Raw genomic sequence first — 72089 nt, forward strand, 5'->3', positions numbered from 1 at the left:
GAGACATCACAGGTGGGCTGGGGCTCTGGTAAACCTTCCCTGATCGCTAATGTTCTCCCGCCCAGGTGGTTGCACAGTGGCGGGTATCTTTCCTTCATTGCCCCTCAGCTCTCCCAGCGACATTGCAACTTGAGACAGTTGCTTCGTGAGCATATCCAACGCTACCCTTTGCTCCTTCTGAGCCTCCTGAATTTCCAGTATCGCATCATTGGGATGGTGCGGGACTATCATATCTCCTTGACCTTCGATGGGGTGCCGATTATATCTTTGATTCGGCGGCCCCCCGCCGTGGTTGGCCTGCGGGTAGTCAGTCGGCCCGTAGTGCTCTTGCTGATACTATGGCTGACTGTGTTGCTGGTTCCCTCTTTGATGTGGTGGAACGTAGCTAACCACCTGGTTGTTGGGTTGTCTTTCTTGGTTGCTTGACTAGGGGCTTTGATGCCTGTACCCCCAGTTTCCTTCATTTTGTCTACTTGCAGTTGGGTTGTCCTCCACTAGACCAGTTCCCTTGAGGTCCACTTGACCAACTCGTCTGACCTCCCTGCATTCGGTTCCCTCTGTTGTTTGATCTTTCTTGGTTTCGAGCGGGCCAGTTGGGCTGCCCTTCAGAGGCTTGTATCTGCTTTGTCGATGGTTGAGGCGGATGGCTTTGATTCGGATCAGTCCACCTAATACTGGGGTGGTCTCTCCACGGGGCGTCCCTTTGCTTCCCCTGGATCCAGTTGTCACTCGCGTTCCAGTGGCCTACGGCATTCACCTGGGGCTGTGGCTCTGCCTCAGGGGGAAACTCGCAATAATAGTAGTGGTGCTCCTCTGGCGGTGACGGTGGCAGCACATATTGCTTTTCCTTCAGTGCAGGCGGTGGAGGTGCTCTGGACTTCTCTACTGCCTCCAACAGCTTCTTCTCAATTTGCTCGAATCGAGCCTCCAACTTATCATCACTGCGCGCCTTTGCTGTGTGCACTGCACCTCTTCTGTAATGGCCACGGGATGTCTCATACGATCGCTTGGCTTCGATTAGCCTCTCTAGTATACTCTTTGCTTGGTTGAATGGGGTTTTTGAGACATCCCCTTGAGCTGCTAGGTTGAGATCATTCTTGCTATCCACTGTGAGTCTGCCGTAGAAGGTTGAGTAGATCTCCCTCTCTCCCATCTTGTGGTTGGGGCATGCTTGAAGCAGCCCTTGTAATCTATCCCAGTACTGGCCCAGGGGCTCATCATACTCCTGTCTAGCCTCTGTAATCTCCCACTTCAGAGCACTCGTCTTCGATGCTGGGAAGAAACGATCTAAGAATATCATACGGAACTCGGCCCAGGTTCTAAATGATCCTTCCAGCAACCTTGACAGCCAGACTCCCGCATCGCCCTTTAAGACGAAGGGGATAGTTTTTAGCCTATAATCTTCGGACGTGGACCCAGCCGGCACAGGCTGAATATCACAGTATCTGCAAAATTCCTCCAGAAAGGCGTAAGGACACTCTTTCGAAAGGCCATAGAAATTGGACAAAACGGCCAGTACTCCTAATTTGATTGCGATGGTCTGCATCCCAGGAGTAACAGCAATGGCGTGGGTGGGCTCCTTCTCGTCATGAGCGTGCAGAGAGCCAATTCATGAGTCGTTGTCGACGAGGTTCATCTCTGCTTTTGCTTGTTCAAGTGGTGGTGGTTGGGGTGGCGCGTACTGTTCTCCTTCCTCTTCGCTGGTCTGTTGATCAGCGGCTGCTGCTGCTGCTAGTGTGGCTCTGTATCGAGTGGTAACAACACCGGCTTCCTGGACTCTCCAATGAGCGTTAGTGTCTCTGTATATATGACGATGATTCCAATGTCCACCGCGTTGGTACCTTCTTATGAACAGAATGAACAACAATTAGAAAAGAAAGAAACAAAAACTATTTACACCTATGCACTAAACACATCCATGAAATAACACCATGCTTCCCCGGCACCGGCGCTATTTTGGTTGGAACGAGCGACGCGAAGTGATTGATCAAGATATATGGAAGATAACCGATCGGGTGGATCAGTTAGCAAATGTCATTGCCACTTGATCAAGGCGTTCTCGCTCTCGCTCACCACCAATATAATTTATAAACTCCCAAACTCGCACTACATTAACAGTAAAGCGGGAAGTACGGGGTCGATCCCACAGAGAAACCGGTGTATCGAGTGTGTGAGTAGTGAACAGGGTTCAGCTGCTGCCACGCTTTAATTTGGGAGTTTTTAACTACTGGATTTACCTTAGGCAGAATGTAAACTAACTACTTGATCAAGCTACTCATCATGCTGACACAATTTAATGGATCAAGTAAGCGATAGGCTAAAATAAGGACTTAACTACCTAGGCATGGCACGAAAAATACAAACACTTTGCCATTCAACATAATAAAGATTCAGACACTTAATCGAAGACTTAAAAGCGAAACTGAACTGGAAAAGTAAACAAGAAGATGAAAACAAAGCAACTCCGATCTTTATATTCAAACTCAGTACAGTACTGTGAACATGCGGAATACAGAAAGATCATTTCTTTAACTACGGAATTAAACTAAGCTAACAACTTCGGAAAATAAGAAAGCGAGTAAAGCCGAGAAGCTCTCGGCTGAAAACTTGGGACGGCGCCGAACAGATATTTAGTATTCTGTCACGCTCCCTTCGGTCGCTCTCTCTCTTACTATTTCTTTAACTAAGCTACCTTTGGAACTGGAAACTAAACTCAACACTAAACTAGAACGGAAAATAAAAGAGGAAACTGAAAAGGAAGATGCTAAAAAGAAGATCCTTAATTATGGTGGCACATCCTCTATTTATAAGCTCGCTGCAATGACCTCCAGCTGGATAACGATCTCGGAAGAGGATATTCGCTCACGCTGTGATTGAGCGTCTCATCAATTGATACGTGTCTTCCTTCTAGAATGATGTCGCTCCTCAATAACAGAATGATGACTCAGCTCTGTCCTTGCGTCTTGCGTTTCAGCACGTGTCCCCTTCTAGAACGTCGTCCTTGATAACAGAATAATGAGCATCATCCAACTCATTAGCCTCACGTGTCCTTCTACTAGAACACAGTGGTCCCCGCCTTACTGCTTGATCACTCCTTTGATCAACTCCCCCGATTTTTGGCCTTTTTCGCCCTTTGTACCAACTTGATCAGGTTAGCCTTGTTGCATTGGTCAAGAGGCATTCCTGCACAAATTAACACTTGCTTCGCGCGATAAACTGATCAAGTAGCATACATTTTACCCCTAAACCGATGCATGAAATAGGCCTTATCAATTGCACACGATTTGGAGGTTATAAGTACCCCTTCAAGCTTCATCAAATGAACTTTTTCCTGTATAGTTTTCAGAGCATAATATTTGAGAGTTCCTTCCACTGTTTATCAAAATCCAAGGTGTTTGAAGTGTGGATTCAAGAGAAAATCAAGACTACAAGATTCAACCTTTGGGTTCTATTGCTTTAGTTCTTATTTTTTCTATGTTTTCCCTACAAACTATGTTTTTAGATTATTCATAGAATTCTTGGGATGTGTTAGTAATGACTTTGGTTTATACAGTTCCTATTTATTTAATATCCGTTTTGTTCATTACTTTATTTGTATCCTAAGTGTTGGATATTGTTTCATGTTTGAGTGACACATTCTATGATGATATATTGACGTGCAACATAATCGTGAGATGAGGTTTGCATACGTTACAATAAACTTCTCTTAAAACGGTACTGTTAATTGAGAGCGCGAACATTAGAAGTCTTAGGAGCTTTTAGAAGTTACAAATCTAGGATTGACGCCCCTAGTGTCTGTAATCTTCTGTGTGTCGCATGGACAATATTTATGTGACTCGTTCTATTAAAGTTTGAACTGTGCTAGGGTGTTGCAGTTGGAATTTGTATAAACCATAACTGTGAAAGCACATCCATGTAATTCCCTTATCTCATCTGTTTTATCTCTGTGATTTTTCTGTAATTGTTTACTTGCTTTCGTTATTTTAGTTTTCAAAAACCAAAATCTTTGTTTTTCTGAATAGTAGAAGAAGCTTAGTAGAAGATAGACAGTCTGTGATAGTTTTTCCCATGATCGATATCTGGTACTGATCTTTAGCTATACTATATATACACTCTGTATACTTGAAGGTTTATTTAGTGCTAGTAAAAAGTGCATCAGTATCGTAAGAATTCAAGAGTTGAATTCGATCACCTTTGTGTGGGCAAAGCTTGTCAACTCCTCAAAAGTTGGAGAAGAATTGAAGACAGAAATCTCTAGGTTGAAAAACCCCAAGTTACCTATTTTTCACTCTATCTGTGATTGCAAAGAACGGAAATAATGAGTGAATAATTTATGTCTTCTCATTGTATCCCTTTCGTATTAAGTTAATAATTTGGGTCAGACCAGGGATCTGTGGAGGATTGGGTTGGGCCACAGTTTAGGCTTTTACTAAATAAATTAAAACTAATTTAATTCAAGTCCTAACTTAAATATTATTATCATCCACTATAGACATAATATTGGCTGCCCGTCCAAATCAAAATTACGAGTATTCGGGGAGTTCCTCTTTAATTAAATCATTTCTCATGTTAAAGATCTAAATATCCATTAATTAATATTGAGTCAGCTATCTGACTTTCATTAATTAATTTCTTTTTCCAAGAGTGGTCTAGTTAAGAAACCTTATTTATTATTCTTGGAATATTATTAGATTGGTCTCTCCCAGCACACGATTCAGTGTTCTGAATAATAAAACATTTTTCTAAATACCTCTTGACGATATTATTAGATTGGTCTCTCCCAGCACACGATTCAGTGTTCTGAATAATAAAACATTTTTCTAAACACCTCTTGACGATATTATTAGATTGGTCTCTCCCAGCACACGATTCATTGCAATAACAATAATAGCACCACTTAGACATTAATGATCACTGCCCAATCTATCATGATTCTTGGGCAACGAAATACCCTCACCATTTGATAGGTCAAAGTAGTTTTCAATTAATATCGTATGCTCAATGTTATGTCAACAATGATTAAGAAATGACAATCACCGAGACCTCGTCCCTCGTCTTTCAGTAAATAGCCAAAAAAGACTTATCTCACTATTTGATCCTTTTAGTACTATACCTCACAGACATTGTTCATTCCCTTTGGTAATAAAATTTTCGAACTGACGTCACAACCTTTCACGACAGGGGCGGATCCAGCTTTGGAGCAGCTGGTGCAAATGCGCCCCCCCCCCCCCCCTCCAACCAAAAACCATTTCTTCCCCATTGCATATGTGTATTTTCTGTTATATACTTCAACAACACTAAATGTCCCTCCTCATATACATAAAGTTTTCTATATGTTATTTTTTGCTCCTCTTCAAATGAAATCCTGGATACGCCCCTGTTTCACGATAGATAGTCAAAGCCTATTTAGGTTGTGAAACAGTTTTCCTTCTGCAAGAACCGACAAGTTACCTACTGTGAACCCTGCTCACAACTCGACTACTATGCAGAAGACTTAGACTCATTTTGTTTAAACTATGTATTTAAATGGAAAACACATTTCAACATCTCATAAATACGTAAGCAAAACGCATTATAACAAAATATTCTTTCTCATAAAATGGTAAAAATGGATAAAAAAGTTATTACATATAGAAGCATTCGTCGTTTCCTTTACTTTTGTGACTGTGTCGTGTCTTGGACTGTTCAGAAATTAATTTTTGATACCCTTGCTTATTTTGTTTGATTACTCATCTCTTGTGTCATCTCCTTGGTCTGTGTAAATGCATCTACTGCCTTTTGTTGTTAGTTTTCAGAATCTCTTTGGTCTGTGTAAATGCATCTACTGCCTTTTGTTGTTAGTTTTCAGTACTTGTTTGTTTGAAAACCAGGAAACTCACCAGATTTTTCGGGATGGGGAAACACAATAAAACTTCTTAGTAGCGAGTGAGGATAGTTTAGTCAATAAATTAAATTAACGAGGATATATTTGACAACCTAATTTTTATCTTTATTTATAATTTATTGTACTAAACATCTAAATAGAATAACTTACAATTATCTTGACCTACCAAACACCCAATCAAGATAAATTAACTGATCGAAACTATGATAACTATCATAATTTGTATCATGTCTAGTCGAAACATGACATAGCTACCAAATGAGCCCTAAGGGTTAAATAAACAACTTGTTGGGCCTAGCTCTACATAAGTGTAAATTGTAGTAGTAATACATATTTAGGCATAGTAAATTAATAAAAGAAAATGTAAACCAAACTTTCAAGCCCAGTGAATGTGAGCCCAATTCAATTTTTTCTTTTTTCAATATGCAGCCCGAATAACTCAAAGAAACTGCCGTGCTTCACCGTTACCAGTAACGCTCCCCCACCGCCAACAATCCTCCCTTCAAGCTCTTCCTTTGTCACACATTCTTCTGAACACCATATCACCAAAAAAGAATGATAGTAGCAAGCAAGAGAAACCCCAATCCAACATCCACCAAAACTAATCAGGTAATCTCGTATCCATTATACCCTCTCAAATTTTGATCATAAGAGCATCCCCATCGCCACTCTCCGGGCCGAACGGCGTCCGTGTCAGTGTCCGCAGTCCGCCGCTGTGCTCGCGCCAACGGCACGGCCCTGCTCGATAATAAGAGCACGTCTGTGCCGCTGAGCATGGCGACGTGGCAGCGTGCGATTGGCCGTTGTAATTTCTTTTTTTTTTAATTGAAAATAATACCAAAAATTAAAAATATATATATTTTCCGATTCCCAAAAAATATAGCCGTTTATTACGTTTTTTTGAATTTTTTTTGAATTTTTTAAAATTTTTTTAATTATGTATTTTTAAATTTTTAATTTTTAGGATTTGAATTATGTAATTTTTAATTTTTTAGTAATTTGTAATAGTATTCCGGATATTTTTAATGCATTCTAATATTGTGGAAATGTTTTATTTAAATTGAATAATAGAATGGTGGGACCCTTGAGCATGTCCTTGCGCAAGAGCATGGATGTGAGTGTTGTGCTCTTGGGGAAAAACAGAGAGTAAAAAATAAATAAAAGTGGGTCCGGACCCACTTCCATATTCTTGCCTAAGAGCATGGATGAGGATGCTCTAATGCGAAGAACCAAAATTTAGTTTTTTTTGTTTTAATGTCTTGATTTTGGAAGAAGAATATACAACAACACACTCTTGTTTAATCACTTCTTGTTGAAGCTGAAGGATGTAGAAGAATAAGTCTTTGCCTAAGAGCATGGATGAGGATGCTCTAATGCGAAGAACCAAAATTTAGTTTTTTTTGTTTTAATGTCTTGATTTTGGAAGAAGAATATACAACAACACACTCTTGTTTAATCACTTCTTGTTGAAGCTGAAGGATGTAGAAGAATAAGTCTTCTAATTCAATATTCTATTCGCCCACCTAATTTTGACCCTTAAGGGTGTAGAAGAATAAGTCTTCTAATTCAATATTCTATTCGTCCACTTAATTTTGTCCATATTTGACTTGACACGATTTTTAAGAAACGTGAAGAAAAAGAAGTTGAAAAAGTTAGTGAAATCGTGAGTCTCACTTTAATACAATAGTTTCATAATAGAACTTTGAGTGTAATAAATTAGTGATAAGTGGGATCCACTTACCAAAAATGAAAAGAAAATAAAAAAACAAAGTGGACAATATTTTGTAGACAAACCAAAATGGTAAAAGTGGACAACATTTTTTGGATGGAGGGAGAATCACATTTGTATGCATATTCATTGTGTCTGTCTTTTGCTCTTTGTATAGAGGGCTGCATTCTCTTTCTATTGGCTTTCCATAAATATTGATCGATTGTGTATAGATAAAATAAAAGACTAGAGCTTGAGTCATCTCATTCATGTATTCGATAGTAGAAGGAATTTAAATACTACTAGTACTAGTATTTCATTTTCATAATAAATACCATTAGTGGTAGTTTCTATTCTTTTCACAATTAACCTTTAATACAAGGCGTGAATAGTTTATAACCACCCAATTTCAGTTTTTGATTTTCACGAAACCTACATTTGTTGCAACCTCTCATCTCTCTCTCTCTCTCTCTCATTGCATGTATAGAATGGGGAGAAGGAAGATATTAGTATCATTAGTGGTGGTGTCATTACTACTATGTTGTTCAGAATGTTTGCAACACAGAGTTGGGGATTCAATATGGTCTATTCCTCCAACCAATAATTTCTACAAAAACTGGTCTTCTTCCTACAACTTTCACACTGGAGACACTCTTTGTAAGTTATTATGTCTTGTTTCTCATTTTAGGTTTACTTTAACCTAAATCATTCAATCCATTGCAGATTTCGACTTCGATTCAGGGCTTTACAACGTGCTTCAAGTGTCGAGAGGCGAGTTCGATATGTGCACCGGATATGAGCCATACAAGACCTTCATCGACGGACCGGCAAGCATCCCTTTGCCTATGAAAGGCGTCTTTTATTATGTATGCAATGTCTCCAACTATTGTGCCTTAGGCCTCAAGCTTTGGGTCATCGTCGAACAGGCTTGATTCATATGATTTATTTTTCTTCTATTCTTACTTTAAGTTATTTTTATTTGTAGCATATATTGAGATTTGATCTCTTTTGTCAACTCGAATTCCAATTATTACAAGAATCGACTTGCCTATTTTTGTGTAATATAAAACATATTACAAATTATTGATGATACAAGTTGTGGATTCTTTACTTGAAAAATCTTAATATGCATTCATTCACAGAGAATATTTTATAGGTGATACGGTTTTTTCTTAGTTCTGTGTCATTACCTTTTGAAGAAAGAGGCATGAAATATGCTTGTTAACATGTCCAATCATACACCAAAAATGAGTTACCAAAACTCATTTTTGGTGTAGACAATTTCTCCAATCGTACATCAAATCCAAACCCATTTTTAAGTTTTTCAATGGAATAACATCATATTTGGTGTTACTGCAGAATTTTTGTGAGGCAAATACCCAAAAATTGTGTAAATTTTTAATATGGTGTAAATAGTTGGAATAAAACTATTTTTTGGTGTAACATATACTCAAAAATGTGTTTAAATTTTGCGTAAATGGTTGGAGATGGTCATAGAACTGATTTATCCAGCATTATGACGTTTATTGTTTTTGTATAATAATTTTAAAAAATATCTTCAAATTTTAAATTCTATATACCTTTGTCCACGTAAATCATTTTTTATACATAATATATCTACTTTAATTTTGTAAGAATTCTAATGAATTTATATCAAGAAACTTGCAATAAAAGAAACTTTGCAAACTGATTAACATTAAATTTTGTTGGACATTATATACATTGACCTAGGTCATTATACAATGCATTGATGAGCATTATATTACAGGTCATTATAGATATTTAGGGTGTGTTTGAATTGAACTTTATATTTCATTTAGATAATAACACAATCATTTTGCAGCAATGTTTTTCTTGGTTTTCCATTTCTATTTATAGTGTTTGAATTGATTATATATTATTTATAGTCTTTAATAACACAGGTTTGATTTGTTATTTAAAGTCACATTATAGTAGCAATTTCAAAACTATCCTCTAACTTTTTCTATATTTCCAAGACTGTGGGCTATATTAGTTATTTTAGGTACTAAGATTGAAATAGTGTTGAACATTTTATTATCACTCAATTTTTCATGATAATAAAACAACTGTTTTCAGCCTTAATTCAACAGGGCCTTGCCTATTGAACAAGCCACACAAAATTTAACCAACAAATCAAACACTAGATTGGACCATTAAATGCACTCGAAATGTGACTATCTACCAATTCAAACACACCCTTACAAGTTACATATTTTTCATGCAAATTTCTTCATCCAAACATGTACAATTGAGATTTTGTTAAAATACTCATAAAATAACATTTAATTTGATATATGGTTTATGAAAAGGTATTAAATCGAGAGAGTTACAGAAACGTTAAATTTTCTAAGATATTTAAGGATTACCAATTGTCAAGGAAAGTCACATATGATACTAAAGATTCGAAAAGTCGACATCATTATAACAACACATCGAGTTCATTATCTACATTGCACCACGGTATTATTCAAATACATCTAAAACAACATCGATTATTCAATAACTTCAAAAAGATTATTCTCTAATTTACCCTCATTGCACAAAATAAAATTTATAAACCTATCATGTGGTATAAGAATTGATCACCCTAGTTAACGGGCTCCAATTAACTTTTGATATAAGAATTAATTTTATTTTTTACCCTATATAAATATGTATGTATATCTGTGTGCGTGTGATACACTTTTTATTAGCTAATACTTCCTCGAAGTTAATTCTTCTACACTCTTATTGTGGTTGCCCTTAGGGCACTCCACTTTGTGATTGCCTGCAAGTGGGCTCTACGCCAAGATGGGCGGGCAAGTGGAGGCAACCACCCTCTATCCCTTAGCCAAGCAACATGCGGGGAGTGAGACGCTTACAACGCATCCAGCCCCTGTCTCGTCCCACCGGGACAGTACAAGAAATCCGCACGGAGGCCCCAAGTCACAAACCCATAAAATAAATAAGTACTCCATTCGTTCCATAGTAGTGGATGTGTTTCTTTTCGGCACGCAATTTAAGAAAAATTATATTAAGTGAGTTAAATAAAGGAAGAGTAAAGTAGGAAATGAAAAAGATAGAGAGAAGAAGAGAGAAAAAAGTAAGAGAAAGTAGAGTAAGTGAGAAGAAATGTGTTGACTTTTATTAAAAAGGAAAATGACTCCACTACTAGTCAAATAACTCGATTTATCGGTCACAATATAACAAAATCGCCAACGCACGTCTGAATTACTACTAGTATGTAAGAACCAGATTTATGTGGTTAATAGCAAAAACGGTAAGGTGCATTAAATACTTGAAGAAAAACTTTTCACCAACCAAATGAACTGAAACAGAGAGACCAACACAGCGACAAAGAACTGAATGATTTTCTTAACTACAGATACATTACAGCATTTTAGTACATAATACTTTGGATTATTTATATTTACAAACCTGTACAGATAAAGGAAATGCCTAAAATGTGCAGAAGATTAAGTAAACATGTTATCAACCAAAGAGTGGTTGAAACAAACAGCATTTTCTTCAGACAACGGTCTTGCACACGCCTTGAAACCCCGATCTCGACCAATTACAATGTCACAAGGAAAAGATTCCTAAAGGGTTGCCTTGAGCTCCTCTCTTCTCGACACAAATCTGCATACCATCATAATTGCACATAACGAGTAAGCTACCTAGTTCAATAACACATAACCAAGTATGTAATCTTGAAACAGAAACCCCTCTCCTGGTTAGCTCTGTTTTACTTAATACTCCCTCCGTCGCCTAAGAACTATTTCCATTTTAGTCATTCCCTTAAAATTATGCACTTTCTATTTTAGGAAATTTTTTCTCTCTAATGAGGTGGGACCCATTCTCCACTAATAATACTTCAATCACTTTTTCCATTCTATCTCTATCTTACTTTACCAATTGTGCATTAAAGTCCGTGCCCCTTCAAAAAGTTCATATTTTTAAGGGATGGAGGGAGTGGAAAACCATGGCCGCATGATTAGTTCTGTTGAAAGGTAGCGAGGAGACTAACAACTTTGTAAGCAACCTTCAGCTACAGTTCTAAAAGGCAGCCTGGAAAAATGCTAACTGTGAATACACCTTCCATTAGAGGGTGATCCCTATTGAAGAATGATAAGATGCAAAATAGAGTATATTTATCTTTAACATAAGGATTTCTAGAAAACAAGTTATCTTAATTTGTATAAATAACCAAAGGCTTTTTAGGATACCCTTAGTCTCTAGTCTATCTAAGTAAACAATAGATTAGTAGCCTATACTATTTTTATCTAACTAGGAAATCCTTATTAGTAAATGCCCCATTAGTGGAGGGAAGAACTGCCGTCAAACCAGAAGCAATACAAATATTCTTAAATGTACACTTACTTTTTGTGTATAAATCAAATAACTAGAAATTAAGAAAATAGTAAACGAAATAAAATGAAGTGAATAGTGTTGCAACTGTTTTTTCTATTTTTTTTTAACTTCCAACCTCTACCTTCCTTCTCAAGGCATATGATCTAAGTATCAAAGGTCTTAGCTAGGAACCTGCCTAGCAAACGTAATGAGTTATATGAGGAGGTCCTATCTTACACCTATGGATTAGCATAGATTTGGATATCACTATGATAATACTAGTCACTCAAATTTAACTCGAGCAACATAAGCAGTATTTAGCTTGTTCAGTGCATAAATAATGTTTGGAAGCATAGGAGATGCCAAAAGTATGACCATATAAATTCGTATATAAATTTACCAGCAGAAAATCCTCATCAGTACCAAAGGATTTGTGAGCCTGTTCAAGGCACCATGAAGGAACCCTTTCATGCTTCCTGCCACAAAAAAGAAGTTAGTGTCAGCATCAGAATATCAATTATCTATTTCTATTAGAAATGAATTTTCAAGTAGATATTCAGTTTAGTTCACAAGCTTTACTACATAAAAAAAATGCAAATAATGAATTTCAAAGAAGAGTAGGAACAGTCGAAACCTTGAGCTGGCAGGATCTCGAATCTCAAACTCATCTGTAGCAGCATCATAGCCACAAATAACAACATAGTGACCTGCAGGGGCCATAGTCTAAGTCAGACATTGAGAAAATATAATAGTCAAAACCCTGGAGGGACTATTACCATATTGTATCAAGGAGATTATGATTTACAATATTGAGTATATAACTGAAACCATTATGTTTACTAAACCTAGAGTGAGTATTTTAATGTGAAATGAACCACCACTGTAGGATGGGGCATGATCTATACTTCTGTGCAGTCAACATGTTCAACAATATAAGCAAAGGCAAGGTAACTAGGTAAGTATCACTATATTTGAGATTGCATCTTTCATACCGGTGTAACTAGGGCCTCCACTATAGTATTCTGAGACACAAATATCCTCAAGCTGAGACTGACTGCTGCAATGAAAGATGAAAGTTAAAACCTAAAAGATTTAGAATCAATGAAAATTTTGGATGCGCACACAAATGATAAAACATCAGCAGAAAGTAGTATTACTGACTTCTGATGGATCTCCTAAGTGAACTTGAAGATATGAAACACCTGATGAAGGCAATGATTAACCAAATTTTTGGAAACTGAAGAATGAAAATGGCTACAGTTATGTTTGGAAATATTTTTAGTGGTTTAAGCTTTGAGTTTTGAGAAAATATAAGAAATAAGATGAACTATTATGAAAAATACTGGCACGAATGAGAGAGAGAAAGTTGGTTTGTTTAGCTGGATAATGAAATAAATAATAGACGAATCTGGTTGATCCTTCATTCAATCATTTGAACAGATAAAGGTACAACATACCTTAATTTGTGCTGATCGACTAAAGCAATAGCGACATACTTTCCAGACAACATAAAGTCAGAAATTTCTTTCGCACTAACTGATCTGCACTGTAAGAGATGGGCGTTTGTGTCACTTATAGAACGGAGAGTGCGTAAAAAAGCAAAAATTAAAGCTAAACCTTCCTGACTCATTTAGCATGTAAAGAAATAGAGAGTACATGATATGAAAATATAACCAGATCAGGTTCAGAAACAAAGATATGCAATAAGAGGAGAAACTGTAAAAAGGATGGCCCATAATTTTTTTAGAGGGAAAAAGAGAGAAAAGTCTCTTGGGATAAATTCTAAACAATGTGATGGACTATTGGGAATGAAGAGCTATACCAAAAATGATGTTGGGTGGGAACTAAGCTTTAAAAGGAAAAACTAGAAAAAAGAATCTCCTAGAAAATAGATTAATATGAGAGAAAAAAATATTTTGCTTAACATGGAAGTGAAGCTCAACAGGCCTGGTGCATGCTTACTTAACAAACAAATATTATTTTCCATAAGATGAATACATGATCCAAGTCCCACAGACAGTTCTGAATAGATCTTCATGAATATTAGCAGAAATTATTAACTCGGATGAGCAGATTGTACCTCTATACTGATTCCAGATTCACGAGCTTCCTGGAAGAGCATATTTACTCGTCTAAGGTCATTTGGCAGTTGGTCCTGCAAAATGATGTCTTTAACATTGAAACGGATTCAAGAAGCAAGCTAAAAGGTTTAGAGCTGCAAGTTATGGATCCAGCTAAACTTCACACGTACAGTTCTTTAATGAGGACAAAAGTTACCTTGTAATATGACTCGACAGAAAAGTCTGGATTAGCTCCTAATGTAACTGTGCAATATGTAAAGCTTAAAGAAAACTTCTGCAGCAAATATGCCAAATCTACAGTCCAAATACTGAAACACAAGTATAGCAGGCTATCAGAACATATTTATCGCATGATGACAGTGAAAGAAAAAGATGACAAAGCTCATACTGGTTGGTAATGATGACTACTATAGGAGGAAAAAAATCTGGAAAGTTGCAGGTACAAGACATTAGTATGGCACGAAAGTGAAAATAAAACAGACCCCTGATTATTGTGATTGAGAACGTTCCCTGGTTCATTTCTTCCTGGTAGAAACCCTCCCTTGTTCTATTCCCAGCATTATCGTTTAGTTGTTGGAGATAGGTTTTATCTTTTAGAGTCAAGTTAGGAGTTATATTTCAGTTGGAAGCCTGTCAGTATCATATTATAAATAGGGCTTATGCTCTTAGTTTTAATGGTCAAGAAATATAGTTTGAGTTTAGTGTGCTGATGTGGCCTTATTCGGGGGAGTGGCCTCTTCGGAGGAGAATTTATACTTTATTCATTTCTTTATTCAATTGTTAGTTTCCTGTTTTTTCTCTTTTCTTCATTGTCTACCAGTGTTGTCAAAATGTCGTTTGGGTCGCTCAAGTCGCTCGGGTCGCCAGGGTCGCAGCCAGCACCGCCCCAACTTGGGTGGGTTGATCGAGATACGGGGTCGCGACTGGGGCGACGGGGGCGATTGGGTCGAGCCGGAGTCGATACTGTGGGTCGCAGTCAAGTGGAGAAGAAAGAAAATAGAAGATGAACAGTCCCTATAATATTTAAATACTCCTATACTAAATGGAATACAACTTTTACTCTCCTAGATTACATAAATGATTTAGTGGTGCAGGGCTGCTGGCACGTTTTCCTATAGTAATTAATATGCAGTCTCTCTTTCTCTCTCATTACTCATAGACAGTAATATTTAACACATTCTCCATCTCTGTCTTACTCGGCTCTCCATTTCTAACAAATGTTTAATTAATATTTCATAGGCAATTATGCATCTCTCTTTCTTTATAAGCTGCTGTTATATAAATACATTACCTATATTATAATAAGAGCACAAACCTATCTACAACTTAGTTATATTAATAGGGTGAAATGGTAGGTCAATAAAAATAAAAGTTCAGCGTGTTATGCAATTTTTGCACTATTACCACGTTTGATTGGTGGGGCGCACGACCCGGTCGACTCATCGCCCCGCGACCCAAAATTTCACTCAATCGCCCCGGTGCAACCCGCGACCCTAACAACACTGTTGTCTACCCATTTTCCAGTTCGGCAGCCGCATCTTCTCTATCATATTGCTTGCCATAGTGATCTAGATTATGAATATATAAATTTCCAGCTCCAGCAAGGCATACATGATATCCGTCTGATCTAATTACATCTCCTAGAAAGTGGTTCTTGTTCCATATATCAGATCTCCTAGTGATGTGATGTGATGATCATATTTCTGTTACCACATTCTTGAGCTAACTAGTGCACTTATAATCATGCTGGAAGTGAATAAACTAACAGACCAGTTTTGTGTTTCTGCAAGAGCATTAAGAGTTAAAGGCGGTATGAAACCAATTAAAATTCTCACTGACAATCCATCCACATCAATTGATTTGCAGTGTTGCTACTTGCTAGCACAGAAAAACTCTTCAAATACTAAACCATTTGACTTGAGAGTATCATAAAGCCTTATAAGCCATTTCTCTTCTTTACACCAGAATAAACGAATATATTAGAATATTGAATTTGAAACTTACCAGAGAATAATAGTACTAGTTTATTTTCAGCATAATCTTTATTTTCTGCTTGCATGAGTTTTTAGTAAAAGTGGAAAACAGGATTACTCTGATTATCGAACAATGCAACAATGACTTAAACCATGCCGACATGGAAGTCCACACAATGAAGGACTAATAATCAAATTACTCGATTAACTCTATCCACAAAGCTCTCATGTATCCAACATAACAAAGTACATAACAAATCTGCTTGTGTATAGTACTTTCAGACATACTGACTACTGTGTGCAAAATAATTCAAGTCTACTGGTAGGAGATGCATGCACTCCATATAACTGGTGAACTTCTTTAAGTCTTAGACATAAAGACGAATATGAGAAAGTACCTTGTGGTACAACATAGCTCCACTAGGTCTTGAATAGTACAGTTATATACACCAACAGCTTGCAAAACCATAAGAACGCAAGCAAGACCACAATCCCATGTGCTTTCCTGATTTATGTGAGGTACCTAAAACAACGGACAAAATTCAAATTATAGAGAAATAAATTAATATACCACTAAATAAAAATATAGAAATACATATAGAAAAATGTGACCTGATGGAAGCAACACATTAAGAAATAGAGTGTGTCATAGATAACAGGCAAGAAGCAAGACTTACATCAACAAAGTAGGACGAGACTGAAGTTATGCTCTGGTTGTTTGGTGGCTGCTGGATGGCATAAGAATCGACAAAGTTAAAGTGATTTTCAGCATACTCATCAATATTTTCTTCAACCGCCTTCAATAGTTTGTTCATGAAATGATGAATTGACCACATCCTTCTGTATCTTATTTAGTTGTCAATCAAAGCAGACAATATTGATCTCAGCAATATCTGCGAATGCCGAAGAAAATCAGATTTTCCTAGAATCTTGATTGACCTATACTTCCATGCTAACACGAATGCACAAATTATTGAACTCCACATTATCAAGCAAAGACCTCAGGAAAATGAACAATGCTTTTTGTGTTTACAGAACCTACGACGGGAATTAGACCAATGTTCAGTCAATCATAGTGTGACTACTATGCATGAATTTAAACATCTCTTAACAATACATAAGTCACAAGTCAACCATACATCAGTATTGATTAAAAGTTCAAAAAATCCGACCCATCACAAGAATACGCGAACACGCCTCTAATTCTGCAATTCCATTGCATCAATACAAACATCTTTTCACATATTTTGTCAAAAAGTTTTACATCAAGCTAATCATCTGAAAAATACTGACAAACTTGAGACGATCAAATCTAGAACTATCACTAGGTGATCAGAGAGTCTTCATTATAAACACACGACAAAAGTCAATGCTGCGATAACGATTACCAACAAACATAACATTTCTACACAATAAACCTAGGCCAGATAACAACACTACAAGGGGAAAGAATCGAATTCAATACGTCCCGAGTAACGATCACAATACAACCAACAAACAATCATCGCAAATACAATCAACATGAAGCGAATCGCACCATACCAAATGGAATGAATTTACCTGCATATGTACCGAAGGTTCAGAAATATCTGTGTTTCCTCTGCGAAGGAAAAGGGAACTACACGACAGTGGAAAAGGGGTGGAAAAGGGGGGCTATCGGGACAGGCGTTTGATTGGCAGCAGCACTGTCCCTAAAAACGGTGTGTTTATTGGTGTGAATAAAACAGAGACAAAGGAGGAATGGGCCCGCCTATGAGAAGAGAAGAGGAGACTGATAATTGATTGAGATTCTGTTGCTCCTTTTGCTGTAAACACAAGTTTCATTTTTGCGTTGGCAGGGTGGGTGAACAGCGTTGAAGGTGTGGCGAAATTTTAATTTGCCAAATAATTTCATGAACTTTAGCTGAGTTTGTTATTTTCCACCAACGAATAAATTTTGGCATTATTTATAAATAGAAAAATAATTTTGGATGGTGTAATTCAAGAAAAACTATCCTCAAATATTGAAGAACTTAAGCTCTCGAAGTTGTTGTTGAGAAATTACAAAAAAAAAAATTTTTGTCGTAATTTTTTCGCCGGTGAAAAATAATAAACTCGGATAAAATTCGTGATATTATTTGCCAAGTTTAAAGTTCATGGAAAAAATTCAACTTTCTTAAAGTTCTGGGATATTAGGGGTCAATATCCCTTTATTTACTAGGAACATGATTAAACAAAGTGGAATTCGCTTGGTTAAATTAAAAGAGAATAAATTATAAGAATAACTAAAAGAATACTTCATCCGTCTCATTAGAAATGATACATTTGCTTTTCTGGTACTAGATTTTATATAGTGTTGTTTTGTGACTTAATGATAAGAGAATAAAGTAATAGAATGAAAAAACTAAAGATGTTATTTTCAGTTTTAAAACTGATTCATTTTTAATGGCACTGAGAGAATATAAAGAAATACTCTCCTTGTCCCGACTAAGATGACACGTTTCTTAGTCCGAACGTGATTTTATGAATTGTTGGTTAATGTGATTAATTTGAGTGATAAAGAGTGCGTATTAAATGAAGAGAGAAATAGAGTTGAATATTTAATGGGAAAAAGAATAAAAGTATTGTATTAATTGGAGGGAAAAAATTATCAAAAATAGAAATGTCATCTTCTCCTTGCTTAGGATTAAGTAAAAAGGAAAGTATGTCATCTTAGTTGAGACGAAGGGAATACTTCGTATCATCCTCTGGATTTCTGTCGCTTCTTAAGGCCATCCACAACGCTGTTCCTATACCATTCCTAAACTGTTCCTTAAACCACTATTTGAGGGCCCCACTGTACTTATTTACTCCATTCCTTAACTAAGGAACGGAACCTGCAACCCTCCGTTTCTTATCCGTTCCTTAACCGTTCCTTAAATTACTATTCATTCAATTTCATTTTGTATTTTTATTTCCAACTCAATTCAATTTAAATAAACACACTTTAATAAAAAAACAAACACACTTTATTAAAAAACACACAACATTAAAAAAATTACAACTTAAACTTAAAAAAAATAAAAAACACACAATAATAAACACACAATTAAACGTGGGAAAATAAAAAACTACTCCGCCGGCTAATCATCCTCCGGAGGCGGTCGAGGTTGAGGGGGAGTCGGAAGGCCAAGTTGTGCTGCCATATGCACAATTCCGTTCCACCAGGCCGCGAATTGGGCGTACGAGAAGCGGGAAGTGTCCGCCATTGTGGCGGTCATGTACGCCACCATAAGTGTGTCCGAGCCTCCCCGCGAGCCCGATCCCGAGGCCGACTGGCTTGATTCGCCTCGGCCCTTCCTCGCTCTAGCCGCCTTCGTCCCTTGCGGCCGACGGCGCCCATGGCTGGATCCCCCGTATTCGTCGGGCGTTGGATCCCCCGTACCTAGGCTTGCACAAGGGTCGGAACCCGCCGGTTCCGGGCCCGAACCGGCGGGTCAAGGGTCGGAAAATCCGCGAACCTGAACCGGCCCGCCTAGCTCCCGGCGGTTCCGGTTCAGGTTCAAAAAACCGGCGGGTTACGCGCCGGTTCAAAACCGCCGGTTTTCGGCTCGAACCGCCGGTTCCGGGCCCGAACCGGCGGGTTGACGATTTTTTTTTTTTTTTTTTGCATTTTTCAACTTTTCAATTTTAATCAAATTACATTACACTTTTCAAGTTTGCTTTTGTATGCAATGTGAGTAAATAAAATTGAAAAAAATACGTCTAAAGTTGCAATTTTATTGAAATTGCATGTTTACAAATTACACGTTACAAGTTACAACAATTACAAATTGAAAACATATGGCGGTCTTGAATTCTTAAACAAAATTTAAATACAAATGAGACTACTAGTGAAGAACTAATTACAAATGACAAGAAACGACGTTGAAGTTCTTAAACGTATAAGTGTATTATATATATACTCTTAACCGGCGAAGAAGATCTTTCTACATAACTAAATTAAGGACACCTTTAGCAATTCAACTTTAAATGTTGAGTTTCGTCTAACAATCAACAATTATAGTAGAATTGTCAAAAGTTTCCCTCATTTAGCCGTATAGAGAAATATACTTCATCGACTAGAGTATATACAAATACAATTATGTAATTGTATTTGCATATTTTTAAAGTAGGAATTAATGGGAAAAAAAAAGAAATAAAAGAAAAAGGACTTGAGCTCAACTTAAATTAAAAATTTAAGTTGAGGTGCCTACGTATCCCAATTGCTCATTTGCATTAGGGAATCAAAGTCCACGTAGTTCTCTTACCTTACTTACCTATTTGGTTTGGCCGGCGGCGGTTGACGGTTGGCCTAATCTTCATCCCCGGTGAATTCATCTTGTGATCCCTCTTGACGATCATTCCAATCATTTTCTTGTTCTCGGACGTCAGCTTTGGCCCAATCATCAAGTAACATCACGGCTTCCATATTTTTCGCCGAGAGCTTACTTCTTGATTCATCCAAAACGCGCGAGCCAACACTAAAAGCGGACTCGACGGCGACGGTGGAAGCCGGAACAGAAAAAATCTCCTTGGCCATTGAAGCAAGGATGGGAAAATCTTTCTCGTGGGTTCCCCACCAATCGAGGACGTCGATTTGGGCGGGAGGAGTAGGACCTTCATCACCAAAGGAAAAGAGTGATTCAAAATATAAATCTAATTCACTGACCATACCTGAGGACCTTCCGCCGGTGCTGTAGTTGTATAGGTCGGCTAGTTGGGATTGCGCGTCGGGGTCATCATAATCGGCTTGAAATGCAAAGCCATAGTTATGTTGTGGAGGAGGGGGTCTTCTGACTTGGTGAGTGGTGTTATACTTGGTTTCATATTCGGTGTAGAGAGAGCGCAAGTTATACTCGAGGTTTTGTTGCACAACTGACCGGTCCGGGAGGTTTATTTGAAAGGTTTCTGAGAGGTCGACTCCAAATTCGTCACTGGTATCGGATTGGATTGCTTGAAGGGGACCAAGATCAATTGAACTCAAATTGTTATAATAAAAATCTAAAATTCTAGAGGTACCTGCTAATTTCCATTTTGGATCCAATACCTTTGCAATCAAAAACACGTTAGGAATCTCACTGAAATACTTGAGCCATTTTTCAATCATATAATACAAAACGCACATTAACTCGGGAGAAGAGGAAGCATTTTTCATTGAAGTTTTAAAACCAAGGGATATGTACATGCAATGCTCCAAAACACGAACAGCAGTGCAATAATAAACACCCGACAATTCAACAGTAGCATTTTTGAAATATTTGAACAATTTAAATAAAGCCAAACTGTTATCCCAACAACTATGCGAAAGATATAAATCACAGTAGGGGTTAGTTCTATAAAAATCACATAAAGCATCTTTATGTGTCAAGGTAGAATTCAGACAATCATATGTCGAATTCCATCTATGAGACACATCCATAGTAAAATTCGTGTACCTGACATTCTTTTGATGGCAATATTTCTTCCATGCTTTGCCAATAGCTGGCTTTTGATGGATTAATCTAACTGCATTTCTAATAGGAGAGACATGCTTTTGCCATAATTCAAGGGCATCCTGTACACATAAATTTAAAATATGGCAAATGCATCTTTGATGAAAATACTTACCTCCAATTACCGGTGTACAAGCCGCAATCAAATCGGCAATACTTGCGGTGTTGGCAGTTGCATTATCAAAACCAATAGAAAATATCTTGTTGCATAGCTGAAACTCATTCAACACTTGTATAATCAAAGAAGCAATTTCTGGTGCAGTGTGTGGACTTTCAAATTCTCTAAAACCAATTAAACGCTTGTTCAAAGTCCAACTGTTGTCCACAAAGTGAACCGTAATACCCATGTATGAATGACGGTTAAAACAATCCGTCCAAACATCTGAGAAAATGTTCACCCTGTGGCCCATGTTAACTAAATAACGTGATAATTCTACCTTTTTCTCCAAGCACTGCCGAACGGTAGATCGTTGCACGGTCATTCGACCTATTCTTTTGATTGCTACATTCAACCCACTTTGCATAGTAACCTCAAAACTTTTGTCATCAAAAACATTAAAGGGCATATGCTTCATAGCCGCCCATCTAGTCATTGTATCATCAAAATTCTTTTTATCATATTTAAATAGAGGCGCACCTGACGAACCTGAGCCGGCGCCGGTGGGTTGGAAGTTTAGTTGGCTTTGGGTAGAGGCAGTGCCGCATTCTACCGGATGCTTTGCCACTAAATGGCGACGGAGGGTGACCATTTGTACACTTTATCGCAATAGTTGCAATAAACATGAAAGTCCGAAGTCTCTTCTTGAGAGTTCGGATCGTGAGGACTTGGAATCACCACCGCCACCTTCTTGTAGTGTTTGATAAAAATGTCCGATTTCAAAGGTTTTGCCGTGTTAGTGGGTGCAGGGGGAGGCATCTCCTCATTTCCGCCGGTGCTAGAAGGAATACGAGAATGCGATCTATCCTCGTTGTTGTCCGAGTCCGACGATATAGTAACGTCGAACTCCTCATCTCCCCTACCCCCGCCTTGTTGCATTTCAGCAAGTAGCATGGCGGTCCTATGATCTTCTTCCATCTACAAATATTATGTACGTAGAAGTTAAAAGTATGAACGCAAAAAAAAAATTAATGAAATTTTGTGCATGTGAATTGGAAAACAAATTTTTCATTACTTACTTGCATGCGTTCGGCTGCCAATCGGGAAACCTCGTCCATAACATCTCGACGACTAGGTCGTCGAGATTTTGAGGGACGCGTAGTGCTTTGATCTTGGGCTATTCCCTTGCCCCGATCACCACGTCCCGATCCACCACGAGAAGAAGACATATTGAATATATTGATAAATGAAAAGTAATATGGACTTGGAATAAAATATGTATGAAGTATAAAAGAAGTGGTAAATTATGAGCACAACAAATATAGTAGTGAGTAGAAAGTGTAGAATTAAACTTGCGCAATTAGAGAGAATGATGAGAGAATAGAGAAATGGAGATTGAGAATGAAATCCTTGTTAACACAAGAATGGGGTAAGGAAATATGAAGGAGAAGTGAGGTATTTATAGGAGTAAAATTGGAAGAAATAAAAAAAAAAAAATTCAAATTTCAAACTTTCAAATTTTCGGCCGAACCGCCGGTTTACCGCCTGAACCGGCGGTTCAACCTCAAAACCGGCGGTTTTTCCACGAAACCGGCGGGTTGGTCCACGGTTTTCCGACACAAACCGCCGGTTTCTGACCTCACCTAGCCCCCTACGCCTGAAAAGCTTCCGGAACCGGCGGAAACCGGTCGGAACCGCCGGTTCAAACCGGCGGTTTTCCTCCAAAACCGGCGGTTTTCGCCCAAAACCGGCGAACCGCCGGTTCATACCTATCCCTACTTTGAACCCCTACGAACCCCTACGAACCCTAGCCGTTCGACCCTTTGAACCGGCGGTTCGAACCGCCGAACCGCCGGTTTTGAAACTCCTGTTCACGGTTCAAGTTATGCCCGAACCTGAACCGGCCCTTATGACCCTCCGACCCTTCAGCCGGTTCAACCCGCCGGTTCCGGGCCCGGTTCCGGTTCATGAACCGGCGGGCCCGAACCGGCGGTTAACCGGCGGGCCGGGCCGGATTGTGCATGCCTACCCCGTACCCCCAAACACCTGCGGTTCACCCTCGCTGGCCTCACCGGTGTCACCAAACGAGTAGTTGTCGGTCGCCGTGTGCTTCGTGCGCTTTGAGGTTGAGCCCGAGCTCGAGCGGACACCGCCGGCCCACCTTTCCTTGACGAGCTGCCAAATATCAACATATTTGAACTGTAGCCCGGTGTCCTGGTAGAAGACGCGCAAAGCCGCCCTCAGAATGTCGGCGCCCGAAGCTCCGCTTTGGTAGTTCGCCTCTTCGGCCGAGTAGATGCCGCAAAATTTTTTGACTTGTACGTCGACTCGGCCAAAGTGAGCACGGAGCATTGTATATTTGCGCTTCCGGGCCCCTTTCGGCTTAATCTGGTGGTAGACATCGCGGACCTTTTCCCAGAAGCACTTGGCGGTTTGTTGATTCCCGACGATGGGATCGTACGAGACGGTGAGCCAGGCGGTGTACACCGCCTTTGTTTCTTCGTTGTTGTACGGATGCCGGCCCAGATCCTCCGGTTCCTCCTCCTCCGCCTCCTCGGCCGCCTCAGACGCAGCCCTGGCGCTTTCACCACCTCGGCCTCCTCCCTGGGTGGGTTCAACGGGGATATTCTCCCGAATCTGGGACAAACCCTGAGAAAGGCGCGAGCCGGGTGGTCGTGCGTAGGCATCCACATCGAAAGTGGGTGGTTGGTACCCACCCGGCGTCGCCGACCCCTGGGTGCCCGGCGTCGACGACCCGGAACCACCAAGTGTGTTGTACATGGTCTGCCAATCGCCCAACGCGTTGAGATCCCACCCATCGGAGCCGTCACCGCCGTAGTTGCCGTCACCGGACATTTTGTGTAGAGATTGAATATGAAAATTGGAGAGGAAATGATGTTGGTTGTATGTGAAATGAGAATGAAGTAGGAGTATTTATAGAATAAGAAAATAAAAATAAAAATAAAAAAAGTTAAAAAAACGGTAATATTAACGTTTTAAAAAAATAAAAAAAAAATTATTTTTAAATAATTATTGCGTCAGCAGGTGACGTGTCCCACTCGCGGGCCGGCGAGTGGGACTCACGCACGCCGCGGGGAGCGCCACGTCGCCGAAGCACGTGGCGGCACAGACCGTGCCGCGTTTCGTTCCGTCGGCACCCGGCACGGAATGGGAACGGAACCGGGACGAAACCATGCGCCGCAACGCGTTCCGCGGCGAAACCGTTCCGGCGGAACGGCACGCGGAACGCCGGCGGCCCACGTTGCGGGTGCTCTAATTGGGTTAATAGTAAAAAATACATTAATTTTTAATTGATTTAGATTTTTACGATGAACTTTAAATGTTAGTGAGAAAATACATATACTTTTTAAATACATATACTTTTTAATTTATAGTAGTAGTAAATTTCCTACAATAAAATATTTGTTGAATTGAAGTTTGTGTATTTTTATAGCATTATAAGTCTATCCTATAAACTGCATTGTTTAAAGTAGCGGGATATCAGATGACATATAGGACTAAATTTGATCAAAATAGAATTGATTAAAGGTAGGTACTGCCTCCATCTGCTAGCATAAAGCTAGAAGGGGCGGATGCCCCTACTCGTATTTCATTATACATATATGTAGCACTATAATCTAGTCTAGAATTTTTTTTATTAATATTCCACTAATGGTCTCTTTTACAAAGAATTCATGGCTCCGTCCATGGCATCCGTTATTTATAGTTTTATTTTGATTCGGCACGAGTTTAAAGAAATTGTTTGACTTTTATAAAGAAAAATGGGAAAATGAGTTGATAGATTGAGGACTCCACTTTTATATAGTGTTATAAATAGAAGGCGAGTGTAACGATTTAATTGAATGGTGGGTCCACCAAATTGAAACTTTAAATCGTTGGCATCTCGAAATGACAAAATGAGACATTTTATCATGTACAAATATTTTTCATCATATTTAAGATATATGATAGCGGGTCATGTTAAAATACATATAGTATCTAATCCACAACTAATATCAATCCTACACCATTAGATCTTAAAATGAGTGGATGAGATTAAATCTCACGGATTTCAATAAATAATATATAAAATATCAACACAAGGGTAAAATAGTCAATCTGTTATAACATAATAGTTTTCACATTTTTTATATCAACATAGTGCATTACGAATATCAACACAGTGACATGAGAATCTCAACACAAGTACCAGAAAATATCTAACCCACTTTTATTGATATTATACATGTATTATATTGAGATTCTTTGATGCATTTATTGATATAAAATCTGATTATCAACATATACGAAAATTGAAATAAAAATTATAAAATTTCATCATCCGATCATCGTCGGGACATATGTAATTGAGATCTCGTTAGAATCCTTATGAATTTACATTTATTTTGATATATTTTTTATGAAAAAATATTTTAAATCGAAAGAGTTACGTAAATTTAAAATTTTAAGATGATTTTGAAGAGAGAGAAAGTGGTTAATTTTAAGTGCCATATATAAGAAATTGACATTAATACATTTTAAGTTTATTTAATAATTTTTTTATTTAAAATATAATACACTATCCTTTTTTCAACCATTGGAGCACCCGCAACGCTGTGCCGTTGCGGTGCCTATGCCGTTCCGGAGGAACGGTTCCGCGGCGGCACGCGTTGCAGCCGCCGTTTCGTCGCCATTCCGTGCCGATGCCGTTCCGGGTGTCGTTGCCGCGGCACGACACGTTCCGCCACGCGCCGAGGCGACGTGGCAGGCTCTCATTCGACGCGTGACGCCCACTCGCTGCCCCGCGAGTGGGTTTCGCCATGGTGACGCAATAATTTATTTTTTTAAAAAAATTGAATTTAATAAAAAAAATTTTGCAACGGTATTGTTACCGTTTTTTTATCCATTTTTTATTTATTATTTATTTATTTTTAATTTATTTACTCTATAAATACTCCTATTTCATACTCATTTCACTCACAAACACACATCTATTCCTCTCAAATCCTCTCTATTTCCACCCCAATTTTCATCTCAAATCAACTCTGTTTTTCTTCTCCCAAATTTAATCAAACTAATGGATCCTTTTGAACAAATGCGTCAAATATTGGAACAATCACTTGAAGAAGATCGACGACGGGAGGCGGAAGAAGCCGCGCCGCCCCAACGACGCTCCCTTACGTAATCTTGCACAACATGATTGTCCAAGACGAAGGACCGAGGCTGGAAATTGGTTCGACCCTAAATTCCCCGGAAGCTCAACCGCAAGTAGTCCACCTCGAAGTGGAGCGCATCCGTCTATACAAGAACGGTTATCTATTCGTGCAAGGACACGCGACTCTAGCGCCCACACCCAACTCCAACAGGATCTAATTGAGCACATTTGGGCAAACTTTGGCGGATGAAATTATTAAAATTGTGTACTTTTATTTTTTAGGAAATTATTAAATTATGTTTTTTTTACGAATTTTATGTTGTAAGTTTATTTTATTTAATAAAGTGTGTTTGTTTTAATTGAATTGGGTTGGAAATAAAAATAAGAGATGAAATTGAATGAATAGTAATTTAAGGAACGGTTAAGGAACGGATAAGAAATGGAGGGTTGCAGGTTCCGTTCCTTAGTTAAGGAATGGAGTAAAAAAGTACAGTGGGACCCGCAAATAGTAGTTTAAGGAACGGTTTAGGAACGATATAGGAACAGCGTTGTGGATGGCCTTATATCTTCTTATCTATGACTAATATTTGCCTGAGACCGTGCGGAAGCTACTGAGTCACAAGCTTGAATCCGTAAATCAGATTCTTAAAGCTTCTACAGCCATCAACAGCAGCACTTTGGCTGATATGGAAGTTCCAGAATCATACTTGGAAACTCTTCCAAAGGTTTGACATTATTATCCTATGTTGTTAGCCTTTCAAACAGCAAAAAAATAAACATCGTGATCAAATTCGAAATCAATTCTCTCGGATGTTGCAATTCAGACAGGGCGAGTTTGTCTTGGGGAGGTCATCTACCGTTGCATTACCTTAGAGCATTTCTCCTCGGAATGCTTGCTTGACTGCCTCGATCTTGAATCCGAACATGCTGCTCTGGATATGGCAAACTGCGTGGAGGCAGCATTCTACGTGTGGCGTAGAAAACAGCCCACGAAATCCACACCTCATCCGAGCCATTGTGCTGCCAGGTCATCTTGGGAGAGTGTAAAAGATCTGGTGGCGCATGGCGACAAGAGTGAGTTGCTCGGTGAAAGAGCGGAAGCCCTCCTGCAATCCTTGAAGCAGCGATTCCCCGGACTCACACAAACTACGCTAGACGCCACCAAAATACAATACAACAAGGTCCACATCATATATAACAGCTTGATTTTGTAACAAACCTCGCATCTCTGAACTCGTCTCTGATAGTATTGTTTCGCGCATTAGGATGTTGGGAAGTCCATCTTGGAGAGCTACTCGATGGCCATGGAGAGTTTTGCGTTCAACATTGCAGCACGCATTGAGGATCTACTCTACGTGGACGACATCAACAAGCAGTCGGACACCTCACAGGACACCTAACAAATCTCCTGATTCTCCTCTGGCCACAGGAGAGAGGATGCCCTTACTAATTGGGAGTTGCAACAAGCCAGTGCGATGCGGTATGGGAGTAAAGAGAGTCCTCACAAACTGTCTTGTTGGTGATGGGAAGGCGAATGGCTGTGGCCAAAATCGCCTTGATGCTGTTTCTAACAGAGTGAGTGAAGGGATAGCATCTCACCGGGGCATGGATTCGAATTTTCAGCTGACAGATAGGTAGTGTTCTTGTGTTACATAGCTTTAGTTTGTTGTACTTGTTTGGAGATTTAGGCAAATATGACTGTTTTTGAGTGAAACTGGGAGATGTACTAAACTATATAGTATATGTTACTAAACTCATCCAACTGATCGTCGATTCACATATCATCGTATAAGTTGAGTCTTTGCTTCATATACAATTTGTAAAAGAATTGAACATCAATTGCATTTGTAAAACTAAAGAGCCACGTGACCTCGTCTCGATACAATTTATGGCTACGAAATCTAAACAGTCTACTTGTTTTGAGTCGTGGAGAGTGAATGAAACACCACACATCAATTCAATTGATTGTGTGCCTAGTCAGCTTTCCAAGAGAAGAGTGGAGATGTCTCGGAGGCGATCCAAGTGCTAGCCATCAAAGCGTGTCTTTCGCCCTTAACGACACCAGCAGAGACATAGGACTCGAGTTCAGCCATATCTTGCTGAGTTAGTTTCACAGAGAGAGCACCTATGTTTTGGTTCAAGCTTGTGATCTGAGTGGTGCCAGGTATGGGACACACATCATCTCCTTGGTGGTGAACCCAGGCCAACGCCAGTCGAGATGGGGTGCAACCCTTTCGTGCTGCCATTTCGGTTACCCTTCTTAAAGATGGTAATCGAGAGAGGAGAGATTGGTAGTAGAAGACATTGTATTGTATTTCTTTTTCTTGTTACAATTTGTGTACAATACATCCCCTTTTATAGGTAAAGATATGAGATAACTAAGGAAAAGATCAATCTATTCTAATTGTATTAATTTCCTATTAATCTTGATTCTTCTATCTAAAATAGAATGGTTTATTCCTCTTTCCTTTCTTAGTGTGTAGTTTATTCTCTTTTCCTTTCTTGACACTCCCCCTCAAGTTGAGTAACGGCATCTCCGATACTTAACTTGGTCAGAACTTCCTTGAAGACCTTGGCATGTACCGCCTTAGTTAGAATATCCGCCAGTTGTTCTTCGGACCGAACGAATGGAAGTTCGATGCTGCCCCCATCTAACTTTTCTTTGATGAAGTGACGGTCGACTTCCACGTGCTTGGTCCTATCATGTTGGACTGGATTTTCCGAGATACTAATGGCCGCTTTGTTGTCACAAAAAAGTCGACTTTTCTCTTTCGGAGGGAACCCAATCTCTGTGAGTAATCTTCACAACCATAAGATCTCGGTGATTCCACTCTTTACTCCACGAAACTCTGCTTCTGCACTAGATAATGCCACCACTTTCTGCTTCTTACTTCTCCAAGTGACTAAGTTTCCACCAACGAAGGTGAAATATCCCGCTGTAGATCTTCTGTCGTTCGGGTTACTGGACCAATCAGCGTCTGTGTACCCCTCTACTTCCATGTTCTCTTTCCTTTCGAGTAGTATGCTATAACCTGTTGTCCCCTTTAGGTACCGTACAATTCTGAGGGCAGCTTCCATGTGTTCTTCCTGCGGTTTGTGCATGAACTGACTCACCACTCCTACAGCATATGCAATGTCCGGCCTTGTATGGGCGAGGTAGATCATTTTCCCTACAAGGCGTTGATACCTTTCCCGATCAGTCATTGTAGCCCCTTCAGTGATTTTCAGTCCGTGATTCATCATGATCGGAGTCTCGGCAGGTTTACATTCGAGTAGTCCAGTTTCTGCTAATAAGTCCAAGACATATTTTTTCTGTCTCAGGAAGATTCCCCTTTTCGATCTCAGGACTTCGATACCCAGAAAGTACTTCATTGTCCCAAGGTTTTTCATCTCGAATTCTTGTGACAGACTCTTCTTCAGTCCTTCAATTTCTTCGATGTCGTCACCCGTGATGATCATGTCGTCAACATAGATGATTAGACATGTTATCTTCCCTTCCCTTTTCTTCAAGAACAGAGTATGATCAGCATTACTCTGTTTATAGCCATATTTTATCATGGCTTGGCAAAATCGCCCGAACCACACTCTGGCTGATTGTTTTAACCCGTACAGCGTCTTCCTTAGCCTGCAGACTTGTCCTTTTCCAAACTCTTCCGAGAATCCTGGGGGAGCTTCCATATACACTTCCTCATTCTTCTTCAACTCTCCATGTAGAAAGACGTTAGTTACATCAAACTGATGTAATGGCCAGTCTTTACAGGCTGCTACGGCCAACAAGGTCCGAACTGTACTCATTTTAGCTACTGGGGAGAAAGTTTCATCGTAGTCTATCCCATAGGTCTGGGTGTATCCTTTTGCCACTAATCTTGCTTTGTATCTCTCGATTGATCCATCTGCCCGTCGTTTGATAGTGAACACCCATTTGCAACCTACAGGTTTCTTTCCCTTTGGCAAGTTACATTTTTCCCATGTATCATTTTTCATTAGAGCATCCATTTCTTTCTTCATGGCCTCTCTCCAGTGCTTATGCTTCATCGCCTCTTCCCAAGACTGAGGAATATGAACTTCTTCGTATAGCGCTGCTTCGAAAGCTCGGGCCATCTCTGTGTATTGCCCCCGAACAGTGTTTGCTATTGAGTATCTAGATTTCCGCCCCTGCCAATCTGGAGAGTACCGTTTTGGTGGTACACCCCGGGTACTCCTGGGTGGTAAGTATCCACTCGATCTACTCGCGCTTGGATCCTCCTGTGGAGCCTCACTGTTTTCCTGTCTCACACTGCCAGTACTAACTTGGGAACTGTTATGGGTACTGGAGCTTACCTCAGGATTTGAAGACGGAGATGATGGTGGGGTAGAAGCATTGAACCTCTCGGGCTCTACATGGGATGAGGTCGGCTCGGCAGGTATGCTAACCTCCTCTGGCGGGCCGACATCTAGTGCAGATTCTGGCATTGGACTGGGAAGAGTAAGGGCTTGGTTTGAGACTTGGTTTGGGTTTGGGATAGGTAGGGATGATGGTGTATGGAGCCAACTTAACGAGTCTGTGTTCTTATTCTCCCCCTGACTGCTAAGTTGGTGGTAAAAGTATTCGGACTCGACAAAGTCACAATTCAAGGTGGTATGGAGATGTTGTGTTTTGGGGTCATAGCATCGGTATCCCTTTTGGTTTTTTCCATACCCTAAAAACACGCATTTTACAGCATTTGGAGAGAATTTGGATCGGTTTTGTTTCGGAATATGGACGAACACTGAGCATCCAAACACTTTTGGTTCAAGGGTAAGAGATGATGGTATACTTGTATAGGCTGAGAGATAGTCTAAGGGAGTTTTTAAGTGTAAGGCATGGGTCGGGAGTCGATTGAGGAGGTACACTGCAGTGGCTACGGCTTCGGGCCAAAAGGAGTTTGGGATATGGGATTCGATGATTAGGGCCCGGGTCATTTCTAAGAGTATCATATTTTTCCTTTCTGCTACCTCATTTTGTTCAGGTGTATAAGCACAAGTGGTTTGGTGGACAAGGCTTTTTTCGGTGAAGAAGTTTTTCATTTTAGTGTTTACATACTCTCCCCCATTATCTGATCTAAGGATTTGGATATTCTATTTGTATTGAGTTTGTATGAGGCTATAGAATTGGGTAAATTTGTCAAAAACTTCGGATTTAGAGTTTAAAAAATATACCCATGTAATTCTAGAACAATCATCAACAAATAGCAAGAAATATCGAAAGCCATTATCACTAGTAACAGGTGCGGGACCCCAGACATCAGAGTTGATTAAGGAAAACACATATTTCGTACGAGTATTATTGAGTTTATATGAATGTCGATGGCTTTTGGCCAAAAAACATATCTCACAATTCAAAGGATGTGTAGTGGCTAAATTTGGAATAAGCAAACGTAAATATCCTAACCGACGGTGCCAAAGCCAGGACTGTCTGTCAGTCAGCCCTTGAGTCAGCATCGCGGTACCCTGTTGAGCCATCATGTCCACGTAGTAGAGTCCTCGGTGTTCAGTGCCACGCCCAACTATCTCCCCCGTCCTCGTATCCAGTAAAATGCAAAATCCAGATTGCATTAGTAAGTTACAGTGGAGGTCCCTTGTTGCTTGACTAACAGACACCAACTTATGAGACAAGGAAGGAACGTATAAACAATTGGAAAGGCTCAATTTAGGTGAGATGTCAATAGTTCCTGCCCCTTGAACATGTGCAATTTCCCCACTAGCAGTTTGAATGTATTTTTTTCGAGTACTAGAAATTTTCTTAAAATCAGAGATATCAAATGACATGGTATCCGTGGCCCCACAATAAAAAATCCAATGATAGTCTTTTTCTTGGGTTTCGGTGAAGGTGGATGAGAGTGCTAAGGCTTGGAAGGAATTTGTACATGTTATATTGGGCTCAATATCAAAGTGTGCATTGTCCTGGGTCTTAGATTTCCACATGTGGGTTTTTTTGGGGTTAATTTGGAGTTTTTTGGATTTTTTGGGGTTGTGGAATAATAAGTGGGTAGAGTGGGGCTGATTATATAAATGTGGAACATTGTGGGGGCCGAAACTGAATAGGGAAAAATTATGGGGTGAGAAGGAAGATATTTGAAAATCTGAGGGGTTAAAATCGATTAACCCCTCTTTACCTCCAGACGCCCTAATTGAAATCGCCGCTCCTTCTTCTCCGGGGTGACTCCCCGCTGGTGGTGCGCCGCTGCTGCTCGCCGGTGTCGCACCAGTCGTGCCGGCGCTGGTGGCGCGGTTCTCGCCTCCCCAGCCCCCAGTCGCTGCCGACGATAGTCCCTGATTGGCGGCTGTCCAGGCCTGATTCCCGGCTGTCCAGACGCCGGTGGCCGGTCCTCCTTGCGTCGCCGCCTGGCTGCCGTGACTCCACGGGTGGTCAGTGGTGGCGACGGCAGCCCGTCCCCCTTGGCTCCGATTCCGAGCGGCCCTCGCCTTCTACATCTCATCCCACCACTCGGGATAGCCGATTCGGAGGAAGCATCCTTCTCGGGTGTGCCTCTTTCCCCCACAATGGGAGCAGGTAAGCTTGCTTTTCTCTTCCTCTGGTTTTCGGCCATTCCAAGATCGATTGGATGTGTGTGGCGGGTGGTTGGACTGGGGTGATGGTCGGCTTCTGTCGATGGCAGCGAGTCCAGAGCCTATTCCGTTGTTTGGTGGTTCTGTGGCTCCGAGAATGCCGTCGTTAATTGCTTGCCTTCGTACCATTCCGTAAGCTTTCCGGACTGATGGTAATGGGTCCTTATCCATGATTTCCCTATTGATGTTTGCGTATCTATCATCTAGAGCACTCAGAAATTAGTATAAGCGATGACGCTGTTCTCGCTTGTTATAGTTCTCCACGTCGGTTGGGCTGGGGTCTCGGGTATCGATTGATATCCAAAAATCTTGCATGTTGTTCCATAGGCCTTCCAAGGTCGAGTTTCCCTGTTTTATTGTCATAGCCTGTCTGTGCAGATCGTAGATCTGAAATGGATCAGACTCACTTCCGTAGGTGACCGCCAGACCTTCCCAAAGGTCCCTGGCTGTCGCGTATCTTGATACCTCGTTTACAAGTTCCGTCTCGAGGTTGTTAATGATCCAGTTGAATACACAGTGATCCCGTTGCTGGCATTTCGTGTATCCGGGATCGTCGATTGGGGGAGGTTTTGAAACTCCAGCAATGTGAGAGGTCAATCCCTTCCCCCCAATTGCTCGTTCCATGAGATTGACCCATAGGGGGTAATTATCCCCATTGAGTTTGGTTTTGATGGAGATTTCTCCAAAGGATTCAGGTTGGTTTGAGTTTGGTGGTTGAGAGGTCGATGATGAGTCCGATTTTTTGGGATTTCTGAGACTTTGATTGAGGAATTATGCAAATTGGGCAGTAAATTCCATTGGGAAGTTTGTGTTGGTTGAATTGGCTTTTGGTGTGTTGTGGGGTGACTTCGTGTCAGAGTTTTCGGAATCTGACATGGTGATTTGGTTTTGCAGGGGTTAGTAGCTGAAAAGAAAGGAGATAACCTGCTCTGATACCATCTTAAAGATGGTAATCGAGAGAGGAGAGATTGGTAGTAGAAGACATTGTATTGTATTTCTTCTTCTTGTTACAATTTGTGTACAATACATCCCCTTTTATAGGTAAAGATATGAGATAAATAAGGAAAAGATCAATCTATTTTAATTGTATCAATTTCCTATTAATCTTGATTCTTCTACCTAAAATAGAATGGTTTATTCCTCTTTACTTTCTTAGTGTGTAGTTTATTCTCTTTTCCTTTCTTGACAACCATGTCAAATACCACCTTGTTTGTTTCAAGATTTTCTATCTGGACCCTTGGGAGATTCTACAACACAAGAATCATGCACCAATATAATTAGCACCTTTCCTCTTCTCTCTAAATTGTTCCATTAAATAGAAAAGTCAGTATCATAAAGATGAATATCACAGAAACTGAAAAATAAGCCCTTGAAGTAAACATTAAGCATTAACATCTTATAAATCAAAGCAAGATATAAGCCTACTAAAATCATTGAGAAAGATTAACTAACGGTATGACTAACCTTTCGCACATCGCCTTTTGGTAAACTATGTATAAAATGAACGCCCGAGGAAAAGAAACCCCGCTCGAGTGGACTGTATGCAACAATTCCAATACCAAGTTCTCTGAAATTGACATGAGACAAAATAAAAATGAGCATTTAATATGACTTACATTCTACGAAAAAAATGAAGGGACGGGAAGAGAAGTTGTTGCCTGAAAGTGGCAATTATTTCGTCCTCCAGTTAATGGATGAACAACATGAGCCCTCCTGATTGTCGAAGCAGAGGCCTCAGACAAGCCAACGTATTTTATCTTCCCGTCTTCAACTGTCACGACCACAACTCCCTTATACTAGTGAGCGTAGCTACTTCGTGACTAAAATAATCCCATCGATCATGAAATAAACATAAGAGCAATAAATCAACTCGAGGCAATAGTTTCGAAGGCGAATGAGTAATAGTAAAAAGAGAATCAGAGCGTCAAGACTAAATTCATAAATTTCTAGAACATAATTCTATTGCAGCGGAAGAGTCCAAGACAAAATAGTATGTATGAAGACATACTACTTTTTGCTACCTAATTACTTATTAATAGTCATTTCCCAACACCTTCGCCTCCTCGTTCACGTTCAACCTTGTAATACACGCCCCTTTAAATTACCCTCTTTCGTTATGTTTAATGTCGAACTAGAGATTTACCGTTCTCTTGTTTCGTTGAATTAAATGGAACTAGATAGATCAAGTATGTATTAACGCAATCAAATCAAGCAAGACTTATTAGTGCACTTTCATTACTAACTTGAATTCATGCACTCACATGTGGTAAACTTCCAAAGATGGGAAGTGATTCTTTCTCTCACTCTAAAAGTGTATAAAGGTAAAGTGTATAAGCACTCAAATCATGTATCATGCAAAGTTTACCATATGCTTGCTCAAAGTCTAATCCCTCCTCTACTAGATGTGATTAAGCATCAAAAGTCCAAAAGATATTTATTTTTGATTGTAATGTAGGCTCTTTGGTAGGTGAGGAATATTTGGCTAAAAAGTGACTCAAAAATAAAAATATCCCAAGTAGAGTTAAAATGACTCCACTTTTCTAAACACCTAAGACACTTTGAACACTTATTTTTGTCCTTCAACTCACTTTCCAACCCTTTGATTTTTTTTTCTTTTCTGTTCTTTTCTCATAAGCATCCTTTCTAGATCAAACACATATTTTGATTTTTTCTATTTCACAACTTGCACTTTTCTGTATTTAAGCACACTACTTTTTATACTTTTCTCCTTATCTCTCCAATTCCTTTACAAAAGATAATAAAAGTTATACTAACCCAATGAATTGTCCCCATTTATTTGGCTTCCAAAGAATAGGCTTAAAGGCTCAAAAGTTAGCTCCAAAGGGAAAATTTTTGAGAGGGTCGAAAAATTTTGGGTATAAAAGTAGCTAAGAAAAGATGGCCTAATATCCTCCTAAATCAACTTAAACACTATGTAAACTTAGGCAGACTAGGAGCAAGTTCTAAAAACATATACATGAATTTAGATAAATCTCACAATGTATAAGCATGATTGAAGGCGAGCAAGCAATTCACTAATTATGCACCTTTTCACCAAACCATCAAATCAAGACGTCAAGCCATATTAAACATGGATGGAATTAAATATCATTGGCAACTCGGTCTAATGTGTCCCTAAGCATGCGTGTTCCTACGTTCTTCATGCTAAGTTCATGACATGGATTCACCTTTGGGATTTTAAAACAAAAACTTAATCTAAAACCCTAAAACTAAAACCTAGACTCACGGTCCACCACTTCATTCCCCCAAACTTATTTACAACAAAGTGTAAAATAATTTGTAGAGTCGTTAGGGACGTGAGTAAACTACTAAAAAGAAAGCGTACCTTGAAAATTTCGAGTAGCGGCTGGACGGGGTGAAAATTCGAAAAATTCAGAAAATTGCGCTAGAAACTGCATTTGGGCAGCGGTCGCTGCGACGAGTCAGAGCCTTTCCAGAGAGTGGCCAGCAGGTCGTTGGCGATAGTCCAGAAACCTGCGAAACAACGTCCCATCCGGAGCTAGCAACTCAATCGTCCCACTATCATAGATTTTCTTGATCATGTACGGACCGATCCATTTGAACTTCAACTTTCCGGGGAATAGAGAGAGTCTCGAATTGTGCAACAAAACTACATCCCCCAAGGTGAGATCCCGTGGACTAATCATCCTATCATGGTAAGCCTTCATCCTTTCTTTGTAAGTAGACGAGCTATCGTAGGCTTCCATTCGAAATTCGTCCATCTCATTGAGAAAGAGACGCCTCTCATCTCCGGCCTTTTGGAAATCTTGATTCAACTTCTTTATCGCCCAATAAGACCTATACTCCATCTCAAAAGGCAAATGACACGATTTTCTAAAAACTAATTGATAAGTAGATATACCTATAGGGGAATTGTATGCGGTACGGTATGCCCACAACGCATCATCCAAACGGAGTGCCCAATCCTTTCTATTAGTGCTCACTGTTTTCTGTAGGACGAACTTGATTTCCCTGTTTCCATGCTCGGTCTGCCCATTAGCTTGGGGGTCATATGGCGAGGTAACTATGTGCTTAACTCCATATTTGTCCAATACGTTGTCTAGCCACCTATTGTTGAAGTGAGATCCTCCATCGCTTATGAGTGCGCGGGGTGTACCAAACCTACTAAAAATGTTTTTCCTTACAAAAGTAGTTACAACTTTAGAATCATTAGTTTTGGTAGGAATTGCTTCCACCTATCTAGACACATATTCAACTGCAAGCAAAATGTATTGGTACTCCCCTGATTTTGGGAATGGTCCCATAAAGTCTATCCCCCATACATCAAATAATTCTACCTCAATGACGTTGTTCATAGGCATCTCCTTCTTATTTGATATACCCCCATGCGCTGACATTCATTGCGTTGGAGCACAATACTGGCAGAGTCACGGTAGATGGTTGGCCAATAGAACCCACTTTATAGAATTTTGATGACGGTCCTTTGTACACCAAAGTGTCCTCCATTTAGCGACGAGTGGCATCTTTCTAATTTGGTTGCCCAATCTTCTTGCGGTACTGGAAGGACTTGGAAAGAGACGAAAACGCGATTAGAATGCGGATCAAGTTATATGGAATGATAACCGAACCGGTCGGATCAGTTAGCAAATGTCGTTGCCACTTAATCAATGCAGTCTTGCTCTCGCTCTTTCTTCCTTACCAAAGTAATTTGTAAACTCCCAATTTTGCACAACTTTAACAGTAAAGCGCCAAGTTCGGGGTCGATCCCACAAAGAAGTTGGTGTGTTGAGTGTGTGAGTAGTGAACAGGGGAGGTTGGCTACTGCCAAGCTTTAACTTGGGAGTTTTTAACTACTGTTTTTACTCTAGACAGAATTAAACTAGCTAGCTTGATCAACGGAAATTTAACTATTGGGTCATGTAAATTGCAGGTAACAGCGGAAAAGTAAATGCGAGGATGAAAATGAAATAACTTTGATTAAACTAAACAGAGAGCAATACAACATGAAATTAAAACTAAGCTAATACTTAGAAAAATAAGAAAGCAAGTAAAACCGAGAAGAATCTCGGCTGGTAATTTAGGAATACGCCGACAGAAAACAAGTATTCTGCAGCGCTTCTTTAATTCCCCTTTCTAACTACGCATTACTTTATCTAAGCTAAGCTATTCTAGAGAACTGGACTAAGCTAAACTAAGCTAAACTAGATGGAAAGTAAAGGATCTCTTCTTCTTGTGATGGCACACCCTCTATTTATAAGCTCGATTCGGTCTCTAGCTGGATAACGATCCTGACAGGGAATATTCGCTCATGCTGAGAATGAGCGACTCATTGATTTCTACGTGTCTTTCTTCTAGAATGACGACGCTTTTGAGTAACAAATTCATGACTCAGCTCCGTCCTTGCGTCTCATAAGCTAGCACGTGTCCCTTTCTAGAACGTTGTCCTTGATAACAGAATGGTGCGCCACATCCAGCTTATTTCCTCACGTGTTCTTCTAGAAGCCAGCGGTCCCCGCCTAACTGCTTGATCACTCCCCTTGATCAACTCCCCCGATTCTTGGCCTTTTATCGCCTTATGTACTTGCTTGATCAGTTTGGCCTTGTTTCCTTGGTCAAGTGGCATTCCTGCACATTTAACACTTGTTTTGCGCGATAAACCGATCAAGCAGTGTACATTTTACCCTTAAACCGATGCATGAAATGAGCCTTATCAAACTGCTCACACTTAAAACATACTTGTCCTCAAGTATAAAGAAAAAAAGAAAAAAAAAGATAAGACAAATTTCAGGCATGGTTTACTTATTTCACAGGTAAAAGAAAAACGAAAACAAGACTTCAAGATAAAAACACGTATTCACATGTATGCATTAGACCGAATAATTTTCCAACAATCATACCCGAGGTCGAGGTCAATCTATTTGCCAGTAGCTTGTGTTCCTTCTCTTTCACTTTTTCTTGATCAAGGTGTCAGCTTGTCAAGATTGCTCAATTTAAAAACCACTGTTGGATTCACTCAGTCACTCATTTCTCACCAGAGATGTTAGGACTTGTTCACTCGGTGTTGCCATAAATTTAATACTTTGAATCGGACTGCAAAAGATAGTTCCTTAAGGTCTTTGTTTTGGGTTGTAACAGGGCTCAAGTGTAGTAACGTATTAGGGTAGGGTCCTAGGGGTTCTAAGTTTAAAATTTGTAAAAGAAAAATCACATGAGTCAAAAAAGCCAAAGATTTGACTAAACTCGCTGGATCAGATTTGGGATATTTATTTCTTCATCTGCTTGATGCTCCTTCTTGGTCAAATTTCGACCTTTAGCCTTATAACTTCCGGATTATTTCCTGACTTTTGATTTTCTGGGTCAGGTTACAACTATTTCCTGCCCTCTTTTTCTCAAACCTTTTCTTCATTTATTTTTATATGATCAACCCGATTGTCTAACTTGATCAACCCGGCTACCCTTCATTTCGACCATTCTATCGCTATCCCCTTTTGTTTCCCTTGACAAAATTCATCTCTTTGACCCTCTTTCCTCATGTGATATGAAACTTTGAATTTGGTTTTAAGGCTTCAAGGAATGGGTAAGAGTGTATGGGCTCAATGTTGTTAACTAAGGGGTACCTTGATTAGTGAGGCGGGTTTGTGGAACGAAGGAAGAAAATGGCTCAAAAGGCTAAGTCCTAGTGCCTTTAGTCCTTACTACTTGTGCAATTGTCATCTCAATATTAAAAGTCAGCCTCTCGTAAAGTTTCCTTTTGTAAAAATAGTAGAAAGTATTCTACTTTTGGCTTTTAACTCACATATAGAGAGGCTTCACAGTTGGTTTAGAAATTGAGCGTTTCCATCATACTTGCGTCGTTCAAATTGATCAAGTTTTTGCAATCAAGTTTTTACACGTGAGCATACTGAATCCTTTTTCTAACTCTTCCAAAAAGTAATCAAGTCTTCCATTCATCCAATTTCATGCATATTGCCTATTTATTACTAACTGGAATTTTTTTTTTTTAAATTTGAGCATGTATGATTCTACTGTAACTAACCCGTCCCCCCTCCCCACTGCATATGAACTCGTCCTCGAGGGACTGGATGCAGTGGAAAAAAGGGTTAGACACAGGCAACAGCACAACAACGAACAAGGGAAACTTCTCACACTTAGACCAGATACTGGGCTAAGTGTGAGATAGTGCCAACAATCAAAACATGCTATCAAAAACAGAATAACACATAGGCAACAAACAGACAAAAATGGCATGCATACTTCTCGCACTTAGACCTAACACATGTCTAAGTGATGCGGAATAGAATAACAGTTGCACATACCAAAAAGAAATTAAAATAAAATTGTTTTGAAATTAACGTGAGCTAAGATGGGGGGGTTATACTCAATGCTTTCCGGGAGGATTACTGGGAGAGGCTGAGGTATGCTTGGAAGATGACGGGCACCAAGACGGAGAGCTTGTAGAGGGAGGTGGTGGTCGTCTGGTAGAGGTCTGGTCTTGGGTGGTTCCCAACAACCTGGCCAGCAGGACCAGTTGAGCATTTGAATTATCCATCAGCTGCATCAATGTCTGCTCCACTCGGAGCTTCCATGCAATGTCAGTGCTTGCAGCCTCCTCCTGCTCCATCATTGGAGTGGGTGCCTGGCGTGTATCCTTCTATTCTCCATCGGCAAGGGTTGTTGAGGTCTCCTCTAGCCTTCTTCTCCTCCGGGGCTGGCTTCTTTGCTGCTCTTGCTGACCTGCTGCGTAAAACTAGAAATTCCCTCCCTTCGTCTTCTCTAAAACCTGAATTCTAACAAAGATGTCAAGGTCAAACATTTCAGGACTAGGCAAAAGACTAGGCGTCCGACTTTTTTTACGATCCAGTTCCTCTTCAGGTAAGCCCCGAGGAGGTGGCAGATGTTCAAATGGCGGGCAGCATGGGTAGCCATCTGGTTCATGGAATACGCCAGCCAGAACCCCTGGTGGACTTTCCTCTGTTCTCTCATGCTCCACATGAAATAGAGCTCAACCAGAGTGAGGATCGCCAATGTGTCTGCTTGTCCGAGGAGATTGGAGGCCAAGTAAACCTGGGCTAGGCGGAGGGCAGGATCAGCAATAAGATGTCCTCTGGATTCAGAAGTTCTGAACGTAGGGGCGCGTCCTCCGCATATTGCCTTCTAACGGCTTGCTGATCGAATTCTGGGTTCCTCTGAGGGAGACCGATATCACGCCCAACCCAGACCCCGTCAGCCACCTGTTGTTCCGTGTAGAGGCCCATCCGGATGGAGAAGTCGTTTAGGTTCATAAGTGTTCCTGGCGAAAGACCCTGAAGGAAACACTCTTGTCGTTCAGGTCTGAACTTCCGGCGAAGCTGAAGGATGTGAAAAACTCCTTGGCCAGGTCCTCCGGCACAGGGGTCTCTTCGACCTCTAGCAACCATTCAAAACCGATGCCGGCAATGTAGGCAGAAAACCTCTCCTTCATCTCTATCTTCTCCAAGGATGGCTGGTGCAGCATCTTCCCTGCCTTTAACTTCTTCTGGGAGGTCACCCTTTGATGCACCTCCTTCTGCATTTTAGGATCATCGAATTCCAACATCTGTTGGTGAAGAGCTGGGGTCAACACCACATGCTGAGGAAAGTAGGCGATGGAATGAGAGGTTTCAGGCTTTCCTTGTTGTCTCCTAGTCGTTCTGGTCCAACGCAATTCCTCTCCAGTTGAATCACTGCCCTCATCTCCTGGTTGTGGGGAAGCGGGCGCAGAAGCATCTGCAATGGTGACCTCTGTGTCAGCGGGGCGGCTTCTCCTGGGAGTAGGGAGAATACTCTCCTTCCCCTTCCTCTTCTCTCTCCTTTCCCTCGCCAGGCTGCCCTTGGTAGCTTTTTCCTCCTCTCCAGCTTCCTGGAACTAAAGCTCTTCTGGTTCTTCATCCACCAGCCTCCGTACTGTACGCGACTTCTGCACCACCGTTCCTTTCTCACCTTGTGTTTTCAAGTTTTCAGCTACCTCCAGGAGCCGATCCGTTGTCATACGCCGCGTCTGACGACGTAGCGGTTCCTCTTCCTCTGTCTTCCCATAGTCGAACAACGGGCGGAATTCCTCTTCCTCTTCACTGTTGATGCCGCCGCCCTCAGTCAAATGCGGCTTATGGATCGAAGCGGAGCCGCCACCGCCTGCTGGCGACGGAATAGCGAACGGCTGCCCATAATCCTCCCCCAACCTTTCTTCATCGGCGGTGTCTGCGCTACATTGCATTGGCTGGGTTGGGGACGAAGGTGAAGGTTGGATGGAAGATGGTTTTGGTGATGTAGGAGAACTAGGTGGGATCTTTGGATTAGAGGATGAAGTAGGATTTTTATACCGGGAAATCCTAAGTCTAGCCTTGAGTTCGGCGTATGCTGCTGCATCGTCCAACTCGCGAGGTATACTCGGGAGGACTTTATTGAGGTACCGTAGGGTTTCTTTATCTATTTCGGGACTTGGAGTAGCGGTGCTGGTTTGTGGTAGGGCGGTGTTTGGCGTACAGGAGTTAGGATTTTCTTGACGAACTTGGGATGAAGTTTCCTGGTCGCCACCATTGTCTCCGGCACTGGGGGATAATGAATGAGTGGGAATTTTCTTGATAAACATTTTCACTCGTAATGGTGATGACTGCTGGTGGAGAAAATGTTCTAGGCAAGGGTTTGAAATTTGGATCGGTGTGGGGAGAGTAAAAGGAATGCATTGTAGTCACTTTTGGTTGAAAGTGAAATACGGCCCTGAGATTCTGCCTATTATACTGATACCACGACTGTTGGGATCTCTGACGGTTGAGATCTCTACGACTGTTCACGCACGGGCGCGCCTTTTTCAGAGTGTCAGTTGGATTTGCTTCTCTGATACGCTTTATCCCTCTCCCTAGGACGCTCTTTCATTGAGACAGTTGGCGCAGCCTGACACCTCTCCAATGACTGCATATGTCCTATCACCACCTGTCCCCGATTAATTAAATCAATGTGGCCATTGGTTAGCCCTCGTTGCACTGATCAAGTGGCCAATTATATCCAGATGAAAACTCAATTACTCCACTTGATCAGTTTCCCGCCTCTACTTTTGTCCTTTAACTTTCTAATAAATAAAAACTAACATAAGAAAAACTATTTACACTAACTATAAGGACCTGACCGGGTTCCCCTAGGTTGTAACTTGATCAATTTAGTGGATTTAAAATTTGTTGTTTGATCAAGCAGACTACCCAGGAGTACCCGATCACTCCTTCTACCTGGTCACTGGCTGAGATTGGGGAAAGGTCAGTGGAATTTCTTCCATCACTCCGGCTTTGGTCTTGTCTCTGTAGGGCTCAACCCGATGACCCTTCACATCGAAAGAGAACAAATTGGTGGTGTCTCCTTGGTGTTTGTTTGCCTTGATGGTTTCAGAATCTGCCCATTCTGAATTCCATCATAGGGTTGTACCTGCAGTGTCAAGGGTCATGGTGGTTGGCTCTGATTCTGATCAGTCCATCTGAAATTTGGGTGGTCTCTCCATGGGATATCTCTCTGTTTTCTCTGGATCCAGTTGCCATTTGCATTCCAGTGGCCAACGACATTTACTTGGGCTTGCGGTTCTACCTCAGGGGGGAACTCGCAATAGTAGTAGTGATGCTCTTGTGGTGGGGACGGTTGCGGCACATACTTCGTTTCCTTTGGTGCAGGTGGTGGAGGTAGTCTGGCTTTTTCTACTGCCTCCAGCAGCTTTTTCTCCATCTTTTCATCGTTAAGCGCCTCTGCCACATGCACTGCTCCTCTCCTATACTGCCCTCGAGATGTCTCATACGACCCCTTGGCCTCAATAAGCCTCTCCAGGATATTTTTGGCTTGGATAAATGCGGTTTTCGAGAAGTCCCCTTGAGCTGCGAGGTTGAGCTCGTTCTTGCTATCCACAGTGAGTCCATTGTAGAAAACAGAGTAAATTCCCTTCTCCTTCTTCTTGTGGTTGGGGCATGCTTGAAGCAAACCTTGGAACCTGTCCCAGTACTGGCCAAGGGGTTCATCGTACTCCTGCCTAGCCTCTGTAATCACCCGTTTGAGGGCACTCATCTTTGATGCTGGGAAGAAGCGGTCGAGGAATATCATGCGGAATTCGGCCTAGGCCTGATGGATCCTTCTGGCAGCCTTGACAGCCAGACACCCACATCGCCCTTTAAAAAGAAGGGAATAACTTTGAGCCTGTAATCTTCGGATGTGGATCCATCCGGCACGGGCTGAATATCACAGTATCGGCAGAACTCCTCCAGAAATGCGTACGGACACTCTTTTGAAAGACCGTATAAGTGGGACAAAACAACCAGTACTCCTGATTTGATCGCGATGGTCCGCATCCTAGGAGTAGCGGCAATGGCATGTGTGGGCTCCTTTTCAACATGAGCGTGCAGAGATCCGATACCGGAGTCGTCAGCGACAAGGTCCATCTCTGCTGGTGGTGGTTGTGTGTTCTATTCAGTGGCTGCTACGGCTTCTAATGCTGCTCTGTAATGAGTGGTGACAACGCCGGCTTCCTGGACTCTCCAATGAGCGTTAGTCTCTCTGTATAGAAAGGGATGATTCCAGTGTCCACCGCGTTGGTACCTTCTCATCAACAGTGAAAAACAAAATGAGAAAACAAGGAAATAAGACTATATACACCTACGCACTACGCACAAACATAAAGTAACACCGTGCTTCCCCGGCAACTGCGCCATTTTGGAAGGACATGGAAAGAGACGAAAACGCGATTAGAATGCGGATCAAGTTATATGGAATGATAACCGAACCGGTCGGATCAGTTAGCAATGTCGTTGCCACTTAATCAATGCAGTCTTGCTCTCACTTTTTCTTCCTTACCAAAGTAATTTGTAAACTCCCAATTTTGCACAACTTTAACAGTAAAGCGGCAAGTTCGGGGTCGATCCCACAGAGAAGTTGGTGTGTTGAGTGTGTGAGTAGTGAACAGGGGGGTTGGCTGCTGTCACGCTTTAACTTGGGAGTTTTTAACTACTGTTTTTACTCTAGATAGAATTAAACTAGCTAGCTTGATCAACGGAAATTTAACTACTAGGTCAAGTAAATTGCAGGTAACATCGGATAAGTAAATGCGAGGATGAAAACGAAATAAATTTGATTAAACTAAACTGAGAGCAATACAGCGTGACATTAAAACTAAGTTAATAAATTGGAAAATAAGAAAGCAAGTAAAACCGAGAAGAATCTCGGCGGGTAGTTTAGGAATACGCCGACAGAAAACAAGTATTCTGCAGCGCTTCTTTAATTCCCCTTTCTAACTACGCATTACTTTATCTAAGCTAAGCTATTCTAGAGAACTGGACTAAGCTAAACTAAGCTAAACTAGACGGAAAGTAAAGGATCTCTTCTTCTTGTGATGGCACACCCTCTATTTATAAGCTCGATTCAGCCTCCAGCTGAATAACGATCCTGACAGGGAATATTCGCCCATGTTGAGAATGAGCGACTCATTGATTGCTACGTGCCTTTCTTCTAGAATGACGACGCTTTTGAGTAACAGATTCATGACTCAGCTCCGTCCTTGCATCTCATAAGCTAGCACGTGTCCCCTTCTAGAACGTTGTCCTTGATAACAGAATGGTGCGCCTCATCTAGCTCATTTCCTCACGTGTTCTTCTTATAGAAGCCAGCGGTCCTCGCCTAACTGCTTGATCACTCCCCTTAATGAACTCCCCCGATTCTTGGCCTTTTATCGCCTTTTGTACTTGCTTGATCAGTTTGGCCTTGTTGCCTTGGTCAAGTGGCATTCCTGCACATTTAACACTTGTTTTGCGCGATAAACCGATCAAGCAGCGTACATTTTACCCTTAAACCGATGTATGAAATGAGCCTTATCAGGTACACATCTCCTAAGTATAGTATCTGCACATCTCTTGAACAAGTAGGGCTCATCCCAAAAATAGGATCTAACATCTCTATAAAATTTCTTCTTTTGATAAGGAGTAAGATCGGAAGGGTGTACCTTGGCTGCTAAATAATTAAAAATATCGGCATACCATGGAAAAATGGCTTGAGTGAAGAATAGATGCTCGTCGGGGAAGTCCTCATTAATATCTCGTGATAGATCTTCTCCTTCCACCGTGTTAGGATTGGCACACACAAGGCTTTCACACACTCAATAAGATCACACACACACTCATTGTTGCATGAGATCACACAATGCAGAAAACACACACACTCACACTTTGAGTATTGAAGATGATAATCTTGGAGAGAAAACTGGAAAACTCTTTATTGATTAAACTCTACTCTAAACTACATACACGGTGAGCTATTTAAAGCTCTATAATCAAGTAGCAACTGCTACTAACTAACTACAAGAAGAATCAAGAAAGCAAGAAGAATAACCGCTACATCTCAGCTAACTAACTGCTGCTCCAACGGCTAGTTCGGCTAGGTTGCTTCTTCCTTCTCGGTTCAAGACCGAACTCCTTCCTCGGTTCAAGACCGAACTCCTTCCTCGGCTTACAACCGAACTCCTTCTCGGCTTACAACCGAACTCTTCCTTCTCGGCTCATTCCAGCTCAACGCCGAGCTTCCTTACCGAGCTTCCTTACCGAGCTTCCTTACCGAGCTTCCTTACCGCTGAGCTTACCGACTTCTGCCTTCTTCTTCTCGGCTAGTTCCAGGCTAGTTCCAGCTCGGTAAGCCGAGCTTACCGAACTCCTTTCTAGCCGAGCTTCTTCCAACTGAAATGAGCACTCCATTATTACAATTCTCCACCTGAGGGCTCATCTCAGTTCTTGCACAAACATTGATCAATCTCTTGCAATGATCAAACTTGTCTCTACCTAGAGACTTTGTTAGCATGTCAGCCGGATTGTGCAAGGTGTTAATCTTAATCACCTTCACTCTCCCCTTTTCAATCTCATCTCTAATGAAATGCAACTTTATGTCTATGTGCTTGCTCCTTTCATGAAAACCCGGATGTTTAGCCAAGCACATAGCTGAGCTGCTGTCACAATGAATCACCATTGTCTTTTGGTCAAAACCAAAATCAGAAATCACTCCCTGAATCCAAAAACTCTCCTGTACAGCTGCAGTGAGAGCTATATACTCTGATTCTGTTGTTGAGAGAGCAACAACACTTTGCAACCCTGACTTCCAGCTGATTACAGTTCCAAACATGGTGAAAAGATAACCTGTTTGGGACTTTCTGTTGTCCAGGTTTGCAGCATAGTCTGCATCACAATAGCCCTGCACAACCTCCTCAGATTCACCTTCCCAGCCATTGAACACAATCCCCCAGTCCTTAGTTGACTTCATGTACCTCAATATCCACTTAAGAGCATTCCAATGCTCCTTCCCCGGGTCTGCCATGTATCTGCTAGTCACTGAGATAGCATGAGCCAAATCTGGTCTTGTACAAATCATAGTGTACATAACACTTCCAACCACACTAGCATAAGGGATAGCCTCCATCTCATCAGCCTCTTGCTTAGTTTTAGGGGCTTGTTCCTTTGATAGCTTAAAACTCTGGGACAGAGGAGTTGATGCAGCTTTTGCATTTTCCATTTTGAATCTCTGCAAAACTTTCTCAATATAGTCAGTTTGCAGCATCCACAGCTTCTTGCAGCCTCTATCTCTCTGAATATGTATGCCTAGGATCTTCCTTGACTCTCCTAGATCCTTCATTTCAAAGCTTGACTTCAGATCTTGTTTAACTTTCTGAATTTCTGTCATAGAAGGCCCTGCAAGTAGCATATCATCCACATAGAGTAATAGGTAGGCAACGGGAGTCCTGCCTGCCTTCTTGATGTAGATGCAATCATCATATTCTGACTTGGAGAAGCCAATCTTCTTCATCTGTGCATCAAACTTCTTATTCCACTGTCTAGGACTTTGCTTAAGTCCATAAAGACTTTTCTGTAACAGGCACACCTTGCCTTCTTCTCCAATCTTCACATAGCCCTCTGGCTGTTCCATGAAGATAGTTTCCTCTAGATCTCCATTGAGGAAGGCTGTCTTCACATCAAGCTGTTGTAGCTCCCAGTCAAGCTGATTCACCACAGCCAATAGAATCCTAATCGAAGTGTGCTTCACAACAGGTGCAAACACTTCATTGAAATCGATTCCCTCCTGCTGTGTAAAGCCTCTAGCCACCAGCCTTGCCTTGAACCTGATTCTGTCTTTATCAGTGGTTTCTACCTTCTTTTTAAACAACCACTTGCAACTGATCAGCTTCCTCTCCTTTCCATCTGTATTCAGCTTGGATTTGTCCACCAAAATCCATGTTTTGTTCTTGAGTAAAGACTCTATTTCCTCATTCATGGCTTCAATCCATCTTTCTCTATCTTTACTCTGCATAGCTTCTTTATATGTGAGTGGATCTGCACCATCAATACCTTCAGCAGCCTGGTTGCCCTGAGTTGGAGCCTCTTCTTTATCTGAATCAGACTCACTCCCTGAGTCAATAACTCCACCTGCTCCTAGGCCAACCCCCACAGGCTCCACCTTGAAGAAATCACCCTCATCTTCATTGGAGTCCGGCTTATCTTTCAGGAATGGCATCTGATCCTCCAAGAACACCACATCCCTACTCACCAAGACCTTCTGCTTACCGGGCTCAATACACCAGAGCCTATACCCCTTAACACCCCTCTGATACCCCAGCAAGATACATTTCAGAGCCCTAGCTTCAAGCTTACTTTGCCTAGCATGAGCATAGGCCACACACCCAAACACCTTGTATTTTGAGTAGTCACTATGAGCTCTATACCACATGTAATCAGGAGTTTCAGATTTCAGGGCAGTAGATGGGCATTTATTGATGAGATAGGCTGCTGTATACACAGCCTCACCCCAGAATCTGCTGCTCAAACCAGACCCAAGAAGTAAGCACCTCACCCTCTCTAGGATTGTCCTATTCATCCTTTCCACAACACCATTTTGCTGAGGATTACCAGGAACAGTCCGGTGCCTCTTCATACCCTTCTCTTTACAAAACAGATCAAACTCAGCAGACAAGAACTCTAGGCCATTGTCTGTCCTTAAGCATTTAACACTTCTACCCTTCTCTAGCTCAACCTCCTTACACCATATCTTGAACTTTGTGAGTGTTTCAGATTTTTCTTTAAGAATATATACCCACAACTTCCTTGTATAGTCATCAATGATAGCTAGATAATACTTTCCTCCACCAATTGAACACACCGGTGAAGGCCCCCAAAGATCACTATGTATGTAGTCTAAAGGGGCTGTAGAAGAGTGAATACCTGTAGGATAGGGTGCCATCTTAGCCTTTCCAAGTATACATTGCTCACAGGGGTCCATCTTGTTGAAATCTCCAGAGATCAGACCCTTCTTGATGAGTTCTTTCAAGCTTCCTTCGGCTGGGTGGCCCAATCTCTTGTGCCATAGCATTATGGAATCATCTGACACTGCATTGCTTTCTCCATCAACAGCCTTAGCCTTCAGATAATAGAGAATATGCTCTCTGTCAGCCTCCATCATCACTGCATCTCCAGATTTCACAAACAATTTTCCTTGACTCATCAATATGGTGAACCCTTTCTGTTCCAGCATTCCCAATGAAATGAGGTTCCTCTTCACTTCTGGAATATACCTCACCCCAGTTAGGATCTTTATAGAGCCATCTTGTAGGCTTAGCTTTACCTTCCCTATTCCTTTGATCTGACAAATGTGGTTATTACCAAGAACAACCGTACCCGATGCTTCTTGAAGATCATGAAACCAGCTTCTATTGGGGCACATATGGAAGCTGCACCCCGAGTCCATTATCCACCTATGACTGACCCCACTATCACTGATATTCATGAGTTGAGCCGGGGGATCAGCACTCTCCACACAATCAGATTGATTGTGTCCCTCAGAGGCCATCTTTCTCTTCCATGCATGACAATCTTTCTTCAAATGTCCAGGTTTCTTGCACCAATAGCAAGCTCTGGTTTCCTTCTGAGCATCTGAACTTGAGGGTTTAGGGCCCTCAAACTTCTTCTTGAAGTTCTGCTTCTTGAACTTCTTCACGTTCAAGGCCTCTGCAGCTTGAACATTGGAGCTTGCAGAGCCTCTGTTGGCTGTCTTCTGGAGTTCTTTGGCCATCAAGGCTGAATAGACTTCTGCATAGGTGATAGGTTTATCTCTTCCATAGATAATTGCATCACTTAGCTGGTCATACGAGCTAGGCAAGGCATTCAATGTGAGAATGGCCTTATCCTCATCTGAGATCTTGACATCAACAGATCCCAGGTCATCAATGATCTTGTTGAACTCCTCTAGCTGCTCAATGATGGACCTATCTCCAGAAAAACTATAGGCATACAGCCTCTTCTTGAGATACAGCCGGTTAGCCAAGGATTTGGCCAAGTAAACTTCATCTAACTTGTCCAAGATCTCCACCGCAGTCTTGGCTTCTTGAACTTCCCTCAAGACCTTATCTCCAAGGCACAGAATCACTGCAGAATGTGCCTTGAGCTGCATTTCCTCCATCTTTGCCTGAGCTTTTTCATCAAGCACTGGAGCCTTTCCTTTCTCCTCTGGTTTTGCAAGAACTGCCGCCAAGCCTTGTTGAATTAAAACCGCCTTCATCTTCATCTTCCACAGGCCATAATCATTCTTGCCTGTGAACTTTTCTGCATCAAGCCTTGCTGCCATCTCTGAAACCGTTTGATCCTCTGCAAATCAGTTTCAATATCCCTTTCCCACAGACGGCGCCACTTGTTAGGATTGGCACACACAAGGCTTTCACACACTCAATAAGATCACACACACACTCACTGTTGCATGAGATCACACAATGCAGAAAACACACACACTCACACTTTGAGTATTGAAGATGATAATCTTGGAGAGAAAACTGGAAAACTCTTTATTGATTAAACTCTACTCTAAACTACATACACGGTGAGCTATTTAAAGCTCTATAATCAAGTAGCAACTGCTACTAACTAACTACAAGAAGAATCAAGAAAGCAAGAAGAATAACTGCTACATCTCAGCTAACTAACTGCTGCTCCAACGGCTAGTTCGGCTAGGTTGCTTCTTCCTTCTCGGTTCAAGACCGAACTCCTTCCTCGGTTCAAGACCGAACTCCTTCCTCGGCTTACAACCGAACTCCTTCTCGGCTTACAACCGAACTCTTCCTTCTCGGCTCATTCCAGCTCAACGCCGAGCTTCCTTACCGAGCTTCCTTACCGCTGAGCTTACCGACTTCTGCCTTCTTCTTCTCGGCTAGTTCCAGGCTAGTTCCAGCTCGGTAAGCCGAGCTTACCGAACTCCTTTCTAGCCGAGCTTCTTCCAACTGAAATGAGCACTCCATTATTACACACCGGGTGCTCCAACCGAGATAAGTGATCCGCCACTACATTCTCACATCCTTTTCTATCTCTTATTTCAACATCAAATTCTTGGAGTAGTAGGATCCACCGGATGAGTCTTGGTTTTGCGTCATTATTTGCAAACAGGTGCCTAATAGCTGCATGATCTGTGTAAACACTGGTTTTAGTCCTAACAAGATAAGCTCTAAATTTATCAAAAGAATAAACTATAGCAAGCATCTCCCTTTCTGTGGATGTATAATTAGCTTGTCCAGAATCTAAAGTTCTACAAGCATAGTAAATGACTCTAAAAATTATATCTCTCTTCTGCCCCAAGGCGGAACCAACGGCAATGTCGCTTGCATCACACATGATTTCAAATGGTTGGCTCCAATCGGGGGTGATGAGAATGGGAGCACTCACTAAAGCCTTCTTCAACTCTTCAAAAGCCTGCAAATAATCAGAAGTAAAATTAAATTTCACATCTTTTTCAAGTAATTTACAAAAAGGCTTAGAAATTTTCATAGTCCTTAATAAATCTTCTATAGAACCCTGCATGTCCCAAGAAGCTTCTCACAGCCTTCTCGTTGGATGGGGGTGGCAATCTCTCAATGGCTGCAATCTTGGCTCTATCTACTTCTATCCCTGCAGAAGATACTTTGTGACCTAGAACTATACCTTCTTTCACCATGAAGTGACATTTTTCCCAATTAAGAACAAGGTTAGTTTCTACATATCTCTGCAAAACCTTAGCCAAATTATCAAGACAATGATCATAAGATTTCCCAAAAACAGAAAAGTCATCCATAAAGACCTCCATCACATTTTCAATCAAATCATAAAAAATTGTCATCATGCCTCTCTGGAAAGTAGCAGGAGCATTACATAAGCCAAAATACATCTTCCTACAAGCATATATCCTAAGCAGACTTATGTTGACCCCCGGGGACAATTGCAATTTGATTATAACCAGAATAACCATCCAAGAAACAATAGTAATCATATCCCCCTAATCTATCAAGCATTTGATCAATAAAAGGCAAAGGGAAGTGATCTTTCCTAGTGGCTGCATTTAACATCCTATAATCAATACAAACTCTCCAACCTGTGGCTACTCTTGTGGCAATCATCTCACCATCCTTTCCGGGTAGTACAATCATCCCCCCTTTTTAACTACTACTTGCGTAGGACTCACCCATTCACTATCCGATATGCATAGATAATACATGCAACTTAATTACCTATTTCCTCACTACATCTTGCATGATAGGATTAAGTCTACGCTGATTTTGCACACGAGGCTTATGCCCCTCCTCAAGTAAAATCCTATGCATGCATGTGGTTGGGCTAATCCCTTTCAAGTCACCAATTGACCATCCTATAGCGGACCTATACTTGTTTAGCATACACAACAACTTTTCACATTCTTTTTTCACTCAAGGCGGCGGACACAACAACAGGGTAAGTGTTATCTGGCCCTAAAAACGCGTACCTGAGGTGTTCCGGGAGTGGCTTCAATTCTACCTTAGGTGATCCTCGTGGTTTTCCCAATGTTTTCTTCCTCTCTTCTTCTTCTTCTTATGGGGTGTGCAATGGTAAGAATGTGTTCCCTTTAGAGGAATTCTTTCGGGAAGAACCTCGAGTTCTGCAATCATAGCACACACATTAGCATCACAAGTAGATGAATCAGAAGTAGGAGTGAAAGAATTTATGAGGCAAGATTCTAGACTTGCCAATCCTTGCTCCAAAATTGAGCAACCTCTGATTAGTTACCTTCCTATTTTCCTAAACCTCGATGATGCAGATTTCTAGCAGTTCCTCCCATTTGGAGCGGGGTTGCTCCTCCATACCTGCACATGTTTTAGAATTATCATTAGCATAATGATCTTGTGCATCGTATGAAAAATCGGAGCAGTCTGGGTCATAATACGATCCCCCTTGGTCGGGGCTATAGAATTTTTCGTAATACCCTTCTTGCTGCTTCTCACTGTAACTGTATGAACTCTCCATTCCTGTGAAGAAATCCATTAGACTAAAAAGAAAATAAAAATAAAAATAAAAATGAAAGCAGTAAAATCCAAATTAGCAAATTCGTCCGTTTGAAGATATCAATCACGAGGTGAATGTATTCCCCAGCAACGGCGCCAAAAACTTGATGCACTTTTTATTAGCACTAAATAAACCTGCAAGTATACAGAGTATATATATAGTATAGCTAAAGGTCAGTACCAGATATCGAACACAGGGAAAACAAACACAAATTAGCTATCCTCTACTAAGCTTCTTTCACTATTTGAAAAACCAAAAGTTTTGAAGATTTTGAAAACTAAAAACAACTTGAAAGCAATAAAACAACTAATTGCGAATAATTAAAGAGGTAAAAATTTGAGAGATAAGAGAATTCCAGGGATGTGCGTTCACGGTTCTGGTTATACAAATTCCAACTACAATACCCTAGCACAGTTTATACTTCAATAGAACGAGTCACATAAGTTTTGCCCATGCAGCACAAGCGTAGATTACTAACACTAGGGTTGTCAATCCTAGATCCGTAACTCCTAAAAGCTCATAAGACCCTTGAAAAGTCTTCACTCTCAATTAACAGTGTCGTTTTAAGGGAAACTATTGTAGTGTCTACTAAGTGGATCTAAGTCGCCTACCTCCTCTCACGATTATGTAGCAAGTTATATTAAATCATCACCGAATATGTCACTCAAACATGAAGTATTATAGAACAACTTAGGGAAGAAACGAAGTAAAAACAAAACGGATATTAAATAGCAAAACAGAATTGTATAACCAAAGTCGTTACTAACACATCCCTATAATCCTATGAATTTAGGTACACATAATTGAATAAACTAAAAAAATAGAATGAAGGGAAAACAAAGTGAACATAAGCTCAAGTGGTTGAGGAGGGAGGCAAGGATACCGCGCCATCCTAGAGGTCACGAGTCCGACCCCTGGGAGGCGCAACTTGGGGATTAATTTCCCCTGTGGAGTTCTTGAGTCCTGGCCAGAATCCAGACACTGGGGGAGATAGGTTAACTTGGTACCCTTGATTGGGTTGATACAGTTAACTGGTCTGGACCCGTGCTTGGGACCCAGGCGCTGGGGGAGATAGGTTAACTTGGTACCCTTGATTGGGTTGATACAGTTAACTGGTCTGGACCCGTGCTTGTGGAAAGGTTGGCTGACTCGTTCTTTCCCATCCCGCCAATGAAGCGCAGCTCGGTGGTAAGACGCTTCACCTCCGACCGTTAGGCAGGGGGTCCGAGTCACTTCGGGGGGTAGATGGGGAACCATCGTCGATCCTCCTTTACAAAAAAAAAGAACTAAAGCAATATAACCCAAAAGTTGAATCCTTGTAGCCTTGATCTTCTCTTGATTCCTTCTTCAACCTCTTGCACAATGAAGAACTCTCTCAATTTTATGCTCTAGAATTATGAGGCAAAAAGAAGATCATAATGAAGAGGTTTGAGGGGATATTTATAGGGGGAAAATCGAGCAGCATGAAATAAGGAAAAATGTGGCTAAGTTTGGTAAATCTTGGGGAGAAAGTTGGTCAAATTCGTGCGTCGCGTTTTCGCAGCGGGTCGCTGCACCTTGGCCACCGGTCTCTGTACAATGATTCGTAGCCTCTGCCTCTTGGATAGCGGTCGCTACACTGTATTGAAACGGTCGCTGTGAATATTCTAGCAGCTTTGGAAACTCTTCGAGCGGTCGCTGGGCGTGTTCTTGTTTCAGCACAACTTTCTCCGGAGCGGACCGCTACTGGCTCAGCGGCATCTTGAAAGCTCCAGATTCCAACTTCGACTTTTTGCTGTCTTTTAAGGCTCAAATATGCACAAATCTCACAAAACACGTTAAAATACCAAAATAGAGAAAATATGCAAAATATGGACATGAATTGTGATTTTGACATTAAAAACGGACTAAATAAAGGCCTTAAAACATTGCAAAATCCGAGTGTATCAATTTTTCTTTTATTCCTCAATTCAACATGCATTTACGCATCAATATTAAATGTTTTAGATATATACACATTGCTTAATCATAGAATATGTGCATGTGCAAGGCTCATTGAAATGATGCATGGATTTAGCATATGATCATGTTTAGTTATTTTTAGGATTATTTGAGTTTTATAAGAGATCTCTTCACATTGAATACAACAAGAATTATCAGTCTTTGATGTTTGGTGAAACATACATAAAGATGAGTCTATCTGTAGGAGAGAGAAGACTTATCAGGGTGTCCACTATAAGGCGGACAGGCCCAATAGCCCCGCCCCAGTTTTTGTCCATAGCCCCAATTTTGTTGTCCATAGCCCCAAAATTCTATTTCCGCCACTATAGTGGACAACTCCAATAGCCCCCAAATTTTATAATCAATTTTCATTTTTAAATATTTTTTAGTTTCAATCAAGTGTAATTTAAATAATCGCAGTGTAAATAACTAGAATACGAGGTAATTATGGCCGAATATTCGGGTGATTCGTCGTCTCCTCGGTGCATTTTTTAGAGAGTGGTTGTGTTGATAGTGAGTGGATGGATTTTGTGAAAATGGTGAAAAATAGGTGGTGGGAAGTGGTATTTATAGAGGAAAAAAGAAGAAAAAAAAATTAGTTCACGCCGCATGCGGCGCGGCGGAACTTCCCATCACTATAATAGCCGCGCCTATAGGCGCGGCTATAGCCTCCCGCGCCGCGTCCTCGCCCCGCACCCGGCGATTCCTCGTCCGCCGCCCCTCCCCCCAGCCGCCGCGTCCACCTCCGCGGCGGACACCCTTCCCACTATAAGCCGCCCCGCTTCCGTCCCGCTTCCGCCCCAAACGCGGCTATAGCCGCGTCCTTATTATAGTGGACGCTCCAAAAGTCATAACTGAAAGATGTGTCCATTCATTTTAATAGTCTCTTTTTATGTCAAAAGAGTGTCCTTTCATTTCAATATGTCAAGATACATGCCCTTTTATAAGTACATAAGTTTAATATGTATCTAAGTGACTCTTGGAACATTATATGGAGTGTCCTTCGCTTACGGTTAGAACTGATAGAAAAATATGTGAAAAGAGTATAGCTATTTGGCTGGATTTCTCTTGAATATCTAAACACACACCCTCCTACACTAATCTAGAACCCACTACACACTCTTATCCTACAATCTACCACCGACATATACACACACTAAATATCTCTCTACACTTTACACCTACTAAACTCCCACATACAACAACAAACGAAGAAGATGGACTCCCCCAAGAAACCATCTACTAGCCTGCTCACAGCTTCTTCCTCTCTTTCATTATGTGAAAAGAGTATAGCTATTTGGCCGGATTTCTCTTGAATACTCCCTCCGTCCCGCTTTAGGAGTCCCGATTGAGTCGGGCACATGTTTTAAAAGAGTGTTTGAGTGAGTAATAAATAATTGTTGTAGTGGGTGTTGTGATCCATTTTTAATTGAGTGTGTAATAAACAAATGTTGTAGTGGAGGTTGGGACTCACTTTTAACATTTTTTTACTTACTTTGTAGGCTTTTTTTATTAGTTTATCCCAATCGGGACTCCTAAAGCGGGACGCCCGAAATTAATCAACCGGAACTCCTAAAGCTGGACGGAGGGAGTATTTCATTAATCATGCCCCACTCTTTCGGTTTCAACAATTGGTATCAAGAGCCTCATTAACATGGGAAAATTTTTATCTCCCGTATGAACTATGTCAGCAACGCGGGCTATATTTGAATCACCGAATCATCCATGAGTGAACTACGGGAGATTGTTTGAGGTAATGGAAGATATACGGGCAAGTTTGGAAATACGAAAGGAGGAGAGGAAGAGAGTAACGATGGAAAACAATCGGAACTCATTTGCACCTTCACATGAAGAATATGAGGAAGCTTTTTTAGGCTCAAGCTTAAACGAACTGGTAGTTTTCATCTTATCTCATCGACTCAATTGTTTACCACATTAGATGGATAAGGTTCTATAAGGGGCCTTCATGGTAGGAGCTAAGGAAGACCTCGCTAAAGAAGTGTGGTTCATTCGGCCACAAATGTTACAATAAGCTATCAAATTAGCAAAGCATGCAACGAGCAAGCTAAGACTTGACGAACAGGACATATGTCGGCCAAGACTCACCAACAACTACGATGGGATCAACAACCCAACCCTCAATTATATTGTAGCAAATTCGACCAAGCAAAGCGATTGACGTGGGCAGAGATGCAAGCCAAACGAGAAAAAAACATGTGCTTCAATTGTGATGAACCTTTCACATGAAGTCACACGTAAAAACTTGCGCAAGCTTTCCTCATTGAAGATAAAATAAGTAGTATGTGCAAAACAGTATGTGAAAATCTATTAATGATTTTTTCAATTTACGGGCAATAGTCTACTTCAAAACCGATTAAGTGCATCTACCTATGGGTGGGGAAACGGGATGAAGAGGTCAAGGATGGGTGGAATTAGATGGGCCGAGCTTGAATTTTATTAACCCATGATGTGCAGAAGAGCTTCGACTATTTAAGTACGTACAACAAAGTGATACTATTAGTCAATGTAATAAGACAAGTCAGACACTCATAACTGGGAAAGCTATTGGAGCCACTTGATGTCCCAAATGTTATATGGTCGGTCGAGGCAGGGGCGGACCCATATATACTTAGGGTGGGGCTAAAGCCCTTAACAAAATGGTTTTTTAATCTTTTTTCTTTTATAAATATTTAAAATTTATCTAAATTTAAGGCAAATTAGTATATAAAAGCCCTTATAAATAAGCTAAAACACCCAAAAATATACTTTAAAATAAAATTTATAAATCATAGCCCTTATCGTTATTTATTTTTGCGTCCGCCCCTGGGTCGAGGGATGACCGTAATCGACTGAGAAGATGTAGTGATAGTGGTCGTCGACCGAATGAAGAATTTGGGGCCAATACACTCATTCAAAATATAGCAACACTACATGATAACACTGCTAATCACTGAGCTATTAAGATGACACCATTTGAAGTGATCTATGAGCACGGTCATTCCGTTACACTGCCTTATGAAGCTACATGCTCAGGATGAAGTGTTTAAGGCTAACATGGAATTGGCCAAGCAACAACTAAAGGCTCAAGTTAATAAGAGCATGAGACTCAAGTTAATAAGAGCATGAGAGTAGAAGAGTTTTTTGGTCAAAGTATGGGTCTATCTCCATCATCGACAACGGACAATTTTTTGATGCACACATTAGAAGCTTGCGAGTAAGTTCTACGGGTCATTCAAGGTGTTAAGACGGATTGTGTTGGTTGCATACGAGAGTCGCGTACACCCTATATTCCATGTTTCTTTGTTACAACGACGTATAGGAGATCAAGTGGAATTTGTCCCTATGCCGTGGTTGACAGAACATGGGCTTTCAATAATTCATTCTGAGAAGCCTCAAACATAAGTTTTGAAAAAGTAGAAATATTTAAATGTAGAAGATGTTTGTAGGAGATTATTGATAATTTTAAGAAATATTTTTGCAACTCCAACTTTTGGGCAAGTTGGCTCTGAAGGGGGAAGGATGATGAATCCGTAGGAGCATAAGAGAGAATACCTACATGGAAGGTTGCCATAAACAAATATCATGCGTCAAGAGTCATAATTGAAATGTTGTCTAGTGATGAGTTGTCCATTCATTTTAATAGTGTCTTTACATATATAATGTGTCCGAGTAAAAATTCCATGGTCCTTCCACACCATGGTGGCATGATGATTTGGTGTGACTCACCAATAACTCTTTGACAATTGAAAATGAAAAGGGTCCACACGCCACATCACTTGGACTTAAATTTGGCAACCTTATTTCTAAATTGGAGACATCCATTTAATCATTTTATGGAAAGTGCAATAAATTAAATATATAAATTATATCATATAAACTATAAATTGACGTTAATATACTAGTACAATTTATATATGCATATTGATATCATAATATAATAATATTATACACATAAAAGTAATTGTTTTAGTATTTATATATATGAGAAAAAAAGTCATATTATTATGGATAAGATCTTTTTTAATTGTTTTAGTATTTATATATATAAGAAAAAATTCACATAAATAAAAATTATGACTGTAAGTTATATTTTGTTACCATAATTTTCGTTATAGTTATTAGCATGTAAAAATCAGGAATTTTTAACACAAGAAAATAAAAATGAAATATAAATATAATTTGAAAATATTATTATTTTATAAAAGAGATGTCTTGTAGTATATTAGTACTATTATAATTTTCATTAGATTTATTAGCATGTAAAAAAATCAATAACTTTTAACACAAGAAAATAAAAAATAAAAAATGAAATATTAATATAATCTGAAAATATTATTATTTTATAAAAGAGATGTCTTGTATAATAGTACTATTATATTATGAGATTAATATACATATATAAATTGTACTAGTATATTAACATCAACTCATTTTTCATATAAGTATAATTTCTATATTAAATATTATTCAACTTTCTATAAAATGATTAAATGGATGTATCCAATTTACCCATAAATTTCCTAATTTATGTTAAAGTGATGTGGCACGTGGACCCTTTTTATTCCAATTGTCAAAGAGTTTTGGTGAGGCATATCAAATCATTATGCCACCATGGTGTGGAAGGATCATGAAATTTTTACTCTCCATTCATATGTATCTAAGTGACTCCTGGAACATTAAAAAGGAGTGCGAATATCTTATTGTCTTAAATATTTGTTTTGAATGATGTTGTAATATTGTTTTGGATTGTATTGTCAAGTTGTGTAAGCTTGAGCTTGCAACTACTAATTATGTATGTGGATTGCATATCGAGGAAAACTGTGGATATTCTATCAGACCTAAACTTTAAGTTTGTGCAGTCGATATCAGGTATCAACTTTTGCAACAAAGGGTCTGGATATGTATGCTCTGGTGGAAGTGGTCAAGTTGTAAGAGTATGGGATTTGCAGAGCAAGCGTTGTATCAAATAGTTGAAAGGGCATACGGATGCCATAACCGGTGTAATGTGCCACTGTAAAGATGAGCATGTAGCTTCTGTTAGCTGTAAAGGAGAAGTTATCGTGCACAACCTTGTTTCCGGGGCTAAGGCCTCTAATCTCAAGGATCCTCATGCACAGGTTGCTTACTATTTTCATTAAATTTCTTGGCCAATGAATATGCATTTTTTTGATAGATTATAATTTGTTCCTTATGTCCTCTAACAATTAAGTATATTACAAGGTCTTGGAGGCACTTGATTATTCTCGAATTTGTAGGCACCTTTTAGTTACGGCTGGTGATGAAGGGTCCATACACTTGTGGGATACTACTGGCCATAGTCCAAAGGTTTGCATAGTTATATCTTGGAGCTGTTGAACTACTATGGCGTTTTTCAAACGTCAATTTCTGCAATGCTGTACAGGTTTCTTGGTCCAAGCAGCACAGTGCACCGACCACGGGAGTTGCATTTTCACCAACCTATGAGGTGATTGATTCATAAGAGTACTATTTATACATACATTTGAGCCAAACCTTCACCAGCATCAGTTGCACAGATGCTGGTGATGTAGGGGATATTATCATTATGCCTGACCCGCTTACATCTACTACACAACCTCGTTTGAGCGGCTCGTTAGTTAATCCAATTCTGGCAAGATTGCATGCACCTCATAATAATTTTAGGGATGATATGGAGGTGTTTTCTCCCATTGTTGAAGTTCAATCTTTTGATAATTTATGGGAGACTCATGATTCTACGTTGAAAAATATTATACCTTCTCGGAGGTTTGGCCTTTCCGGGGAAGCAACCGATCAAGAGAATCCAATTTCCAACACAGCAGTATCCAAACAGGTTTATGTCCCTATCTTTGAAGTAAATTAGGAGTAGAAATTAGATAATCCTTTTATCGTATGTTGCAGGTGGAGAGTAGGTTGTCAGAATCCAGTTCTAACCTGGCAGCCGTACGTAATAGCAGTGGTGGGGAGGTGAGAGAGCACTAGAGAAATTCATCCACCGACGTCAGTCCACCATAATAGCAACTTCTCGTTTTGCAAAGCCAATAGGGCTGATGCCTAGTCTTCACGCCAAACAAACTTCAGAAGCTGTACATACCAAAAGCATCAATGGCCAAGAAACTAGTACTCCTACCAGTGAACCAAGATCCTCCCCTTATGCCTCGCCTAAATCCAAGAAAACTGGATCAGAAACTAGGGAAGACATTCTCAATAACCTCTTGTCAAACTCTCAACCACCAACACCAACCACTCCAAATGTAAGTAACAAATTCAGCATTTTAAGGATTACACATAAATTCAATCTGTTTCAAATAACTGACTTGGTGGCAGGGAAGAGATGATCTGATGTTACACAAGATTTCTTTACAGTCAAACTCTTCTATAGATGAAGAAACTCTAGCTTCATTTCGAGAATCTATTAATGGAGACATGCAAAATCTTCAGCTGAATGCGCTTCTTTAATTCCCCTTTCTAACTACGCATTACTTTATCTAAGCTAAGCTATTCTAGAGAACTGGACTAAGCTAAACTAAGCTAAACTAGACGGAAAGTAAAGGATCTCTTCTTCTTGTGATGGCACACCCTCTATTTATAAGCTCGATTCAGCCTCCAGCTGAATAACGATCCTGACAGGGAATATTCGCCCATGTTGAGAATGAGCGACTCATTGATTGCTACGTGCCTTTCTTCTAGAATGACGACGCTTTTGAGTAACAGATTCATGACTCAGCTCCGTCCTTGCATCTCATAAGCTAGCACGTGTCCCCTTCTAGAACGTTGTCCTTGATAACAGAATGGTGCGCCTCATCTAGCTCATTTCCTCACGTGTTCTTCTTATAGAAGCCAGCGGTCCTCGCCTAACTGCTTGATCACTCCCCTTAATGAACTCCCCCGATTCTTGGCCTTTTATCGCCTTTTGTACTTGCTTGATCAGTTTGGCCTTGTTGCCTTGGTCAAGTGGCATTCCTGCACATTTAACACTTGTTTTGCGCGATAAACCGATCAAGCAGCGTACATTTTACCCTTAAACCGATGTATGAAATGAGCCTTATCAGGTACACATCTCCTAAGTATAGTATCTGCACATCTCTTGAACAAGTAGGGCTCATCCCAAAAATAGGATCTAACATCTCTATAAAATTTCTTCTTTTGATAAGGAGTAAGATCGGAAGGGTGTACCTTGGCTGCTAAATAATTAAAAATATCGGCATACCATGGAAAAATGGCTTGAGTGAAGAATAGATGCTCGTCGGGGAAGTCCTCATTAATATCTCGTGATAGATCTTCTCCTTCCACCGTGTTAGGATTGGCACACACAAGGCTTTCACACACTCAATAAGATCACACACACACTCATTGTTGCATGAGATCACACAATGCAGAAAACACACACACTCACACTTTGAGTATTGAAGATGATAATCTTGGAGAGAAAACTGGAAAACTCTTTATTGATTAAACTCTACTCTAAACTACATACACGGTGAGCTATTTAAAGCTCTATAATCAAGTAGCAACTGCTACTAACTAACTACAAGAAGAATCAAGAAAGCAAGAAGAATAACCGCTACATCTCAGCTAACTAACTGCTGCTCCAACGGCTAGTTCGGCTAGGTTGCTTCTTCCTTCTCGGTTCAAGACCGAACTCCTTCCTCGGTTCAAGACCGAACTCCTTCCTCGGCTTACAACCGAACTCCTTCTCGGCTTACAACCGAACTCTTCCTTCTCGGCTCATTCCAGCTCAACGCCGAGCTTCCTTACCGAGCTTCCTTACCGAGCTTCCTTACCGAGCTTCCTTACCGCTGAGCTTACCGACTTCTGCCTTCTTCTTCTCGGCTAGTTCCAGGCTAGTTCCAGCTCGGTAAGCCGAGCTTACCGAACTCCTTTCTAGCCGAGCTTCTTCCAACTGAAATGAGCACTCCATTATTACAATTCTCCACCTGAGGGCTCATCTCAGTTCTTGCACAAACATTGATCAATCTCTTGCAATGATCAAACTTGTCTCTACCTAGAGACTTTGTTAGCATGTCAGCCGGATTGTGCAAGGTGTTAATCTTAATCACCTTCACTCTCCCCTTTTCAATCTCATCTCTAATGAAATGCAACTTTATGTCTATGTGCTTGCTCCTTTCATGAAAACCCGGATGTTTAGCCAAGCACATAGCTGAGCTGCTGTCACAATGAATCACCATTGTCTTTTGGTCAAAACCAAAATCAGAAATCACTCCCTGAATCCAAAAACTCTCCTGTACAGCTGCAGTGAGAGCTATATACTCTGATTCTGTTGTTGAGAGAGCAACAACACTTTGCAACCCTGACTTCCAGCTGATTACAGTTCCAAACATGGTGAAAAGATAACCTGTTTGGGACTTTCTGTTGTCCAGGTTTGCAGCATAGTCTGCATCACAATAGTCCTGCACAACCTCCTCAGATTCACCTTCCCAGCCATTGAACACAATCCCCCAGTCCTTAGTTGACTTCATGTACCTCAATATCCACTTAAGAGCATTCCAATGCTCCTTCCCCGGGTCTGCCATGTATCTGCTAGTCACTGAGATAGCATGAGCCAAATCTGGTCTTGTACAAATCATAGTGTACATAACACTTCCAACCACACTAGCATAAGGGATAGCCTCCATCTCATCAGCCTCTTGCTTAGTTTTAGGGGTTTGTTCCTTTGATAGCTTAAAACTCTGGGACAGAGGAGTTGATGCAGCTTTTGCATTTTCCATTTTGAATCTCTGCAAAACTTTCTCAATATAGTCAGTTTGCAGCATCCACAGCTTCTTGCAGCCTCTATCTCTCTGAATATGTATGCCTAGGATCTTCCTTGACTCTCCTAGATCCTTCATTTCAAAGCTTGACTTCAGATCTTGTTTAACTTTCTGAATTTCTGTCATAGAAGGCCCTGCAAGTAGCATATCATCCACATAGAGTAATAGGTAGGCAACGGGAGTCCTGCCTGCCTTCTTGATGTAGATGCAATCATCATATTCTGACTTGGAGAAGCCAATCTTCTTCATCTGTGCATCAAACTTCTTATTCCACTGTCTAGGACTTTGCTTAAGTCCATAAAGACTTTTCTGTAACAGGCACACCTTGCCTTCTTCTCCAATCTTCACATAGCCCTCTGGCTGTTCCATGAAGATAGTTTCCTCTAGATCTCCATTGAGGAAGGCTGTCTTCACATCAAGCTGTTGTAGCTCCCAGTTAAGCTGATTCACCACAGCCAATAGAATCCTAATCGAAGTGTGCTTCACAACAGGTGCAAACACTTCATTGAAATCGATTCCCTCCTGCTGTGTAAAGCCTCTAGCCACCAGCCTTGCCTTGAACCTGATTCTGTCTTTATCAGTGGTTTCTACCTTCTTTTTAAACAACCACTTGCAACTGATCAACTTCCTCTCCTTTCCATCTGTATTCAGCTTGGATTTGTCCACCAAAATCCATGTTTTGTTCTTGAGTAAAGACTCTATTTCCTCATTCATGGCTTCAATCCATCTTTCTCTATCTTTACTCTGCATAGCTTCTTTATATGTGAGTGGATCTGCACCATCAATACCTTCAGCAGCCTGGTTGCCCTGAGTTGGAGCCTCTTCTTTATCTGAATCAGACTCACTCCCTGAGTCAATAACTCCACCTGCTCCTAGGCCAACCCCCACAGGCTCCACCTTGAAGAAATCACCCTCATCTTCATTGGAGTCCGGCTTATCTTTCAGGAATGGCATCTGATCCTCCAAGAACACCACATCCCTACTCACCAAGACCTTCTGCTTACCGGGCTCAATACACCAGAGCCTATACCCCTTAACACCCCTCTGATACCCCAGCAAGATACATTTCAGAGCCCTAGCTTCAAGCTTACTTTGCCTAGCATGAGCATAGGCCACACACCCAAACACCTTGTATTTTGAGTAGTCACTATGAGCTCTATACCACATGTAATCAGGAGTTTCAGATTTCAGGGCAGTAGATGGGCATTTATTGATGAGATAGGCTGCTGTATACACAGCCTCACCCCAGAATCTGCTGCTCAAACCAGACCCAAGAAGTAAGCACCTCACCCTCTCTAGGATTGTCCTATTCATCCTTTCCACAACACCATTTTGCTGAGGATTACCAGGAACAGTCCGGTGCCTCTTCATACCCTTCTCTTTACAAAACAGATCAAACTCAGCAGACAAGAACTCTAGGCCATTGTCTGTCCTTAAGCATTTAACACTTCTACCCTTCTCTAGCTCAACCTCCTTACACCATATCTTGAACTTTGTGAGTGTTTCAGATTTTTCTTTAAGAATATATACCCACAACTTCCTTGTATAGTCATCAATGATAGCTAGATAATACTTTCCTCCACCAATTGAACACACCGGTGAAGGCCCCCAAAGATCACTATGTATGTAGTCTAAAGGGGCTGTAGAAGAGTGAATACCTGTAGGATAGGGTGCCATCTTAGCCTTTCCAAGTATACATTGCTCACAGGGGTCCATCTTGTTGAAATCTCCAGAGATCAGACCCTTCTTGATGAGTTCTTTCAAGCTTCCTTCGGCTGGGTGGCCCAATCTCTTGTGCCATAGCATTATGGAATCATCTGACACTGCATTGCTTTCTCCATCAACAGCCTTAGCCTTCAGATAATAGAGAATATGCTCTCTGTCAGCCTCCATCATCACTGCATCTCCAGATTTCACAAACAATTTTCCTTGACTCATCAATATGGTGAACCCTTTCTGTTCCAGCATTCCCAATGAAATGAGGTTCCTCTTCACTTCTGGAATATACCTCACCCCAGTTAGGATCTTTATAGAGCCATCTTGTAGGCTTAGCTTTACCTTCCCTATTCCTTTGATCTGACAAATGTGGTTATTACCAAGAACAACCGTACCCGATGCTTCTTGAAGATCATGAAACCAGCTTCTATTGGGGCACATATGGAAGCTGCACCCCGAGTCCATTATCCACCTATGACTGACCCCACTATCACTGATATTCATGAGTTGAGCCGGGGGATCAGCACTCTCCACACAATCAGATTGATTGTGTCCCTCAGAGGCCATCTTTCTCTTCCATGCATGACAATCTTTCTTCAAATGTCCAGGTTTCTTGCACCAATAGCAAGCTCTGGTTTCCTTCTGAGCATCTGAACTTGAGGGTTTAGGGCCCTCAAACTTCTTCTTGAAGTTCTGCTTCTTGAACTTCTTCACGTTCAAGGCCTCTGCAGCTTGAACATTGGAGCTTGCAGAGCCTCTGTTGGCTGTCTTCTGGAGTTCTTTGGCCATCAAGGCTGAATAGACTTCTGCATAGGTGATAGGTTTATCTCTTCCATAGATAATTGCATCACTTAGCTGGTCATACGAGCTAGGCAAGGCATTCAATGTGAGAATGGCCTTATCCTCATCTGAGATCTTGACATCAACAGATCCCAGGTCATCAATGATCTTGTTGAACTCCTCTAGCTGCTCAATGATGGACCTATCTCCAGAAAAACTATAGGCATACAGCCTCTTCTTGAGATACAGCCGGTTAGCCAAGGATTTGGCCAAGTAAACTTCATCTAACTTGTCCAAGATCTCCACCGCAGTCTTGGCTTCTTGAACTTCCCTCAAGACCTTATCTCCAAGGCACAGAATCACTGCAGAATGTGCCTTGAGCTGCATTTCCTCCATCTTTGCCTGAGCTTTTTCATCAAGCACTGGAGCCTTTCCTTTCTCCTCTGGTTTTGCAAGAACTGCCGCCAAGCCTTGTTGAATTAAAACCGCCTTCATCTTCATCTTCCACAGGCCATAATCATTCTTGCCTGTGAACTTTTCTGCATCAAGCCTTGCTGCCATCTCTGAAACCGTTTGATCCTCTGCAAATCAGTTTCAATATCCCTTTCCCACAGACGGCGCCACTTGTTAGGATTGGCACACACAAGGCTTTCACACACTCAATAAGATCACACACACACTCACTGTTGCATGAGATCACACAATGCAGAAAACACACACACTCACACTTTGAGTATTGAAGATGATAATCTTGGAGAGAAAACTGGAAAACTCTTTATTGATTAAACTCTACTCTAAACTACATACACGGTGAGCTATTTAAAGCTCCATAATCAAGTAGCAACTGCTACTAACTAACTACAAGAAGAATCAAGAAAGCAAGAAGAATAACTGCTACATCTCAGCTAACTAACTGCTGCTCCAACGGCTAGTTCGGCTAGGTTGCTTCTTCCTTCTCGGTTCAAGACCGAACTCCTTCCTCGGTTCAAGACCGAACTCCTTCCTCGGCTTACAACCGAACTCCTTCTCGGCTTACAACCGAACTCTTCCTTCTCGGCTCATTCCAGCTCAACGCCGAGCTTCCTTACCGAGCTTCCTTACCGAGCTTCCTTACCGCTGAGCTTACCGACTTCTGCCTTCTTCTTCTCGGCTAGTTCCAGGCTAGTTCCAGCTCGGTAAGCCGAGCTTACCGAACTCCTTTCTAGCCGAGCTTCTTCCAACTGAAATGAGCACTCCATTATTACACACCGGGTGCTCCAACCGAGATAAGTGATCCGCCACTACATTCTCACATCCTTTTCTATCTCTTATTTCAACATCAAATTCTTGGAGTAGTAGGATCCACCGGATGAGTCTTGGTTTTGCGTCATTATTTGCAAACAGGTGCCTAATAGCTGCATGATCTGTGTAAACACTGGTTTTAGTCCTAACAAGATAAGCTCTAAATTTATCAAAAGAATAAACTATAGCAAGCATCTCCCTTTCTGTGGATGTATAATTAGCTTGTCCAGAATCTAAAGTTCTACAAGCATAGTAAATGACTCTAAAAATTATATCTCTCTTCTGCCCCAAGGCGGAACCAACGGCAATGTCGCTTGCATCACACATGATTTCAAATGGTTGGCTCCAATCGGGGGTGATGAGAATGGGAGCACTCACTAAAGCCTTCTTCAACTCTTCAAAAGCCTGCAAATAATCAGAAGTAAAATTAAATTTCACATCTTTTTCAAGTAATTTACAAAAAGGCTTAGAAATTTTCATAGTCCTTAATAAATCTTCTATAGAACCCTGCATGTCCCAAGAAGCTTCTCACAGCCTTCTCGTTGGATGGGGGTGGCAATCTCTCAATGGCTGCAATCTTGGCTCTATCTACTTCTATCCCTGCAGAAGATACTTTGTGACCTAGAACTATACCTTCTTTCACCATGAAGTGACATTTTTCCCAATTAAGAACAAGGTTAGTTTCTACATATCTCTGCAAAACCTTAGCCAAATTATCAAGACAATGATCATAAGATTTCCCAAAAACAGAAAAGTCATCCATAAAGACCTCCATCACATTTTCAATCAAATCATAAAAAATTGTCATCATGCCTCTCTGGAAAGTAGCAGGAGCATTACATAAGCCAAAATACATCTTCCTACAAGCATATATCCTAAGCAGACTTATGTTGACCCCCGGGGACAATTGCAATTTGATTATAACCAGAATAACCATCCAAGAAACAATAGTAATCATATCCCCCTAATCTATCAAGCATTTGATCAATAAAAGGCAAAGGGAAGTGATCTTTCCTAGTGGCTGCATTTAACATCCTATAATCAATACAAACTCTCCAACCTGTGGCTACTCTTGTGGCAATCATCTCACCATCCTTTCCGGGCAGTACAATCATCCCCCCTTTTTAACTACTACTTGCGTAGGACTCACCCATTCACTATCCGATATGCATAGATAATACATGCAACTTAATTACCTATTTCCTCACTACATCTTGCATGATAGGATTAAGTCTACGCTGATTTTGCACACGAGGCTTATGCCCCTCCTCAAGTAAAATCCTATGCATGCATGTGGTTGGGCTAATCCCTTTCAAGTCACCAATTGACCATCCTATAGCGGACCTATACTTGTTTAGCATACACAACAACTTTTCACATTCTTTTTTCACTCAAGGCGGCGGACACAACAACAGGGTAAGTGTTATCTGGCCCTAAAAACGCGTACCTGAGGTGTTCCGGGAGTGGCTTCAATTCTACCTTAGGTGATCCTCGTGGTTTTCCCAATGTTTTCTTCCTCTCTTCTTCTTCTTCTTATGGGGTGTGCAATGGTAAGAATGTGTTCCCTTTAGAGGAATTCTTTCGGGAAGAACCTCGAGTTCTGCAATCATAGCACACACATTAGCATCACAAGTAGATGAATCAGAAGTAGGAGTGAAAGAATTTATGAGGCAAGATTCTAGACTTGCCAATCCTTGCTCCAAAATTGAGCAACCTCTGATTAGTTACCTTCCTATTTTCCTAAACCTCGATGATGCAGATTTCTAGCAGTTCCTCCCATTTGGAGCGGGGTTGCTCCTCCATACCTGCACATGTTTTAGAATTATCATTAGCATAATGATCTTGTGCATCGTATGAAAAATCGGAGCAGTCTGGGTCATAATACGATCCCCCTTGGTCGGGGCTATAGAATTTTTCGTAATACCCTTCTTGCTGCTTCTCACTGTAACTGTATGAACTCTCCATTCCTGTGAAGAAATCCATTAGACTAAAAAGAAAATAAAAATAAAAATAAAAATGAAAGCAGTAAAATCCAAATTAGCAAATTCGTCCGTTTGAAGATATCAATCACGAGGTGAATGTATTCCCCAGCAACGGCGCCAAAAACTTGATGCACTTTTTATTAGCACTAAATAAACCTGCAAGTATACAGAGTATATATATAGTATAGCTAAAGGTCAGTACCAGATATCGAACACAGGGAAAACAAACACAAATTAGCTATCCTCTACTAAGCTTCTTTCACTATTTGGAAAACCAAAAGTTTTGAAGATTTTGAAAACTAAAAACAACTTGAAAGCAATAAAACAACTAATTGCGAATAATTAAAGAGGTAAAAATTTGAGAGATAAGAGAATTCCAGGGATGTGCGTTCACGGTTCTGGTTATACAAATTCCAACTACAATACCCTAGCACAGTTTATACTTCAATAGAACGAGTCACATAAGTTTTGCCCATGCAGCACAAGCGTAGATTACTAACACTAGGGTTGTCAATCCTAGATCCGTAACTCCTAAAAGCTCATAAGACCCTTGAAAAGTCTTCACTCTCAATTAACAGTGTCGTTTTAAGGGAAACTATTGTAGTGTCTACTAAGTGGATCTAAGTCGCCTACCTCCTCTCACGATTATGTAGCAAGTTATATTAAATCATCACCGAATATGTCACTCAAACATGAAGTATTATAGAACAACTTAGGGAAGAAACGAAGTAAAAACAAAACGGATATTAAATAGCAAAACAGAATTGTATAACCAAAGTCGTTACTAACACATCCCTATAATCCTATGAATTTAGGTACACATAATTGAATAAACTAAAAAAATAGAATGAAGGGAAAACAAAGTGAACATAAGCTCAAGTGGTTGAGGAGGGAGGCAAGGATACCGCGCCATCCTAGAGGTCACGAGTCCGACCCCTGGGAGGCGCAACTTGGGGATTAATTTCCCCTGTGGAGTTCTTGAGTCCTGGCCAGAATCCAGACACTGGGGGAGATAGGTTAACTTGGTACCCTTGATTGGGTTGATACAGTTAACTGGTCTGGACCCGTGCTTGGGACCCAGGCGCTGGGGGAGATAGGTTAACTTGGTACCCTTGATTGGGTTGATACAGTTAACTGGTCTGGACCCGTGCTTGTGGAAAGGTTGGCTGACTCGTTCTTTCCCATCCCGCCAATGAAGCGCAGCTCGGTGGTAAGACGCTTCACCTCCGACCGTTAGGCAGGGGGTCCGAGTCACTTCGGGGGGTAGATGGGGAACCATCGTCGATCCTCCTTTACAAAAAAAAAGAACTAAAGCAATATAACCCAAAAGTTGAATCCTTGTAGCCTTGATCTTCTCTTGATTCCTTCTTCAACCTCTTGCACAATGAAGAACTCTCTCAATTTTATGCTCTAGAATTATGAGGCAAAAAGAAGATCATAATGAAGAGGTTTGAGGGGATATTTATAGGGGGAAAATCGAGCAGCATGAAATAAGGAAAAATGTGGCTAAGTTTGGTAAATCTTGGGGAGAAAGTTGGTCAAATTCGTGCGTCGCGTTTTCGCAGCGGGTCGCTGCACCTTGGCCACCGGTCTCTGTACAATGATTCGTAGCCTCTGCCTCTTGGATAGCGGTCGCTACACTGTATTGAAACGGTCGCTGTGAATATTCTAGCAGCTTTGGAAACTCTTCGAGCGGTCGCTGGGCGTGTTCTTGTTTCAGCACAACTTTCTCCGGAGCGGACCGCTACTGGCTCAGCGGCATCTTGAAAGCTCCAGATTTCCAACTTCGACTTTTTGCTGTCTTTTAAGGCTCAAATATGCACAAATCTCACAAAACACGTTAAAATACCAAAATAGAGAAAATATGCAAAATATGGACATGAATTGTGATTTTGACATTAAAAACGGACTAAATAAAGGCCTTAAAACA

General features: G+C 40.9%; 1 protein-coding gene, 1 long non-coding RNA gene and 1 pseudogene across 3 annotated transcripts; 1 reads left to right on the plus strand and 2 right to left on the minus strand.

Annotated features, from left to right (window-relative positions):
- The first annotated feature begins 7928 nt into the window (after positions 1 to 7928).
- Positions 7929 to 8643, plus strand: LOC121742471. The gene is made up of 2 exons (XR_006038056.1): positions 7929 to 8249; positions 8316 to 8643. It is a non-coding gene; the product is annotated as an uncharacterized LOC121742471 (long non-coding RNA).
- Positions 8644 to 10945: 2302 nt separating this feature from the next.
- Positions 10946 to 17830, minus strand: LOC121742470 (guanylyl cyclase 1-like). 2 transcript variants are annotated; one of them, XM_042135610.1, is made up of 10 exons: positions 17557 to 17830; positions 16674 to 16889; positions 16395 to 16519; positions 14220 to 14331; positions 14023 to 14097; positions 13400 to 13488; positions 12935 to 12996; positions 12577 to 12649; positions 12343 to 12418; positions 10946 to 11231 (listed from the first exon to the last, which is right to left on the minus strand). In XM_042135610.1, the coding sequence occupies exons 2-10, from the start codon at positions 16830 to 16832 to the stop codon at positions 11175 to 11177; spliced, it is 828 nt and encodes a 275-aa protein (XP_041991544.1). In that variant the 5' UTR covers positions 16833 to 16889; positions 17557 to 17830; the 3' UTR covers positions 10946 to 11174. The 2 variants fall into 2 exon arrangements, with proteins under 2 accessions (XP_041991544.1, XP_041991542.1); XM_042135608.1 differs by having other exon boundaries at positions 12935 to 12999.
- Positions 17831 to 28713: 10883 nt separating this feature from the next.
- Positions 28714 to 40931, minus strand: LOC121810511 (annotated as a pseudogene).
- Between the last annotated feature and the right edge of the window lie 31158 nt (positions 40932 to 72089).

This window comes from Salvia splendens, chromosome 7 (assembly GCF_004379255.2).
Source record: "Salvia splendens isolate huo1 chromosome 7, SspV2, whole genome shotgun sequence".
NCBI lineage: Eukaryota > Viridiplantae > Streptophyta > Magnoliopsida > Lamiales > Lamiaceae > Salvia > Salvia splendens.

Excerpts from the sequence above, each read along its gene's own strand:
- LOC121742470 (XM_042135608.1), bottom strand. The coding sequence starts at position 16,832 with ATGTGGTCAATTCATCATTTCATGAACAAACTATTGAAGGCGGTTGAA. Across the intron at positions 14,098-14,219 it reads CTGTCGAGTCATATTACAAG|GACCAACTGCCAAATGACCT; the intron begins GTAACTTTTGTC and ends ATCATTTTGCAG. Across the intron at positions 12,650-12,934 it reads TGGAGGCCCTAGTTACACCG|GTCACTATGTTGTTATTTGT; the intron begins GTATGAAAGATG and ends TGGCCCCTGCAG.